Source organism: Haematobia irritans, chromosome 1 (genome assembly GCF_050003625.1).
Source record: "Haematobia irritans isolate KBUSLIRL chromosome 1, ASM5000362v1, whole genome shotgun sequence".
Lineage (NCBI taxonomy): Eukaryota > Metazoa > Arthropoda > Insecta > Diptera > Muscidae > Haematobia > Haematobia irritans.
Genome location: NC_134397.1, coordinates 91,272,521 through 91,344,609, shown reverse-complemented (window position 1 = coordinate 91,344,609; position 72,089 = coordinate 91,272,521). Strand labels below are relative to the sequence as shown.

Here is a 72,089-nt window from a genome sequence, read left to right as displayed (position 1 = left end):
CACATACCTTTTTTGTCTAATATATACCACGTATGGACTAACTAACAATTTAGAAAACGATTGAAGATACCACAACCCAAGTAATTCGATTGTGGATGACAGTCTTTCGTAGAAGTTTCTACGCAATCCATGGTGGAGGGTACATAAGATTCGGCCTGATCGAACTTACGGCCTTCCACAAGGGTTGGACCTGGGTCTGTTGGCACCATAACAGAACGCCTTAGCACACTCAGCCACAAACGCCATTGAACACGATGCTTCAAAACGTCTATTCAAATATTTGTGACATGAACCTATTATGACACCACGGCATGACATTCTAACTACTTCCTGATACGTTCTTTATTATTATGAATGAAAAAATAAAGAATGCGGGTTCTAATCTCACCAGCGGAGTTTTTTATTAAATATTTTCTAAAAATTTGTTTTTTTATATATTGTACATCGTGTTTATTTTGTTATTAGTTTTTAACTGTTCCAAAACAAAAATGTTCACTTAAAATGGCCTAATTCCGTACTTACTAAGACTTGTCCAAAAGCATTGAAACGGAAGTGAAAAACAAATCGATAGGAGATCCCGATTTGTAAAAGAAATGTTTGTGGAAAAACCTCCAGTTCTTTTGCTGGGTAGCGAACTGTTGGTAATGTTGAAAGATAAATGTGATATTTTGATATATGTTTGTTAAGTACCTAACCCTAATGAAGATTGACTGTGTCAAATCGAAATATTGGCTTCAATAAAATAAAATTCAAATAAAAACCTCTGGAGTTATTTAATTGATAGCCTCGAGCTGAACTCAAACCAAAGATATTGACTAACACCATTTTCAGTCATTTGGTTCTCCATCCGCCGCCAGTTGAAATTACGCAAACTTCCGACCGAAACAAGCTATCGACGTGAAACTTGCCACAAGTAGTTATTATTGATGTAGGTCAGATGGTATTGCAAAAGGGCCAAATCGAACCACTTTTTTGGTAAAATTTTCAATAGTTGAAGAGCTGTTGTTGAAAAACGGAAAAATCGGAGAAAAACATTTTTCGAGCTATGGCCATGCAAAAAAATACAAGAAAATTGCAATGCTCAAAACCGAATCTAGAGAAAAAGCTATAGAGGATCATACAAAAAGAACCAATCTAGAAAAAACCAGGAATAACATTTTCTCCTCTGATCGAGTACTTTCGGATGGAATAAGCGAGTTTTTGTTTGGAGACAAAATGTTGCAAATGTTGTGAACTTTGAACAGCTTTAGATGGAATGGTATGTTAATCCAAACCGGCTGCAGTGTTTTTAAAACAATCATTACGGTTCAACAAAATAATGTGAGTTTGTTTGTTCAATGGTAAAAACTGGAAGTTTACTTGTGGTATCACAATGAACTAAATTGTCTAGGGCAGTGTGAAATAAAATGGGCTTGTCGCATTAATATTACCTAACCTAGTTCACTACTCATAGAGTATTTTTCTGAATAGACATCGTAATACGGTGTTCTCACCAATCATGTTTTGGGGTTTGAAATGTTTTCCCTTTATAAGCACTTCAAAACGAGTCGTTTTCGCCATACTAAAAACAAGTTCAAAACACAAGTTTTCCTCCAAAACACGTCAATTTTAGAATGTGAACCCACCTAATTTGGAATATACCCCGAATAACATACCCTATTCCCAATACATGTCAAAATATTGAAATAAATTTCATAGAAAAAAAAGGAATAAACAAAGGCTTTGAAGAACATGGACATGTGAAAATAACTTAAAAATTTGTTTCCCTTTGCGTTCGCGGTAATTAACATATTTGAACATACTTTGCATATATGTGAATTTAGAGTAAATGGGAATTTTGAGATTCCATGGCAACCGTCAAACTAAAACATCTCAACTCGGTGTGAACGGTGAAATATTTTGGAAAAGCGAATGAGGAAAACGAGTCAGTGGGAACGTAGCATAAGATGTAAACTATTTTCAGCAGGTATTCTACAACATTAAAGTGTTTTGTGTTACCATTTCCATACAATACCTGAAGCATTCATCTAAACTGAAATTTACATGCGAACTGCTCTCTCATATCGCAACAAATTCTATATCAAATGTGGTTCTATATCTCATCCTGGCATGGTGGTTTTTCGATAAACTTCACTTACTCCAAAGAACAGGAAAATACTTTTTCCAGCAAACCAATAGACATATTTGTTAGGCTAATGCCGCTTAGGTTATGGGTCTGTCTTTCGCGTTGTTGGCAACCTGCTATTTTGCTGGTATGGTTGAGTAACATAATGGAACACACACACTCACACACATATACACCCAGACAACGAGGAACATGTACCAAGCGGTAATTATTATTTTCAACATGGAATTGTTATTACCATTGTTTGTTACTCCTTCCGACCTACCCCTTGCCCTGCCACCCAAGTATGAGGGCCATCTTTTCTGATACACTTGCAGCTTTTCTCCATTACCTTATTTTCATTCAGGACTTTTAAGTGCTGTAAAACAATTATTATTGCTTTGTAACAAAACCAACCAACAAACGGCAGGGTATGGGACACCAGCAGCCCCGCAGCAGGAAGAACATTTAGAAGACCCAAAACGAAGCGGCAATAACAATCACAACTATCATTACTCGGTGAGTGCCATTAGTCTAAACAAAAATTACAACAGCTCTAGCCGGCAAGGACGAAAACCAGCAAATTCTGCTAGAAGTTGTATTGGCAGTATCACCAGAGCCAGAGCCAGAGCCAACGAAGAACAACATCAAATAACATTATAACGTATTATTGCAAAGGTATTACTTAATTTATTTTAATAGTTGGACAATTAAATTTAATTAGAATTCGTACAACAATCATCATGGCACAGAGTGCGCCCGGAGTAGTCAGCAATTGGAAGTTGATCTGGAAACGCGATTAAATGTTTCTTCCGTTATAAATGAACATTAAGTGTTCCTCGGTTCACATAGCCATAATGGGTTGTAGTTTAGTGTGCCATTGCTTGCACTTCCTTGAAAATGCTCCAATCTAAATCTAATCACAAGGAGACAGTATATTAGTCATTGGAAGTATCCAATTACTATTGTTAACCATAATGCTGGGATTCTTAAAACTACACCCTTAAAAAAAATCGTTTCTCTAACATATGTTCCAAACATATTTTGCAGAAAGCACATATATTATTGGATATTGCCGAAATATTAATATGTTTATTTTATGTGAACATAGTATATTTTTGGAAGCATTTTGAGCCAAAAAATATTATATGCTTGGAAGAAATTTCACCAAAGAAGATTGTGCTCATTCCCTTACATAATTTTTACTTCCACGAAATTTTTTAGTTCTTGGCACCTTTTTCTGTAATATAATGTTGAAGAAATTATTCAATTTTATAAATTTTTTAAATTTTACCCTTCGCCGAGGACCATACTATTGGTAAGGCAATACACTATCCACTGGGCTACGTAGCTGTTATAATCACCAGTAGACAATTATCGTTATAAGTTACATTTATATAGCATAGTTTGCAGTGCCCACGAGCACATGCAAACGTAACAATATTTAACAGAAACATAGAAAATAAATTTTTTCAATTGTTTTAGCTGCAAAACCCGAATTTAATGTCCGCTTTTATATTTGAAGGTGTCCGTCAACTCCTCTTGGACTACTTATTAATAAAGAGGAACTAAACTTTCTTTTTATACATTTTACTGTTTAATTTTTCACTAGTTCCTCCTTTTTCATTTTACTGTCCCAACTCTAAAAAGAGTATAGAGGCCTTTCGTTATTTTTATGAAGAACCCTTTGCAATTGTTGTATATTTTCCACCGTTTTTTTTTTTTTTAATTTCATTTGCCTGAATATTTTGACTTACTCCTCGTACGTTCCCATTTCTTTTAACGAACCAAGAAAAAAATTGTGGCCATTGTGCCAAAATGATAAATAAAACACATGTCCACACATACATAAAATGCTGCTCTCAAGGCGAAAACACATGCTGTTTTTTTTTCTTGGTTCCGAATGTCTATTCTCTATACTCCGAATACTCATTCTAATATTCAAATTAAATAATAGTTCGACTTAAGCATATCACATTTTTGGCCTTATCATAAAACAGTTTTCGAAACAACATACAAGCGGTTTCACAGAAATTGCTCTCTTTTCATTCTCTCGCTGTGTTATGTTGATATCTTTCGTCAACCCTCCCGGTTTCATCTCTATTTCTCTCTCTATACTCTTTCTCTGTCGCTCTCTGAATAAAATATCACAACATATTATTTTTATGAAACATTCATGCAAGCATAATATATTCTAATATATTAACATATGTGTCCCAAACATTTAGTGTTAGATTAGGAACATTACATGTTTGCACTTAAATATATTGTGTTTAAAAATTGTTTCCGAAACACATTTTGTTTATATCGGAACATATGAAAAACATATTTTTCTAACTGTGTACAACTACACACAGAAAAAAATGTCTCTGCGAAATTACTAACCATGTACGTTATAAAGATTATAGCGAATAAGGATCTAAGATATTATAGGTACTTTTAAACAAAATTTCTGTTTCACACATATGTTATTTAGAAATCCGGTAATCATTTATTCATGCTCTCTTAATTACCCCAAAGAGTTAGGTTAGATTAGGTATAGTGGCAGCCCGATAATTCAGGCTCACTTGGACTATTCAGTCCATTGTGATACCACAGTGGTGAACTTCTCTCTTATCAATGAGTGCTGCCCGATTCTATGTTTAGCTCATTGACAAGGGAACAAGTCCGCACGGCGTTTCACATTACGGTGAAACTACTTAGAGAAGTTTTTGCAACACTCTGAGATGTCTCTAGCATTACTGAGAAGGGATAATCCACCGCTGAAAGTCTTTTTGGTGTTCGGTCGAAACTGTATGTGTATTCTTGGCCAAACACGAAACCGTTATTTCCTTTTTCCCAACACTGGGGACACGTGTGAAAGGAAAGTATCAGTTTATAAATCTTGACAAAATTAAAATAACGATTATTTTTTATCAGGCTTAATTTTCATGCAACACTCACCGAAAAAACCATATCCAATTTTATACATTTTGTCTTTACTTAAATTATTTTGGACTCAATGTCCGAGTCACAGAAGTGGAAACTTACACTAACGATATATTTAGGATGCAATTCACTTTTACATTTAGGTTTTGCGCACTTGATACAAGGATAAAAATCTTCATTTAATTAATTAGTTAGTTAAAACGCGTCTTTACAGTCTTTTATTTTCAAATGCTTTTTAGCTTTGTAGTCAAGATAAAGAATTCAGCACATTTAAAGACAACTTCATTACATTTGAAGAATGACTCAGATTTATTAATGCAAAGTTGACTTTAGTCCAACAAAATTGTTCTTCAATTAAAAGTACAAATTTTATAGTCGAATCACCTAATTCTATGGATAAAACGCTTTCAGTAATTTGTGTATTAAATGTTGGTCAAGTATCTAATCCTTGTATCAAAGGAAAGCATCTTTTACGCTAGATAAAAAAGGAAATGATATATTTGTGATTACGAAAGTATTGTTTTCAGTGCATTTTTTTGGAAATGTTATGTATAATTTTTCACATTTTTACATTTCTGTAATAAAATTCTTTGGATAATTAATTGAGTTGGGTAATCATAGGAAGTTAAATAACGGTGCGTTTTTGTCTTAATAATTGTGAAAAATTCTTCAAAATTAATGAAATTGTCCTTAAAATTTTTGTCACGTTGCATCTTGACAACTAAGCAAAAAACCGCTACAAAAATCGGAGATGTCTTTCAACACTTTATTTTAAAGCCGATGTTTCCTTGCAACAGCATAAAGGGTGATACGGTCAAAATTTGGTCAAGGGAAAACGCGTGTAAATAGGTGAAATCGTTTATTTAAAAAATCAAATTAAATTTCTTTTTCAAGTTCAATTAGTATAAAATTCAGGAAAAATATTCAGTTAGGCTTTCGCTTTTCCAAATCCGAATTGCCGAGCCTCACGCTTGACACCTGCCATCAGATTTTGTATAGCCACCTTGTCCACCTTCTTCGCCGCAGAAAGCCAGTTTGCCTTGAACTGCTGCTCGTCCTTAGCAGTTTTTTGGCCTTCTTTAGGTTCCGCTTGACAATATCCCAGTATTTCTCAATTGGGCGGAGCTCTGGCGTGTTGGGAGGGTTCTTGTCCTTGGGAACCACCTGCAAGTTGTTGGCGGCGTACCACTCCAATGCCTTTTTACCGTAATGCCAAATCCTGTAATGCCAAATCCTGCCAAAACAGTACAGAACAATCGTGTTTCTTCAGGAAAGGCAGCAGATAAACATTCAAACACTCTTTCACGTAAATTTCTTGGTTGACAGTCCCGGAAGCTATGAAAATGCTGCTTTTCAAGCCACAGGTACAGATGGCTTGCCAAACCAGATATTTCTTTGCGAACTTTGACAGTTTTATGTGCTTGAAAATATCTGCTACCTTTCCCCTTCCTTTTGCCGTATAAAACTCCTGTCCCGGAAGCTGCTTGTAGTCGGCTTTGACGTAGGTTTCGTCGTCCATTACCATGCAGTCAAACTTTGTCAGCATCGTCGTGTACAGCCTCCGGGATCGCGCTTTGGCCGTCGTATTTTGCTTATCATCGCGATTTGGAGTCACTACCTTCTTGTAAGTCGATAGTCCTGGGGGCTAATCACAGCATTCGATATCGAATTCATAATCGTATCGACAAAATTGTCGATACGAATAAAAGTTTGGATCACGGCATTCGATCGAAATTTGATGCAATTGCCAACAGCAAAAAACGAAGCAGAACAAAATTAAATGACAAAATTAAGTTAGCGGCACAAAATAGAATGAAGATTTCAATGTAAAAAGTAAATTGTATTGCATTATATCTTATGGCCCATATCTCTTTTTACATTCCTCCGAATTCCTTCCTAATTGGAGGATGAGATAAGTATAAAATAATTCGGCGACAAATAAGGAATAAAAGTGCGCATTGTTATTGGTGTAAGTACATGGGTTTGAAATTGTGTGCACTGTTAGAATTTTGGAGGCTCAATGGACGATTGGTGGCACGTAAACGTCAATTTTATAGCTTTACAATTGTCTGCCGTCTTAAAACTTTTTGCCAGTGGAAGCCTTCATCATTCACTATTCTTACAAGGTGGTGCAGAAGCGTTATGTTGTAACGGAATGGTACGGTAATTGGTTGATCACAATCTCTTGGATATCGATCTAGCATGTGCACTTTATATATGGTTCTTTGCCAAGCTAGGATGCTCGCTCCCGAACTCGACTATGGCCAATTTTTGTTTAACTTATTGGAGTTTCATTAGTCCTAAATATTCAAATTATGTTCATTATATGCAAATTTACTACAAATTACCAACAATTCGAACTAAAACTAATATATTTTACTATTCCTATATGACGAAAACAATGTAAAAAAACAAGTGAAAAATGTTTTACGATTGCAATTTACCAATCGAAAAAATTGTCGATCAAAAAAACTCGATATCGACTCCCGTGATCCGAAAAATTTAGATTTCGATCAAAAGTTCTCGATATCGAATGCCGTGATTAGCCCCCTGCTCGTTTTTTGGCTCGATGCACGGTTGTAGACGATACACCCAGCTTATTTGCGGCATCTCGGAGAGAGAGGTTAGGGTTTCGCTTGAAACTACCGGACCCTCTCTTTGTCGTCTCAGCGGCTTCCGGTTTTCGATTTCCCCCCGATCCAGATTTCCTGGCTGTCGACAAACGTTCCCTAAACACTTTAATTACATTTGTAACGGTTGATTTGGCAACTTTTAGCGATTTTGCCAGCTTTGCGTGCGAGTAGCTCTGATTTTCGCGATGCGCGAGCAAAATTTTGATACGCTGCTCTTCTTGCTTGGACGGCATTTTGACAACTGAAGAGTGAATTCCAAAATCAAAATAGGAGCAACATTCTACATACACACACACACCTTCAAAATGAGGGGTGTTCAGGTTTTTTAAATACAAAATTGAAAGAAATACGTCAAGTTTATATTGACCAAATTTTGACCGTATCACCCTTTAACTTCAATTTGAAGTCGAGTCTGAATTTGGAGACTGAAGTTTTCGTTAACACGTTTTTACTTTGGGAGCTGAAAAAACTAATAAGTTAAAATTTGCTTCCTAGAATCAAATACACAAAACTCAAATTTAAAGAGAATTGTGTCTTAAATGTATTCTAACTTCAATTCTCCGCTTCTTTGGCTCGGAATTAATACTAAAACCATTAGTATAAAGCCTAAATTTTTTTAACCGGGCAGGCTTTTTTTTAGTGTACATGAAAATGCTGATTCAGAAACTAGGCAATTAAGCGTGGAAGCTGTCTAATCGTGGTGGCAAATAACCATATAGTGGAAAGAATATTTTCTCTAAATGTAACTTATTTTTATTGAAATATAAAATTATGTTTTTATACCCTCCACCATAGGATGGGGGTATATAAACTTTGTCATTCCGTTTGTAACACATCGAAATATTGCTCTAAGACCCCATAAAGTATATATATTCTGGGTCGTGGTGAAATTCTGAGTCGATCTGAGCATGTCCGTCCGTCCGTCCTTCTGTTGAAATCACGCTAACTTCCGAACGAAACAAGCTATCGACTTGAAACTTGGCACAAGTAGTTGCTATTGATGTTGGTCGGATGGTATTGCAAATGGGCCATATCGGTCCACTTTTTCGTATAGCCCCCATATAAACGGACCCCTAAATTTGGCTTGCGAGGCCTCTAAGAGAAGCAAATTTCATCCGATCCGGCTGAAATTTGGTACATGGTGTCAGTATATGGTCTCTAACAACCATGCAAAAATTGGTCCATATCGGTCCATAATTATATATAGCCCCCATATAAACCGGTCACCAGATTTGACGTCCGGAGCACCTTGGAAGAGCAAAATTCTTCCCATTCAGTTGAAATTTGGTACGTGATGTTAGTATAGGGTATCCAACAACCATGCAGGAATTGGTTCCTATCAGCCCATAATAATATATAGCTCCCATATAAACCGATCCCCAGATTTGACTTCCGGTGCCTTTTGGAGAAGCAAAATTCATCCGATCTGGTTGAAATTTGGTACGTGGTGGTAGTGATATCATATGATATTTAACAACCATGTGAGTTGAAATTTGTGGATGACAGTCTTTCGTAGACGTTTCTACGCAATACATGGTGGAGGGTACATAAGATTCGGCCTGGCCGAACTTACGGCCGTATATACTTGTTATAGTTTAATTTTATCATTTGTCGAATTTTTGCACCCTCAATGAAAGTTTTCTTATTTTTTCTTAGAAAAAATTGCAATTCAATTTAATTAAGTTTAATAAAACCGCTAACTTTTGTCAGTGTACTCGGAATTTCATATTCTGAGGTGATCACCCTATTTGGATTTATATTTTTTTCAGGGTACTAGATTAATTTTCTATTCACTATTATGAGATAACATTTCCAAAGATGTGCACAGAATTGAACGAATGATTAATAAAACACTTGATTACTTTATTTTATTACGAGTCTCGATTGAAAGAAATTTTTATTACAAATAAGATATACTCAGTATTATCCATAAAAACGAAATTAATTAAGCCATAAAACCCTTTTGGTGCAATATTAAAATTACTTCTCCCAAGTAATATTGAAGAGTTATAAATTTTTATTGATTGCCAGCCAGAGAGTTTTAGATTTTATATGTTACTGAATAAAAGTCATAGTCTGCTCCCAAACAACATTTTCAGCGAAGAAAATGTTTTGCATTACTAGCAATATGGGATGGTTTCAATAACTTAAACCAAAGATATAAGAAAAATCGCGTGAACATTGTAATTCCGACTCCAATTATATGCTTATTACAAATATAAAATCATTTCTAACATTGCACTTAAAAGAAATGATTCTGTCATCCGAAACGAAGTTGTAGACAATCCAACATGGTTTGATTTTCGCTTTACCGGGATATTTTTTATGAAACACTTAAAAACTTAATGAGAAAGACTGGATGCAAATATAGTTGCATTCCTGCATTGTAACCTGACCAGTTTATGTGAGATATAAAGGCGTCCCGTTATATCAGGCTGACCAATCCTATTCAGTCCATTATGATACCACAGTGGTTAACTTCACCCTTTTAACTGAATGGTGCCCGATTCCATGTTTAGCTCAATGACAAGGGCCCTCCTTTTTAACGGCGAGTCCGAAGAGCATTTCGGATTATGGTGAAACCACTTAGAGAAGTTTTGCAATACTCAGAAATGTCACCAGCATTTCTGAGAGGGAATAAACCACTGTTGAAAAAATATTTGGTGTTCGGTCGAAACTGGGATGAAACCACAGTGGTGCATTTCTGTAAACGTACGTCTATACACGTAAAGAAAACGTTTGGAAAACATGTTCCGTTTTTTCAGAGTTTTTTGAATTTCTTCGAAAATTTCAAACCTTTATCAACAAAAAACTTTTTTTACAAATTTTTTTCTTTTGCAATAAAAAATAGTTTATGATTCAAAAACACAGTCAATTTCATTTATATCAAACACTGTTCTTTTCTGACCTTAAATCTTTAATAAGAAACAATTTGAAGTTTCATAGTAAAAAATTAATATAGTATGTCGAACATCTTTTCGGAATCTTCTGAGTTATTTGAGTTAGTTTTTATGAAATTGTTGTAAAAGAATCAACGTTTATCGCAAAAAGTATATACTTTGCTTCCAAACAAACTTCGTTACAGTGAATAGCAATTGTGCAACAATATTTGTTTGTGTAACATTTCGTTTAGTAGGAAAGAATAATTTTTTTGCGTGTATGATACTGACAAATGCGGTATCTTATACGACACCACAAACTAGAGTTTGCTTAAAATTTTGCACAAGGAGTACAATAAGTGTCTATGAATTGGTGGTGCATCCGTTCAGATTTAGATGTGGTTCCCATTAGAGGTGTGCACGTGAGTAATAGTTTACTCACGCACGCTCACGACTGAAAAATCATACTCACGCACACTCACGCACGATATTTTTTGGTAGGACTCACGCACACTCACGAAAAGAAAATTTGTAGTCACGCACGAAAACGTCGTGAATCACGGAAAATACCGTGACTCACGAAAAATATCGTGATTACGAAAAATATCGTGACTCACGAATAATTTATGATTAATTTACCTTACCGAAGTGTCGGAAAACATGAGCATTATTAAAATCGAGAGTGTTATTAAACTCTTAACATCCCAGGTGTCACTAAAATTGTAATTCAATTTAACTCTGAAGCGTTTTATGTTGGTGAGCAGGAATATTTTCGTGAGTGTAATTCGTTACTCACGCACACTCACGAAGATATTATTTTCGTGACTCACTCTCACGCACGACATTTTGGTTTGTTAATCACGCTCACGCACACTCACGCTGTTTTCATGAGCGTGACTCACGCACGAATCACGAAAATATTCGTGATTTACGATAATTTCGTGTCACGTGCACACCTCTAGTTCCCATATAAATCTTCCGCCCGAGTTACACTCATGTGACTACTGGAGACCAAATTTTCACTCCAGATCAAAGATTCACTCCGATTTAATTGAAATTTTGCACGATTGGTAGAATTAACATTCCAGCATACCGAATTCGGTTGAAATCGGTTCAGATTTAGATATAGCTGTCATCAAATCGGACGTTTACAGAAATGGACTATTCTACGGAGGTTAGGGTTGTTTAATGCAAAGACAATAAACTGTAGGAAGATAGGAAATTGGCTTGCGCCATACCAAATGTTGCATTTACCATGTTAGTTCCATACATGTTTGTAATTTTTTTATTTGTTTTTCGTTTTTATTTTTTAAATGAAAAGCTTAATTTTCTTAATGAAACAATGTTAAATTTTAGGCAACAACAAAAAAATTACATTGTCCCGTTTAAGGAAATTTATTTCGTGCCCTTAATTTCTTTTTATTTACATTTTAATACTATGTCAATACTTATCGTATACGCGTTCGAGTTCGAGTATGAAACTAACACGGTAAATGGTTTGATCTCCTCAGTAGCCAATTTCCGATCTTCCTAGATTTTGTTGTCTTTGGTTTAATGCAAGTGTTTGGCGCATTTTGTTAAACAACAATCGGTTGAAAGATATTTGAGAGAACTTTCTTCTTATGTAATCGAAAAAAAAAAACAAAAATTACGACAGTTTAAAGTTTTTGGGCCAAGGAACATTTTTTAAATAGATTTTTTTTGGGGAATTAATGATATGAATTGCAACCATTATAGATTTTTAAATAATTATGATATCATTAGGACTTGAGTTTTGCGGGAAAAATTGTTTTAAGAAATTTTGCTGATTATTCCATTCCCAAAATTCGTATAAAATATTCCCAAAATCCCCAAAGTAATTTGAATATTTCTCAGCAGTTTACCAGTAGGATGTCGAAGCTTTTTACAGTTAGTTAACGGACATATGGGGATTTCTGGTAAAGAGATCGGCTAAGAAATCGGTGCTTTGTCAAATGATAATTTTTTTAAAGAAAAAACATTTTGTTTTTTCAAAAATTGTCGATGAGAAGAGGTCATATAAAAAATTGGTCAAAATTTAATTTTTTTTTAAGAATTGTTACAAATTGAGTCTACAAATTTTTATCTAAATCGGATAGGTGCACACTTTTTTAAGGAATGCAGCTAGGGAAAGAAAACAATGATCCTTCTAGTACTGACGCCACTTAGTTAAAATTTTGCAAAAAAAAAAAAAAAAAAATAAATACATAAAATGGGTCCCACATCTAAAGGGTGATTTGTTAAGAGCTTGATAACTTTTTTTAAAAAAAAAACGCATAAAATTTGCAAAATCTCATCGGTTCTTTATTTGAAACGTTAGATTGGTCCATGACATTTACTTTTTGAAGATAATTTCATTTAAATGTTGACCGCGGCTGCGTCTTAGGTGGTCCATTCGGAAAGTCCAATTTTGGGCAACTTTTTCGAGCATTTCGGCCGGAATAGCCCGAATTTCTTCGGAAATGTTGTCTTCCAAAGCTGGAATAGTTGCTGGCTTATTTCTGTAGACTTTAGACTTGACGTAGCCCCACAAAAAATAGTCTAAAGGCGTCAAATCGCATGATCTTGGTGGCCAACTTACCGGTCCATTTCTTGAGATGAATTGTTCTCCGAAGTTTTCCCTCAAAATGGCCATAGAATCGCGAGCTGTGTGGCATGTAGCGCCATCTTGTTGAAACCACATGTCAACCAAGTTCAGTTCTTCCATTTTTGGCAACAAAAAGTTTGTTAGCATCGAACGATAGCGATCGCCATTCACCGTAACGTTGCGTCCAACAGCATCTTTGAAAAAATACGGTCCAATGATTCCACCAGCGTACAAACCACACCAAACAGTGCATTTTTCGGGATGCATGGGCAGTTCTTGAACGGCTTCTGGTTGCTCTTCACTCCAAATGCGGCAATTTTGCTTATTTACGTAGCCATTCAACCAGAAATGAGCCTCATCGCTGAACAAAATTTGTCGATAAAAAAGCGGATTTTCTGCCAACTTTTCTAGGGCCCATTCACTGAAAATTCGACGTTGTGGCAGATCGTAAGTCTATTCATGATGAAATGTCAAAGCATACTGAGCATCTTTCTCTTTGACACCATGTCTGAAATCCCACGTGATCTGTCAAATACTAATGCATGAAAATCCTAACCTCAAAAGAATCACCCTTTATAATTATAAGAACTGTTGGACATATTCGCACATGCACGCGACAATAAGGTTCTACATTTTCTATCCAGAAAAAAAAAGAATCATCGAAATCGTATCCTAATTGCGGATTTGACAGCTAAAAAAATTTCATGCACGCGAGGTAACCAACTTTCAACGCCTACTACTCAGCCTGTGTACCCACTAGGAACCCACAAGCTTGCAAACTTAGAGGAAGTTCTCAACTTTCACACAAAAATTTTGTGATTGCCTTTATCTTCTCAAAAATTTCAGAACTACATCATTACAATGAGACTCTTCCAAATATTTGATATTTAATGTTACCTATTAAAATGTGTGTTCGGAGAAAACAAGAGACCATATACGGCCGATATGGACCGAGTTTTGCAGGGTTATAAAATACCATTCCGTTCTTTAGAAAATAAATCTCATCTGTCGGTTCAGAAACAATTTCTTTTGTTCTGGCTTCGTAGATATGGGTGGAATTTTAGTAACTTTCCTAGTTATGAATACATGCTGAATATAATCAAACTACAACGTTAAAGAAAAACAAGTATATACAGCAGTAAGTTCGGATGGGCCGAATCTTAAATACCCACCACCATGAACCAAATATTAGGGTTTCCTTTGAAATTTCAGGAGGGCTTGAGGACTTGAGGACACTTCCCGAAGATAAATTTAAAGATTTCACCTATAAGGACTATATCAGATTCTGGATTTAAAAGAATCATTTTTGTTTGAGTTTTAGAGGAATCATTAACATCTCTTGTAAGTGTGCAAGACAATTATAAAATAACGTCTTGATTCGAAATCTTAAAACTGTAGAAGTAAAATCTGGAAATTTTACATTGAATTTCAAGCAATTTTCATGATCAGTGCGCCTTCTACACCCTCAAGAAGTGAAGTCGGTCTATATGGAGGCATTACCAAATGGATCGATAAAAACTTAATCCGATACACCTTTTTGTGAGCCTAAAATACCAGAATATTTACAATTTCAGGCAAATCAGATAAAACTACGGTTTCTAGAAACCCAAGAAGTTAAATCGGGAGATCGTTCTTATGGGGGCTATACTAAAATATGGACCGATACTCACCGTTTTCGGCACACCTCTTTATGACCGAAAAATCCTCTAGATTTCCAATTTCAGGCAAATAGGATAAAAACTTCGGATTCTAGAAGCCCAAGAAGTAAAATCGGGAAGTCGGTCTATATGGGGGCTATACCAAAATATGGACCGATACTCACCATTTTTGGCACACGTATTTGTGGTCCTACAATACCTCTAGATTTCCAATTTCAGACAAATTGGATAAAAACTACGGTTTCTATAAGCCCAAGACCCCAAATCGGGAAGTCGTTTTATATGGGGACCATACCAAAACATGGACCGATACTCACAATTTTTAGCACACGTATTTGTGGTCCTACAATACCTCTAGATTTCCAATTTCAGGTAAATTGAATAAAAACTGCGGTTTCTATAAGCCCAAGAAGTAAAATCGGGAGATCGGTCTATATGGGGGCTATACCAAAATATGGACCGATACTCACAATTTTTGACACACGTATTTGTGATTCTACAATACCTCTAGATTTCCAATTTCTGGTAAATTGAATAAAAACTGCGGTTTCTATAAGCCCAAGAAGTAAAATCGGGAGATCGGTTTATATGGGGGCTATACCAAAACATGGACCGATACTCACCATTTTTGGCACATCTCTTTATGGTCATAAGATACCTCTAGATTTGAAATTTCAGGCAAATTGGATAAAAGCTACGATTTCTATAAGCCCTAGACCCCACACCGGGAGGTCGGTTTATATGGGGACTATATCAAAACCTGGACCGATATAGCCCATCTTCGAACTTGACCTGCCTGCAGACAAAAGACGAGTGTGTGCAAAATTTCAGCACGATTGCTTCATTATTGAAGACTGTAGCGTGATTACAACAGACACACAGACAGACGGACATCGTTATATCGTCTTAGAATTTCTCCCTGATCAAGAATATATATACTTTATATAGTCGGAAATCGATATTTCGATGTGTAACAAACGGAATGACAAACTTATTATACCCCCGTCACCATTCTATGGTGGTGGGTATAACAATATTAGTTTCTTGTCTAATGTTATTCACGGACGAAAGGATTGTGTCTATATTTTGAATCTGATCCTTGTGAGTGTTCCTCTGAGGCTGTCACGGAACTACATCGTCTGTTCTTCCAATTCAATAAGTACTTCTTCTTACTGGACCTATCTGAAAATCATACTACACTTAAGCGTAAAATAATACTACTTTTAAATGCATAATGTTATTTGTAAAAATGTACTTATATAATTAGTCAGTAAGGATTATTTAATCTATAGACTTAACAAAAAAAAAAAAAAAACAAAAACTATCACCTCTGATGAAGATTTGCAAAACTTAAAGAAATGTGCATGCAATCCAAGCTGATATGTGCACGTATCACTGTGATATTGAATTTGTGTGAGTTCGAGAGTCTTTTGTTGCCCTGCCACCACAGTTTTGTGTTGGTTTGCAGCAATTTTTCATTTGGCAAATATAGCAAAAGGATTAGACTGGCTTCTAGTACAACTGTTGTGTCATTAGTTCAAGAACGAACGTGCAGAGGGAATGAAAACCTACTCCAAACACTCTGCACTCCCTGAGGGAATTTATAAAACGTTACGAAAACAAAAGATCATCGAGACAATATAAAATATCTTCTATTCAACTATGCTGCTGAATGTTATTCCCGCTAACAGATGTTGTTGTAGTAGTGTACAAGACTACTGTTGAAAGTTATTTTGCGTCAGGACATTGAGGATACGTGATGAGTACGAGGTCCCAAGTCAATTATTTCAGTCAGTTAAAATATATGCAGATATGGGGTCACAAATAGTTGTGAACAAATAAAAATGAGGCTGCACTGTGGGTTTAAATTTAGAAAATTCGTCAAAAGAATTAGCCTTACAATGGCTCAGCAAAAACTGGATAAGTAGTTTAGACTGTTGTCTCATTACAACGACAGCCGAAAAATTATAAAAATAATTTGTCCCTAAACCCAAAGAAAAATTATATACTACCGGAACGAAACAGGAAAATGAATGTCAAGTTTTGTAACTAGTGTCTTTTTATACCCACCTTGACAGAATGATGATAGGTTAGGTTAGGTGGAAGCCCGATGTGTCAGGCTCACTCTTGGTGATTTGGTTTGGGGAAAAAAGTGTTGCATACAAATAGTACAACATTTTATGATGTTACCACAGAGTTGCCGAAACCCCTTGCAAAGATCACACCGTTTGCGTTTGAAAATGAACAAAAAATGTGTAACACTGATATAAAATCAAACCAAAATGAATTTGGCGGAAATATTTTGATTATTTTTATACCCACCACCATAGAATGGTGATGGGGGTATAATAAGTTTGTCATTCCGTTTGTAACACATCGAAATATCGATTTCCGACTATATAAAGTATATATATTCTTGATCAGGGAGAAATTTTAAGACTATATAACGATGACCGTCTGTCTGTCTGGCTGTCTCTCTGTCTGTTGTAATCACGCTACAGTCTTCAATAATGAAGCAATCGTGCTGAAATTTTGCACAAACTCGTCTCGGTCCAGTTTTTGATATAGTCCCCATATAAACCGACCTCCCGATTATGGGTCTTGGGCTTATAGAAATCGTAGTTTTTTCCAATTTGCCTGAAATTTGAAATCTAGAGGTATTTTATGACCATAAAGAGGTGTGCCAAAAATGGTGAGTATCGGTCCATGTTTTGGTATAGCCCCCATATAGACCGATCGGCCGATTTTACTTCTTGGGCTTATAGAAACCGCAGTTTTTATTCAATTTACCTGAAATTGGAAATTGAAATTGGTATTGTAGGGCCACAAATACGGGTGCCAAAAATTGTGAGTGTCAGTCCATATTTTGGTATAGCCCCCATATAGACCGATATCCCGATTTTACTTCTTGGGCTTATAGAAACCGCAGTTTTTATCCAAGTTACCTGAAATTGGAAATCGAGAGGTACTTTAGAACCGTAAAGAGGTGTGTCAAAAATGGTGAGCATCGGTCCATGTTTTGGTATGGTCCCCATATAAACCGACCTCCCGATTTTGGGTCTTGGGCTTATAGAAACCGTATTTTTATCCAATTTGCCTGAAATTGGAAATCGAGAGGTATTTTAGGTCCATAAAGAGGTGTGCCGAAAATGGTGAGTATCGGTCCATATTTTGGTATAGCCCCCATATAGGCCGATTTATCGATTTTACTTCTTGGGCTTCTAGAATCCAAAGTTTTTATCCAATTTGCTGAAATTGGAAATCTAGAGGTATTTTCGGGCCATAAAGAGGTGTGCCGAAAACGGCGAGTATCGGTCCATATTTTAGTATAGCCCCCATAAAAACGATCTCCCGATTTAACTCCTTGGGTTTCTAGAAACCGTAGTTTTTATCTGATTTGCCTGAAATTGTAAATATTCTGGTATTTTAGGCTCACAAAAACGTGTATCGGTTTAAGTTTTTATCGGTCCATTTGGTAATGCCCCCATATAGGCCGACTTCACTTCTTGAGGGTGTAGAAGGAGCACTGATCATGAAAATTGCTTGAAATTCAATGCAAAATTTCCAGATTTTACTTCTCGGATGAAAATCTACAGATTTAAGATTTCAAATCAAGACGTTATTTTATAATTTTCTTGCAAACTTACAAGAGATGTTAATGATTCCTCTAAAACTCAAACAAAAATGATTCTTTTAAATCCAGAATCTGATATAGTCCTCATAGGTGAAATTTTTAAATTTATCTTCGGGAAGTGTCCTCAAGCCCTCCCGAAATTTCAAAGGAAACTCTAATATTTGGTTCATGGTGGTGGGTATTTAAGATTCGGCCCGGCCGAACTTACTGCTGTATATACTTGTTAACAACTATTATTGGAATTAAACATTAAAGAAAAGACAACCTCCAACTATTTTACAATGGATAATGATGGAGCTACAAGTCAACAAAGTTTTTAACTCGCCGTTGGTCATTTCGTCCAAGCAATGATATTGTAACTTCTTCATCGTTGTCAATAGCGCATCTGCAATGGTGTTGGCAAAACAAAAACGCATTTGCTTTTTGCGTTTTGCTATTATATTAAAAATATTTAATATGGAAGTTTGTTGTGGCGACACTAATAGCCTTTTTACACTACACACATCTAACATCTTCCATCAATTTGCCAAAGATGTTAACATTTTTTTATACCCTTCACCACTACTGTGGTACAGGGTATAATAAGTTTGTGCATTTGTATGTAACGCCAAGAAGGAGTAATCATAGACCAACCTTTTAGTATACGGATCGGCTTAGAATTAAATTCTGAGTCGATTTAGCGATGTCCGTCTGTCTGTCTGTCCGTCTGTCTGTCTGTCCGTCTGTCCGTCTGTCTGTCTGTCTGTCTGTCTGTTGATGTATTTTTGTGTGCAAAGTACAGCTCGCAGTTTTAGTCCGATTGTCCTAAAATTTGGTATAGGGTCCTGTTTCGGCTAAAAGACGATCCCTATTGATTTTGGAAAAAATCGGTTCAGATTTAGATATAGCTGCCATATATATTTTTCACCGGTCTGGTCATAATTGGCGTGTATATCAACCTATCTTCCTCAAATTCTGTACATCCGAATATTTTATGAGTCTCGAAAAACTTGCAAAATATCAGCAAAATCGGTTCAGTTTTCGATATAGCTCCCATATATAGCTTTCGCCCGATTTACACTCATTTGCCCACAGAGGCCAATTTTTTGCTCCGATTTAGTTGAAATTTTGCATAGAGAGTAGAATTAGCGTTGTAACTATGCGTGCCAAATTTGCTTGAAATCGGTTCAGATTTGGATATATCTCCCATATAAAGCTTTCGCCCGATTTACACTCATATGACCACAGAGGCCAATTTTTAACTCCAATTTAGTTGAAATTTCGCACAGGGAGTAGAAGTAGCATTGTAGCTATGCGTGCCAAATTTGGTTGAAATCGGTTCAGATTTAGATATAGCTCCCATATATATGTTTTTCTGATTTCGACAAAAATGGTCAAAATACCAACATTTTCCTTATAAAATCGCTACTGCTTAGTCGTAAAGTTGTAAAAATGACTCTAATTTTCTTAAACTTCTAATACATATATATCGAGCGATAAATCATAAATAAACTTTTTCGAAGTTTCCTTAAAATTGCTTCAGATTTAAACGTTTCCCATATTTTTTTACTAACATTGTGTTCCACCCTAGTGCATTATCCGACTTAAATTTTGAGTCTATAGATTTTGTAGAAGTCTATCAAATTCTTCCAGATCGAGTGACATTTAAATGTATGTATTTGGGACAAACCTTTATATATAGCCCCCAACACATTTGACGGATGTGATATGGTATCGAAAATTTAGATCTACAAAGTGGTGCAGGGTATAATATAGTCGGCCCCGCCCGACTTTAGACTTTCCTTACTGGTCCATACTAATTTTGACGTCGTGCGTTTTAAAAATGTTTAACATCTTTGGAAAATGTTCCTATTTCACTTTGTTTCAACTTATTCTTTGAGAGTATTTTAAGTGTCTTCACTAGAAAAAGTGTCATCACTGATAAAAATTTCATAATTTTTATTTGGAAATATGGCAGTTGACGTTTCATGTTAGTATTCATTTGTCTTCTACTATTTTGTAAAAACTCATATTTTTAGCAAGAAAAAGGACTTCTCAACGTATTGTGTGGTCGTCAGTGGAGGAGAATGTTTTGTTAGACATGTGGGAGGAATATATTGAAGATTTGTGCGGTACTAGAAAAAATTATCATGTCTATCAAGAAATGGCTAAAAAGCTCGAAGATGTTGGTTTTAAAGGTGCATGGACAGACGTGAGGACGAAATTGGATAATCTTACTCGAAAGTACAGGTGAGTCTTTTTTATCAATCTGTATCATCAGTAAAGATATATAAAAGTAACGATATATGTTTTAATTGTTTAAATAGAAGCGAAAAGGGAAAAATAGGATCCACAGGAGGAGAACCATCCAATTGGCAGCATCATCACAAACTGCATAATATTTTGGGGTCCTTCAAAATTCACAACGTCACCGAAAACATGTTTGAAAGTACAAGTTCGTATTTCGAGATCAATATTATATTAACCACACCAAATGTAACTTTAAATTTCTTGTTATATTTTCTTCTTTTTTAGATGAAACGACTACTGAGAGTGTTTTGGATTTTGATGCTAGACCTTCTTGTAGCAATTTATCATACAGTGATACTGATTGTTTACAAAATCCTCTAAAGAAACGAAAGAAAGCTAACATAAATGAAGAATTGTTTCTTGTAGCAAAAGAAAGGAATACATTATTAAAAGAGCGAGGACAGCAAACTACAGAAATACTAAAACGAGTAGATGAAAATACACAACAGAATGCGAAATTTCAAATGGAACTTTTGAAAATATTGAGGAAAAAGAACTGATATCACTAAAATTATATCACGAAATTTTGTACCAATTTTTATTTTAAATAAAATTAATATTTAATAATAGTGTTATAAATAAATGTAGTTGACTTTAATCATAGGTTTCTCCTTTCAAACAGATATTTTGAAATCGAACTTCTGATGTCCTCAGCAGCTTCAGAAAAATCCGCTGATATGTTGCAAGGCTGAGGGCGTAAAATGGTTTGATCAACTCTCCAGTTTTCATTAATTTCGCTGTTATTGCAATTCAAAAAGTTGTGCAGGATACAGCAGCACATAATTATCTTGTTATTAAATTTCAAATGATTTTCTAATCCCTTGCCTATGCGTCGAAATCTCGCTTTCATATGACCAAAAGCATTCTCAACCACTCTTCTTGCCTTCGACAGCCCGTAGTTGAAAGTCTGCTTATCCAATGGAGCAGCAGTGGAAAATGGATAAGGTTTCATAAGGGTAGGCGAAAATTTGAAGGCGGAGTCTCCAATTATAAGAACTTGCACTGGTGTTCCACAGATGTCCTTAGTTTTCCTCTTAAGCCATGGGGATGATTCTATCATTTTGCTTAGTTCTGACTGGCGATATATGTATGAATCGTTACACCGACCTGGACATCCGACATTAACATATAAAAATCTGTAACTATTGACGATGTAATAATATAATCACGAATGATTGTACGTGACAACACAACACATAAGTACTTACCGATAATCAACCAACGCAAAAAGTACTATTGAATACCAGCCCTTGTAATTGAAGTAGTCCACAGCATCTCCCGATGGTGGGCTCACTTCGATATGGCATCCATCTTTAATAATATAAATATAAAGACTTGACTTTCTCATTCAACACTTTTGCCTACCTACTGCACCTAAACATTGGGGAAATCCAATGTTCTCAAAGCCACTGACGCATTCATTTACTTTTTCCTCTGTTATAAATTGCGATGGAAGGTACTCTTCACCAAGAACTTTAATAACAATCTTACAAAATTCATGCAAGATATTGCATACGCTACTAGCGGAAACACCAAAAAGTCTTCCAATAGTTCTATATTCTGCTGAAGAGCCCAATGCATATAGAGCAATCGCAATACGTTTTTCCAGTGGTATTGCCAAACGGAAGCACGTATCCTGTTTTTGTATTGCATTTAGAAGACTTACAAGTAATCCAAATGTTTCCGTATCGACACGAAAGCTTTCCTTGAAAAATGTTCTGGAACATCTCTTTCCCAAAATTGTCCATATCTTGGCTGCAAAATGTGTACATCTTGTAAGATGCACAGAAAAAAAGTGCGAATATCTACTTACAAACATCCATGGTCTCTCAGGTGAATATAAATTTGCTTCTAGATATGTTACATCGTCTTCGTCCTCATCTTGTGATATTATTTGACTTAACTCAACCAGTTGCGCTATATCTTGCTGTTGTTTCATTGAAACAGCCAAACCCAAAATCCGTTTTTCCTTAAAATTCATTTTTTATTATTTAAACAAAACAAAGGTTGCTTTTTAGCAGAAACGTAAAATTAAGGATGTAAAATGTTAGATGTTAAACATGTAAACGCTATGTTTCAATTTTCAATATGTTCCATTCGTTTCACATAAATATACTTAAGTGTAAAAAGGCTATAAACAATTGATATGCTTCTTCTTGGTAAATTATTCATTATTCTTGGTAAATTATTTCAAAATATAAATTTGAAAAAAAAAAACGTAAATAAACAAAAGTTAACAATATTTGGTGAAATAGCTATATATACAACGTCCCATGCAAGGACACTCTAGTATAATAATTATGATATAATAGGAAATTGTAATATATAAATTTGTAATGAAAAAGATATACAAAAACATTACTTTTGTATGGGTATTAAATAAAAAGGATAAGTCTAGAAAATAAAATAGAAAAGAAATATACAGTTATGTATTTAACCACCAAATTTTTTTGTTTCGGTTTTTGCGTTGCGCTAATATATTTAACAGATATGCTAGTCTTGTACCTAAGATCAATATGAGTGTTTTCGCAATTGATTGCCCATCTATAATTGTGATAAAATATGGGGGCTCCGTTTACATTTTGAAATATTTTTTTCTCTTTATGTCTTTATTTGCAATCTATTTACAATACACCAATATTAAGCAAATTGGTTGGATGAATTTACAATACATGACATGTTATGTTAAGGTCTATTAAACTTAAATCATTAGAGGAAATTGTTCAAAAACAAAATTAATTTCATAAAAACATAACTTTTATACCATGAAATTTGCATACTATACGAGGGCAGTTCGGAAACTTCTTAGCCTAGCACAGATGTTAAATTTTGTTTTGACCTGGCAACTCCTTCATATAGAAACAGTGTTCAAAAAAGACGCATCCACATTTTCTTACAATGGAAAAATTAGAAATGCGTGCTGTCATTAAATATTTACATAAAAAAGGTTTATCGGGACAAGAAATTCATAATGATATGGTGAATGTGTTAGGTGAAAGCGGTGCTTCATATGCAGCAGCCAAAAAATGGGTTGCCGAATTTAAACGTGGTCGTACAAGCATTGAAGATGAACCACGTAGTGGACGTCCAAAAACAGCAACAACAACAGAAATTGTAGCCAAAGTGCATGGTATGGTATTAAATGATCGACGAATAAAAGTGCGTGAAATTGCTAATATCACAGGCATCTCAAATGATCGAGTCCATTTAATTTTGCATGAAGAACTACAGATGAAAGAGCTGTCTGCAAGATGGGTGCCGCATTTGTTAACAGTCGATCAAAAACGCATAAGAATGAACATTTCTCAAGCTTGTTTGGATCATTTTAAGCGAAATAAAATGGATTTTAAGCATCGTTTCATAACTGTTGATGAGACATGGATCCACCACTATACTCCAGAGACAAAAGAACAATCCAAACAATGAACTGAAGCTGGAGGAAGTGCCCCAAAGAAGGCAAAAATAAATTCAATCGGCTGGTAAGGTTATGTCAACTGTTTTTTGGGACTTCAAAGATATTTTATTGATTGAATATCTGCAAAAGGGTAAAACAATAAAATTGAAGTTCCAGGAGATTATTTAAAAAAAAATATTTTTGAAAAACTAACTATTCTCTTTCACTGATAGGCTAAGAAGTTTTCGAACCGCCCTCGTATACATATAATTTTGACTTAAGTTAAAAAGGGCAAGTCGAGTACACTAAGTCTTTTCAGTCTTTTTAATTCATTTGTATCATCAAGGAGAGTTATAGCTAGAATATTCGAGTGGTTACTTAGTCTATTGAGGTAATTTGTACTACTTTTTCGTATTACATCTCGAACCATTGGGACATCAAGATCTTTGTGTATATTTTTGTTGGTCATAAACCACGATGCACTTGTAATCATCCTTAACGTTTTAAATTGATATCTTTGCAGTATCTCAACTTTTGAGTTGCTCGCTGTACCCCAAAGTTCACGTCCATATGTCCAGATTGGTTTTAACGTTGTTTTGTACAGCAATAATTTATTTTCTAATCTCAACTGTGATCTTGGACCTAGAAGCCAGTATTTTTTTGAAAAACTAACTATTCTCTTTCACTGATAGGCTAAGAAGTTTCCGAACCGCCCTCGTATACATATAATTTTGACTTAAGTTAAAAAGGGCAAGTCGAGTACACTAAGTCTTTTCAGTCTTTTTAATTCATTTGTATCATCAAGGATAGTTATAGCTAAATATTCGAGTGGATACTTAGTCTATCGAGGTAATTTGTACTACTTTTTCGTATTACATCTCGAACCATTGGGGTATCAAGATATTTGTGTCTATTTTTGTTGGTCATAAACCACGGTGCACTTGTAGTCATCCTTAACGTTTTAGATTGATATCTTTGCAGTATCTCAACATTTGAGTTGCTTGCTGTACCCCAAAGTTCAATTCCATATCTCCAGATTGGTTTTAACGTTGTTTTGTATAGCAATAATTTATTTTCTAATCTCAACTGTGATCTTGGACCTAGAAGCCAGTACATTCGCTTTGTTTTAATTTCAAGCTGTTGCCGTTTAGATTTTATATGCTCCTTCCACGTCTATCGTCTGCCAATATTTAGTCCTAAGTACTTTACGCAATTTGCCATTGGAATAACATCTCCATTTAGATAGACCTCCGGACAGTTACCTTTGTTAAGTGTAAATGTTACAAGATTCGATTAGTCAGTATTTACTTTTACATTCCACTTTTTGTTTCGATAATATCTATATGGTCTTGAAATATGTTTAATTTATCTAGAAAATTGAATGATACTGGTGGGACATATTCGATTGTAATACATAGTCCTCATTTACATAAAAGGGAGCTAATCATAAAGTTATCATAAAGTTTTGTTGTTTGATACAAAATAAGTATAGTTAAAACATTTTCTTTCAAAGATGCGTATTTTTTCCATGTATGATGGTGAAATATTAAACCATATCGCCCAGCTATATGTTATAATCGGTCTGATGAGTGATTATACATAATTATTTTTACTCTAGTGACTACCATTTTCGAGTAAATTGTATTTGAAAAATGCATTCCTAGCCTTAAGAAGAGACTACTATGTGATCATTATATGTTATTGTCATATATAGTTATTTCAATCAGCATAAAATATGCTAGTTTGAATTTTCTTTATTATATCAGATAAAAATATATTGAATAAAATCGGTGAATTAACCGTTCCTTGTTGAAGACCATTAATCATTTAAATTCATTCATCATTTAAATTTCTTTTCAGAAAAATTTATCACTGATCATATTGTGAATAAGTATGTTAAAACAAGTATATACGGCCGTAAGTTCGGCTAGGGCCAATCTTATGTACCCTCCACCATGGATTGCGTAGAAACTTCTACGAAAGACTGTCATCCACAATCGAATTACTTGCACGCACAAAAAAAAACATGTTTGTACATTGTTGCCGCATCCATTTAATGCTTATCTAGAGCATGTAATTGCCGCGACAACCATGTATTTTGTCTTTGTAAAAATAGTTTTCGAGCGGAGAAAAATGTATGGTGGCAATAAGCATTTGAATGGTTCTCAAATACCGCAAACATGTTCTATCATTTAAATGATAGAATTTGAGACCATTAAATGGTCGGGAAAATCATGTACCTGACCATTCAATTCTTTTTACTTTTTTACAGGGAAAAAGTATTTTTATAGGTTAAGTATAGACATGTCTAGAACCATTACATGGCCATAAAGACCATTTACATTTTTTTCGTGACCATTTAATTTTGTAACATGTTTGCAGTGAAAAGAATTTTATAAAAACATTGAGCATGTACACACGATTTTCATTTTCGCGTCAGTCCTGTGTTGATTGTTTCTTGGAATGGACGGAGAATATGGATTTACTGTGTTTTGTGTTAATTTATTTATTCAGAAGTGGCACATGGTTTTATGTGAACACAAAAAAGGAAAGTGTAATTGAAACAAGTATATACGGCCGTAAGTTCGGCCAGGCCGAATCTTATGTACCCTCCACCATGGATTGCGTAGGAACTTCTACTAAAGGCTGTCATCCACAATTGAATTACTTGGGTTGCGATAACACTTGCCGATGGCAAGGTATCGTAAAACTTTTTAACACTGTCTTCTAAATTGTAAGTTAGCCCATACGGGGTATATATTAAACAAAAAAAGGCCGATTAAATACGTATATAATCTAGTTTGACAAAATTTTCTATAGAAATAAAATTTTGACAAAATTTTCTATAGAAATGAAACCTTGACAAAATTTTCTATAGAAATAAAATTTTGACAAAATTTTCTATAGAAATAAAAATTTTACAAAATTTTCTATAGAAATAAAAACTTGCCAAATTTTCTATAGAAATAAAATGTTGACAAAATTTTCTATGGAAGTAAAATGTTGACAAAATTTTCTATAGCAATACAATTTTGACAAAAATTTCTATAGAAATAAAATGTTGACAAAATTTTGTATAGAAATGAAATTTTGAAAAAACTTAGTATAGAAATAAAATGTTGACAAAATTTTCTACAGAAATAAATTTTTTACAAAATTTTCTATAGAAAAAAAATTTTGACAAACATTTCTATAGAATAAACTTTTGACAAAACTTTCTATAGAAATGAAATTTTACCAAAACTTTCTATAGTAATAAAATTTGACAAAATTTTCTATGGAAATAAAGTTTTGGTAGATTACAAAATTTTCTATAGAAATAAAATTTTGACAAAATTTTCTATGGAAATAAAATTTTGACAAACATTTGTATAGAAATAAACTTTTGACAAAACTTTCTATAGAAATGAAATTTTGACAAAACTTTCTACAGTAATAAAATTTGACAAAATTTTCTATGGAAATAAAGTTTTGGTAGATTATTTTTGGCGATATGGACCAATTTTTGTGTAATAAGTCATCGGATATATATAACTAAAGACCGATATGGACCAATTTTTACATGGCTGTTAGAGGCCATATATTGACAAAATGTACCAAATTTCAACCGTATCGGATGACTTTTGCTCCTCCAAGAGGTTCCGGACGTCAAATCTGGGGACGGTTTATATGGGAACTATATATAATTATGGACCGATATGGACCAATTTTTGCATGGTTGTTAGAGACCATATACTAACACCATGTACCAAATTTCAACTGGATCGGATGAATTTTGCTCTTCCAAGAGGCTCCGGAGGTCAAATCTGGGGATCGGTTTATATGGGGGCTATATATAATTATGGACCGATATGGACCAATTTTTGCATGGTTATTAGAGGCCGTAAACTAACATCAGGTACCAAATTTCAACCGGATCGGATGAATTTTGCCCCTCCAAGAGGCTCCGGAGGTCAAATCTGGGGATCGGTTTATATGGGGGCTATATATAATTATGGACCGATATGGACCAATTTTTGCATGGTTGTTAAAAACCGTATACTAAGACCACGTACTAAATTTCAACCGGATCGGATGAATTTTGCTCCTCCAAGAGGCTCCGGTGGTCAAATCTGGGGATCGGTTTATATGGGAGCTATATATAATTATGGACCGATATGGACCAATTTTTGCATGGTTGTTAGAGGCCGTATACTAACATCAGGTACCAAATTTCAACCGGATTGGATGAATTTTGCCCCTCCAAAAGTCTCCGGAGGTCAAATCTGGGGATCGGTTTATATGGGGGCTATATATAATTATGGACCGATATGGACCAATTTTTGCATGGTTGTTAGAGACCATATACTAACATCAGGTACCAAATTTCAATCGGATCGGATGAATTTTGCCCCTCCAAGAGGCTCCGGAGGTCAAATCTGGGGATCGGTTTATATGGGGGCTATATATAATTATGGACCGATATGGACCAATTTGTGCATGGTTGTTAGAGACCGTATACTTAGACCACGTACCAAATTTCAACCGGATCGGATTAATTTTGCTGCTCCGGGAAGCTCCCCAAGCCAAATTTGGGGATCGGTTTATATGGGGGCTATACGTAAACGTGGTCCGATATGGCCCATTTTCAATACCATCCGACCTACATCAATAACAACTACTTGTGCCAAGTTTCAAGTCGATAGCTTGTTTCGTTCGGAAGTTAGTGTGATTTCCACAGACGGACGAACAGCCGGACAGACGGACGGACGGACAGACGGACAGACGGACGGACGGACGGACATGCTTAGATCGACTCAGAATTTCACCACGACCCAGAATATATATACTTTATGGGGTCTTAGAGCAATATTTCGATGTGTTACAAACGGAATGACAAAGTTAATATACCCCCATCCGATGGTGGAGGGTATAAAAATGTACCTGTTTTTTGTCCTTCATTTTGCTATATGGTATCATTTATTTTTATTTGCAGTTACATGATGTCTGCGTTTGTACATTTGATGGGCACGATGTAAATATGGAATAATTACTTATTGTTGAAATTGAAATAAAATAGAGTGTGTAAAAATATATGATGTTTGCTTGAACGGCATTATAAGTACAAATAAACAATGAATTGGTTTATAAATAAATAAAAACAAGTAAGTAAAGTAGAAAGTCGGGCGGGGCCGACTATATCATACCCTAAACCAGCATTACAGAATTAGTAATCATAAGCATTTGTGGGGTAACATATAGGTCTGGGAGATAAACCGCATTTGCATATTTAAGAAAATTAAGGGGTACATGTCTATGGGTGCTTTGTGTCAATCTGACTATAGCTCATCGTCGATGTTGCCAGGGAAAATGTTCGGTTTACCCTACAAGGACAAAAAAAGTTCCCTACTTCCCATACATTCTCAAACAATTTTCCCTACTACATTTTTCGTTAAATTTAAAAAATTTTACAAAACAAAAATGGTTCTAAGTACTTTATTATCTTAAAACATGAATATGCAACGTATATAACTTAAAATATAAACTTGTATTATCACCACGGTTGCCACAGTTGGTAGAATTCTACCCAAATTAGTAATCTTTTTTGTTAAATCTCTATAAAAATAAAATTTTGGAAAAAGTTTCTATAAACAAATTTTTGTGAGAAATTTTTCTATAGAAATAAAATTTTGACAATAAATTTTATAGAAATAAAATTTTGAGAAAATTTTTTATAGAAATAATATTTTGAAAAAAATTTCCATAGAAATACAATTTTGACAAAATGTTCTATAGAAATAAAATGTTGACAAAATTTTCTACAGGAATAAAGTTTACCACACATTGTTAAAGATCAAGCCTTGCCGGCTTCTAATGTCATCCTGTAGAGCCACCAAAATGTAAAAATTATTACAAATTGTGTTGAGTGAAAATGTCCTACATTGTGGCCCTACGTCCCTACAAGACGCTAAATATTAGAAAAAACCCTACATATAGGGAATTTCGCCTACTTCTAGCAACACTGGCTGTGTTGATATTGCAACTACGGGGTTAGTATGCCACTAATATTGAGCCCATTATTAAAAAAGAGAAAATCGCCCAATTAGTGTGGGTAATAAATACAAATTTGTAAAAATCGAGCAATATTCTTATGTAAGAGCTACAAGTACGTATAAGTACGATCGGCTAGTACATCAAAATTTGAAATTTGAGTAACATTGGTTAATAAATAAGAGTACTATGGCCAAATTTGGGAAAATCGAGCGATGCATATATATGGAAGCTATATCTAAATCTGAACCAATTTGCATAAAATTTTGCGGGTTTGATTAATACCGCAAAAGGTTACCTTGTGCAAGATTTGAGTAAGATCAGTTAAGAAATGAGGCCTGTATTGTCAAACATAAGGTTATTAGGGGCGAATTTTTCAAAATCGGGTGATACATATATGGGAGCTATATCTACATCTGAACCGATTTCGATGAAATCTCGCACATATAGTTGGTACTATAGAGGACTGGATCTAGCCAACTTTTAGTAAGATCGGTTAATAAATAAGGGTTCTATGGCCAAATTTGGGAAAATCGGGATATATATATATATATATATATATATATATATATATATATATATATATATATATATATATATATATATATATATATATATATATATATATATATATATATATATATATATATATATATATATATATGGGAGCTATATCTAAAACTGAACCGATTTCGATGATTTGTTGCACATATAGTTAGTGCTATAGAAGACTACATTTAGCCAAATTTGGATAAGATCGGTTGATAAATAAGGGTTTTATGGCCAAATTTAGAAAAATCGGGCGGTACATATATATGGGAGCTATAGCTAAATCTGAACCGATTTCGATGATTTTTTGCACATATAGTTAGTGCTATAGAAGATTATATTTAGCTAACTTTGAGTAAGATCGGTTGATAAATAAAGGTTTTGTGGCCAAATTTGGGAAAATCGGGCGATACATAGATATGAGAGCTATATCTAAATCTGAACCGATTTGGATGAAATTTTGCAGACTTGAAGGGCGATGGAAAAGATTACCTTTTGCCAAATTTGGTGACGATCCGTTTGAAAAAACGCGCAACGTGACCCCATTTGTCGAAATCGGGCGATACATATATATGGGAGCTATATCTAAATTTGATCCGATTTCTTCCAAATTCAATAGCGTTCGTCCTTGTGCCCAAAAAACTCCCTGTACCAAATTTCATCAAAATCGGTTAATAATTGCGACCGGAATCCTGTGAACAACAAATACATGGACAGACGGACGGACGGACGGACACCAAGTGCTAGATCGACTCAGGAGGTGATTCTGAGTCGATCGGTATATATTTGAAAAAGCGCGCAACGTGACCCCATTTGTCGAAATCGGGCGATACATATATATGGGAGCTATATCTAAATTTGATCCGATTTCTTCCAAATTCAATAGCGTTCGTCCTTGTGCCCAAAAAACTCCCTGCACCAAATTTCATCAAAATCGGTTAATAATTGCGACCGGAATCCTGTGAACAACAAATACATGGACAGACGGACGGACGGACGGACACCAAGCGCTAGATCGACTCAGGAGGTGATTCTGAGTCGATCGGTATATATTTTATGGGGTCTAAAATCAATATTTCTGGTAGGCACATTTTTTGGCCGATCAAACTTATTATACCCTGACCACTATGTGGTTTAGGGTATAACAAACAAATAAAGTTAATTTTGTGTTTTCTTTTCTCAAGTGGCGTCCTTTTTTCGACGATGAAAAAAGTTTTTTCATAAAGATCAAAACATTTTAAGTTGTGACCATGTTCTTTTAACTAGGAGAAAAGCATTTTTAATGAATACTTAGAGTCTCCGCAAGCCATAACATTTTAAATCGTGACCATTGTCTTTTCATTCAAACAAAATTCTTTTTATCAATATAATAACATTTTAGATGAGGACAATTACATATTTCTTAGAACCATGTTCACTGAGCCAACTTGGTTGCAGGTTAAAATGTTACATGGTCGCCGCAAAAATAGCTCCTATCATATTATTTTGCTCTTCGAATATGATTGTGACAATCATGTTTCTTCTCTGAGTGTGGGTTGTGGTATCTTAAAACTTCTTAACATTGTTTTCTAAATTGTGAGTTAGTCCATACGTTGTATATATTAGACAAAAAAGGTATGTATAGGTAAGTCTACAAATAATTACGAATGGACCTTCGCACGGTACGTAGGACGCTTAAATGGGGGCTATATACAATTATGAACGTGATATGGACCAATTTTTGTGTGATTTGAGATTGGGGATAGACCGACACGGACCTAGTTAGGCATGGTTGTTAACGGCCATATACTAGCACAATGTACCAAATTTCAGCCGAATCGGATGAAATTTGCTTCTCTTAGAGGCTCCAAAAGCAAAATCGGGGGATCGGTTTATATGGGGGCTATATATAATTAAGGACCGATGTGGACCAATTTTTGCATGGTTGTTAGAGACCATATACTAACACCATGTACCAAATTTCAGCCGGATCGGATGAAATTTGCTTCTCATAGAGGATTCGCAAACCAAATTTGGGGGGTCCTTTTATATGGGGGCTATACGTAAAAGTGGACCGATATAGTCCATTTGCAATACCATCCGACCGACATCAATAACTAATATTTGTGGCAAGTTTCAAGTCGATAGCTTAAAGGGTGATACGGTCAAAATTTGGTCAAGGGAAAACGCGTGTAAATCGGTGAAATCGTTTATTTAAAAAATCAAATTAAATTTCTTTTTCAAGTTCAATTAGTATAAAATTCAGGAAAAATATTCAGTTAGGCTTTCGCTTTTCCAAATCCGAATTGCCGGGCCTCACGCTTGACACCTGCCATCAGATTTTGTAGAGCCACCCTGTCCACCTTCTTCGCCGCAGAAAGCCAGTTTGCCTTGAACTGCTGCTCGTCCTTAGCAGTTTTTTGGTCTTCTTTAGGTTCCGCTTGACAATAGCCCAGTATTTCTCAATTGGGCGGAGCTCTGGCGTGTTGGGAGGGTTCTTGTCCTTGGGAACCACCTGCACGTTGTTGGCGGCGTACCACTCCATGGCCTTTTTACCGTAATGGCAAGATGCCAAATCCGGCCAAAACAGTACGGAACAACCATGTTTCTTCAGGAAAGGCAGCAGACAGTCCCGGAAGCTATGAAAATGCTGCTTTTCATATTTTTGCGAACTTTGACAGTTTTATGTGCTTGAAAATATCTGCTACCTTTCCCCTTCCTTTTGCCGTATAAAACTCCTGTCCCGGAAGCTGCTTGTAGTCGGCTTTGACGTAGGTTTCGTCGTCCATTACCACGCAGTCAAACTTCGTCAGCATCGTCGTGTACAGCCTCTGGGATCGCGCTTTGGCCGTCGTTTTTTGTTTATCATCGCGACTTGGAGTCACTACCTTCTTGTAAGTCGATAGTCCGGCTCGTTTTTTGGCTCGATGTACGGTTGTAGACGATACACCCAGCTTATTTGCGGCATCTCGGAGAAAGAGGTTAGGGTTTCGCTTGCAACTACCGGCAACTCTCTTTGTCGTCTCAGCGGCTTCCGATTTCCCCCCGATCCAGACTTCCTGGCTGTCGACAAACGTTCCTCAAACACTTTTATTACATTTTTAACGGTTGATTTGGCAACTTTTAGCGATTTTGCCAGCTTTGCGTGCGAGTAGCTCGGATTTTCGCGATGCGCGAGCAAAATTTTGATACGCTGCTCTTCTTGCTTGGACGGCATTTTGACAACTGAAGAGTGAATTCCAAAATCAAAATAGGAGCAACATTCTACACACACACCATCAAAATGAGAGGTTTTTTAAATGCAAAATTGAAAGAAATACGTCAAGTTTATATTGACCAAATTTTGACCGTATCACCCTTTATTTCGTTCGGAAGTTAGCGTGATTTCAACAGACGGACGGACATGCTCAGATCGACTCAGAATTTCATCACGACCCTGAATATATATACTTTATGGGGTCTTAGAGCAATATTTCGATGTGTTACAAACGGAATGACAAAGTTAATATACCCCCATCCTATGGTGGAGGGTATAAAAAAACAGTGGAAAATATATACAAATTACAAAGGGATATTCAGAAAAAAAATAAGTTTAGTTCCTCTTTATTAATAAGTAGTCCAAGATGAGTTGACGTACACTTTCAAAACTCGATCTAAAGCAACAATTGAAAAAGTTTATTTGCTTTAAAATGAATTATTAAAGAAAAGAAAACGTGAAAACGTGGGCATTTTAGAGCGATAATGCCAACTTAATTCCGGCCCTAAAGGATAAAATGGAATTAAGTACAAAATTATTCGTTGATAACTATATTTATTTATTAGTATTTCAAAATACGAGAAATTTTAAATGGATTTAAAATGGTATTAAATGCTAGTAAAAAATAGTTTACGCCTAAATAAATTTATGTGTATATTGCAAAATTATGTATGTTTGTATACTTGATTTCACGTTCTTCGTTTGGTAGAGTTTTTGAATTTCTTCGAAAATTTCAAACTTTTATACCAAAACCATTTTTTGTTACAAAATTGTTATTTTTACATTTAAAAAAATAATATTTTATCCAAAAGCTCAGTCCATTTCGTTTATATCCAGTACTATTCTTTTCTGACTGTAAATCTTTAATAACACACATTTCGAAGTTTCATTGTAAAAATTTAATTTAATAATATATAAATATAAATACAAAAAAAAAAACAATGGTGTTCGGTCGGAGCAAGGATTGAACCCACGACCCTCTGCACGCAAGGCGGACATGCTAACCATTTCTCCACGTGGCAAGCAAATGTATGTGTCTGTTAAATAATGTTATGTTTGCAACGATAATTGTCTATTGGTGACTATAACGGCTACGTAGCCCAGTGGATAGTGTGTTGGCGTACAAACTGTATGTTCCTAGGTTCGAGTCTCCGTCCAGGCGAAAGGCAAAATTGAACAAATAAATAAATACAATTGAATAATTTCATCAGTATTGTTTGTATTACAGAAAAAGGTCCTAAGAACTAAAAAATATTCCAAGAAAATTATTAAAATTATTAAATTAGAAAATTATTCCAAGCATAAAATATTTTTGGGCTCAAAATGTGTCCACTCATAAAACAAACATAATAATGTTTCGGCAATATCCAATAATATATGTGCTTCTCGCAAAATATGTTTGGAACATATGTTATAGAAGCAATTTTTTTGAGGGTGTTGATCACTAATTACATACAGGTGATGAACAAATTTCTGTGGAATTATGACAAAACTCCATGAGTCCAAAAACTCATTTTTACAGGAGAGCGAAAACACACCTTTAAGGGGTCACAAAAACTTCTGGAAAATGTTTAATATTTGTATGATTGACATTTTCAAAAGCTATCTTTTGTTTGTTCTGTCAAATGAAATTTTATTTAAAAAATTAACATATCTTTACTTATAGTGTTTGTCGCATTGAATTCTGGAGTTAAATGTGCCTTTATTTGGATCTGTTATTCAACTAAACACCATGACCCTGTCATGTGCACGTGCTATATATTTTTTACGCCATCTATGGGTATGAATTAGCGCCATCTATAAGTCATTATACGGAGCGAACCTTGTCTTCTGTCATCTGTGGCAATCTGACGTTTGTTTATTTATTTGTGATTGTCAGTCATTTTGTGGTCATCATAATGGTGATCACTGGAAATGTTGAGGAAAAATGGAGTTTTTAATGGCGGCAGACAAGCTAGGATGATTTTCTGATTTTGAGGAGGACAATCGAAGTAAGCAGCCGGAGGTGAGCATGAAGCAGAGCGGAAAACACTAACTTGAACAGCACCGTGAATGTGAGATATGATAACCTAAACCACAAGTGGTCTCAAAAAAAAAGGAAAAAAAAAACGAAACAGTGATCTGAAACCTCCTGTCATAATTAAAAGACAGTCAGGAGAGAAAAAAGAAGTAAAGACAGTTTATTGAACTTTTATATACATTGTGTAAATACTAGCTGAATAATAAATGAATAAAAAAGGAGTACCTGAAAAAAAGTTAAATATAAATTTTCCGTATCGAAAAGCAAAAAGACATAACTAAACTTTACTGTTGAATTTTGAGTGAATGAATTTGTATTAACTTTTATTTAAAATGTATTGAATTTAATAACATGAACTTAAAGTTTCCGAATAAAAAGAACTGAAGTGAACAATTAAAGTACAAGTAAAACTTGGGTATTTACAAATAAACTGAATAAAAAAAGAACTTCAAAAAAAAAAGGTACAAAAGTAAAATATTATTTTGAATTGAAAACTAAAGGTCTAAGGTCTAAAGTACATACAAACAAAAAGAACTATTTAACACAAAAATTTAAACTTAATAATAAATTAAACTTAAACTAAAAGACTACAGTTCGTCGGCTCATCCTCCTCTGCTTCAACGTGGGATTTGCTGCATACGGCACTTGCGCTCCGCGGTGTCCACCAAGTATCCTGCTTACGACTTAATAACCATTTGTTTAACTCCAATACACGAACGAAATCTGAAAATAAAAGAAGATAATTAAATTTAGAAAGGGTAGGCATTTTTTATATACTTATCTTTTGTCCTATGTCCACTTTTGCTAAGATTTTTTGGCCCAACCCAAATAGTTTGAGCTCAGGCTAGGCATGCAGGGATTCCCAAACTTTTGTACCAGGTAACAATGTCCTGGTTATTTTAAAATGTCGCCCCTTTAGGCTGGAAAGATTGCCATATATATAAAACAAAACCGAGACTTTATTTTAAGAAATAATACATAATTACAACTTTTGTTACTTATACTTTTGACGCGACATACGGACTGACGGACAGATAAGCAGTAAGGATACAGCGATGCTATACAACGTAACCCACATTGGAATATTGATTAGGCGAGTTGATGATGACTATATCTACCTCGAAGTTGAATTAGATATGAATTTTCAATGTATTTCGCAAATATTATAAATTTTTTCTCTAATTTTTTTTTTTGAATTTGTCGAATTTTCACATGAATTTTTAATATAATATTTTGGAATTTTGCCATGACTAAAACAATGAATTTTATTGTGATATGAACCTAATTACATGATGTTTTAAATAGGGGAATAAAGGGTGGACAAGGGGACAGGAAGGGGGCAAGTAGACGAAAAGGTATGTATGGGGCAACGAACAGATTTGAACAGTTGCTATGGTGGAACAATGTTCCAGAGGGAGGGTTGATTTTGGCAGGTCAGCGGCCAAGAGATAGTAAGTATTTTTATACCCTCCACCATCGGATGGGGGTATATTAACTTTGTCATTCCGTTTGTAACACATCGAAATATTGCTCTAAGACCCCATAAAGTATATATATTCTGGGTCGTGGTGAAATTCTGAGTCGATCTAAGCATGTCCGTCCGTCTGTCCGTCTGTCCGTCCGTCCGTCCGTCTGTCCGGCTGTCCGTCCGTCTGTGGAAATCACGCTAACTTCCGAACGAAACAAGCTATCGACTTGAAACTTGGCACAAGTAGTTGTTATTGATGTAGGTCGGATGGTATTGAAAATGGGCCATATCGGACCACGTTTACGTATAGCCCCCATATAAACCGATCCCCAAATTTGGCTTGGGGAGCCTCCCGGAGCAGCAAAATTAATCCGATCCGGTTGAAATTTGGTACGTGGTCTAAGTATACGGTCTCTAACAACCATGCACAAATTGGTCCATATCGGTCCATAATTATATATAGCCCCCATATAAACCGATCCCCAGATTTGACCTCCGGAGCCTCTTGGAGGGGCAAAATTCATCCGATCCGATTGAAATTTGGTACCTGATGTTAGTATATGGTCTCTAACAACCATGCAAAAATTGGTCCATATCGGTCCATAATTATATATAGCCCCCATATAAACCGATCCCCAGATTTGACCTCCGGAGACTTTTGGAGGGGCAAAATTCATCCAATCCGGTTGAAATTTGGTACCTGATGTTAGTATACGGCCTCTAACAACCATGCAAAAATTGGTCCATATCGGTCCATAATTATATATAGCTCCCATATAAACCGATCCCCAGATTTGACCACCGGAGCCTCTTGGAGGAGCAAAATTCATCCGATCCGGTTGAAATTTAGTACGTGGTCTTAGTATACGGTTTTTAACAACCATGCAAAAATTGGTCCATATCGGTCCATAATTATATATAGCCCCCATATAAACCGATCCCCAGATTTGACCTCCGGAGCCTCTTGGAGGGGCAAAATTCATCCGATCCGGTTGAAATTTGGTACCTGATGTTAGTTTACGGCCTCTAATAACCATGCAAAAATTGGTCCATATCGGTCCATAATTATATATAGCCCCCATATAAACCGATCCCCAGATTTGACCTCCGGAGCCTCTTGGAAGAGCAAAATTCATCCGATCCAGTTGAAATTTGGTACATGGTGTTAGTATATGGTCTCTAACAACCATGCAAAAATTGGTCCATATCGGTCCATAATTATATATAGTTCCCATATAAACCGTCCCCAGATTTGACGTCCGGAACCTCTTGGAGGAGCAAAAGTCATCCGATACGGTTGAAATTTGGTACATTTTGTCAATATATGGCCTCTAACAGCCATGTAAAAATTGGTCCATATCGGTCTTTAGTTATATATATCCGATGACTTATTACACAAAAATTGGTCCATATCGCCAAAAATAATCTACCAAAACTTTATTTCCATAGAAAATTTTGTCAAATTTTATTACTGTAGAAAGTTTTGTCAAAATTTCATTTCTATAGAAAGTTTTGTCAAAAGTTTATTTCTATACAAATGTTTGTCAAAATTTTATTTCCATAGAAAATTTTGTCAAAATTTTATTTCTATAGAAAATTTTGTAATCTACCAAAACTTTATTTCCATAGAAAATTTTGTCAAATTTTATTACTATAGAAAGTTTTGGTAAAATTTCATTTCTATAGAAAGTTTTGTCAAAAGTTTATTCTATAGAAATGTTTGTCAAAATTTTTTTTTCTATAGAAAATTTTGTAAAAAATTTATTTCTGTAGAAAATTTTGTCAACATTTTATTTCTATACTAAGTTTTGTCAAAATTTCATTTCTATACAAAATTTTGTCAACATTTTATTTCTATAGAAATTTTTGTCAAAATTGTATTGCTATAGAAAATTTTGTCAACATTTTACTTCCATAGAAAATTTTGTCAACATTTTATTTCTATAGAAAATTTGGCAAGTTTTTATTTCTATAGAAAATTTTGTAAAATTTTTATTTCTATAGAAAATTTTGTCAAAATTTTATTTCTATAGAAAATTTTGTCAAACTAGATTATATACGTATTTAATCGGCCTTTTTTTGTTTAATATATACCCCGTATGGGCTAACTTACAATTTAGAAGACAGTGTTAAAAAGTTTTACGATACCTTGCCATCGGCAAGTGTTATCGCAACCCAAGTAATTCAATTGTGGATGACAGCCTTTAGTAGAAGTTCCTACGCAATCCATGGTGGAGGGTACATAAGATTCGGCCTGGCCGAACTTACGGCCGTATATACTTGTTTTTATATAGGTATGTGTGAACGCAGTACAAGTTGATTTTTTTTTGTTTCCTCTCTCTTTTCGGGCTTCAAATCCCAATAATTCTAATACCTTTCGATTTACAGCCTGGCATGATATTTATTTTTTTTTTGTTGCTGTGTAATTTTTGAAAAGATGTCAAGAACCCATACCATCCGCCGAGCGATAGCCGCGCGTACGCCACCATGCCAGCGACGACATCTGGACGATGAGAAATCATTTTGCAATTTTCACACAGGCACAGTACAAAAATGGCGCCAAACGTGGGGCCCGAAAAGAGAAATAGTTACGTATAGTCATTTTTAGAGTACAGAGAAGTTCGTAGGTCCTGTTAGAGTTAATATTAAGAGTCCTCTTCAGTTGCCACGAGCACTACTAGTTCTCTTTGTGAGCAGACGCAATTCCGAAACAGTTTAGGACATAATGATCTTGCAAAATCAAGATAGTAATTATTGCCATAGATTTGTTTTAGGTTTGGGTTTGTACCGTAAGTTTGAGATTATTAATGCAGGTTGACCACACCTTTTCTTGACGACATACCATGATTTTCCGGATCCGATGAATTCTTTTCAGTAAAGAACATCGCGTAGCCGGGTAGCTCATTGGTATGTGGTAAGAAAAGGTGGAATTAGTTTTTGGATTGTCTTTTTCCTTCAGCTTTCCTTAAACTCCGTTGTCTTGACTTTTAGGAAATCGTTCGGGAGTCTAATTGCTACAGATTTAAGGCTTGCTGAGGAAGCCATCAAACAAGAATGACTAATCCGGTTCCGAGCATTTTAACTGTTTTGTCCTCAGGTTTCGGGTTCATGATCCTCCACGAGCAAGCAAAGCAGGCGGAATGAAATAGGAGCTGGATTAGTTATTCCCGATTATTCAACCCGTGTAGTACTGTCGCACTCACTACCTGTAGAAAGAATATGAACGATTATTAGTGAAATTTCTTTAGGAAATTTACAGGTACATTCAGATTGGGATATGTAACGAACGAGTTATATATAACTTTATATGTAAGGCACAGGTGTATAAATTGATGCTTAGCTTCTTTGGGGAATTGTTAACATTGTCAACATCCAATTTGAATGTACAGACTTTTACTTTTCGTCATTGTCCCCTGAAAATCCGATCCCCTGTCACTCGAACCTCTAAGTAAGAATAGTTTTTGGGGATTATCGTTTATCGGTTTATCATGTAATTTTGTGGATTTTTATGATAAGACCGATAATTGTGTATTTTTGCATTTATAAATTGATTTTGTCTGTTTGATTTTCGAGAATTTATTCTGAATACTTATTGAATTTGTAGAATTGGAGTGTACAGTTAATACACATTTTGAAACGGGTGGGTGATAGAGAATTTTTGTTTGGGTTTTTTTACATTTTACATTTATTTCGTTAGAATATGGTTCTAACTAGGCAAGGTAGCCGGCAACAGTCTGAGATGGATAACCAAAATTTGATAAGTGTGACCACTACACCGGGAATCGACCTTCTTACTGCTGGGACAAGCACAGCGATAACCGCGGCCTCTTCTATGTCAACTAATGTGGTCACAGCAACTACTACTACATCGTCAACTGGAACATCTAGATCCATTGAAAGTTCCGAGAGCACAAGTTCTTTTCTCCCAAACAACAACACGGCCATATCACTCGACTTTGCCAGTCAAACGGCTCAAAACATACGAGACGATTTCAGACGAGGAAATTTAGCCCCGCGAGCGAATATGGGTCAGGAAAATGAACTGCAGCAAATGGTAGCCTCAGTTGGATTAGTTCAGGCTTAGCTTATGAGGAGTCTGGAGGAAATACGCTTGTGTAGTCGAGATTTACAAGCAAATGTTCAAATTGGGCCCATCAATAATCAAAATAAAGAAGGGCAACAACCTCAAACTAGTTTGGCGGGAGGTGTAAATTTTCCAAGAGATGGCCTTCCTACCTTACAGCCACGTCCAGGATTTAATGAACCGATAGAGCAGACGGCAGTTCAAAACGATTTTATACCACCGCCGCCGGAGTTTGGACCAGGGGCAGTATCGTCACCATCTCCAGGCAATAGAGTTATACAACCACGACAGAATACTTATATGCCAAATCCAAGTCAACCTACTGGACCGACGTATTGGCAATCTCCAGCGAACGCCGGATATCCTCAATCCGCTACATCAATACCAAGATTCAATCTAAAGAAATGTCAGATTTGATGGAAGCGAGAAGACGATGGATGCTGAAGATTTTATTTTCCGGGTAGAATCAATGCGCGATGATTACGAATACTCTTTTGAGGATCTGGTGAAAGATTTCCCCCAGCTATTAGGTTAGGTTAGGTTAAAGTGGCAGCCCGATTAAATTTCAGGCTCACTTAGACTATTCAGTCCATTGTGATACCACATTTAACTAAAAGTACCTATTACATATGGGCACTTCTAGTCTTAACCACTGAACCTTCTGTATTATTAACTTTTGTGGAACCAACCAGATTGCTCCAAAAACATTAACAAACTGCTTAAGTTAACGTTTTCCAGGTCAGCCAGTAATCTAAAGCTATATGCTCCTAAACTTCGCTTACGCCTTACACAAAAAGCAGGACACTCACACAAGAGGTGTTTAATTGATTCCTTTTCCTCCACGTCATGACAGCTTATACAATAGTCATTATACTTCGCACCTATAGTTTTTGCAAATTCGCCTATCAGGCAGCGACCCGTTATAGCAGATATTAGGAGTGCTATCTGACGCCTTGAGAACACTAGCATATCTAGTGTGCGGTTTAAGTTTAAATGGGGCCATATTTGCTTGGTGTCGTTACAACCCTTGCAATTTTCCCATCGAATATTGGCCATCATAACAGCCTTCTCACGCAGTAAGAGCTTGCAGGTGGCCAGAGGCATACCAACAGATTCTAGTTCCCCTGGAATATGTAAGGTAGTTCCTAGCCTTGCTAACACATCTGCTTCACAGTTCTACGGTATGTTCCTATGACCAGGCACCCATATTAGGTGAATATTGTACTGCTCAGCCATCTCGTTGAGAGATTTGCGGCAGTCTATGGCCGTTTTTGAGTTAAGGAACACAGAGTCCAAGGATTTTATTGCAGGTTGACTGTCTGAGTATATATTAATGCCAATATTTGTTGGAACATTACTTCTCAGCCAATTCACCACCTCTCTTATTGCCAATATTTCAGCCTGAAAAACACTACAGTGATTAGGTAATCTATTCTATTCGCTATTCGAATTTCCAGATCTTTAGAATATACTCCGGGGTCTGTGTACACCACGCCTCACTGTTGGGAATTAGAGTTTCAAACTTTTTGTCGAAAAGTGGTTTTGCCAGGGTGTAATCCACTACGTTAGGCACATCTGGCATTACTTTGAGGACCGAACTATGACCGTACATTTTTTCCGACCACAGCGATAGCTCGCGCAACCGCACAGCCGTTGTTGCAGCTGACTGTTTGGCCAAAATGTCTAAAGGCAATAGATGTAGCATGACATTAAGGGAGTCTGTTCCTGCCTTACTAAATGCGCCTGAGATACATAAGCTCGCCATACGCTGAACTTTATCTAAACAAGTCGGTTTTTGAAGTGCCGGCCACCAGACTACAACACCATATAGCATTATAGGTCTAACCACTGCCGTGTATAGCCAATGCACAATTTTTGGTCTTAGTCCCCACTTTTTCCCTATTGCCTTTTTGCACGAGTACAAAGCTACCGTGGCTTTTCTCGCCCTCTCTTCAATATTAAGCCTAAAATTCAGCTCCCTGTCCAAAATAACGCCAAGGTATTTTGCACACTCACCAAAGGGAATTTCAGTACCCCCTAAGGAAATGGGCCTAACCGTGGGAGTTTTGCGATCTTTGCAGTACATGACTATTTCTGTCTTTGCTGGATTTACACCAAGACCATTATCTTTCGCCCATTTCTCAGTCATCCGGAGAGCTCTCTGTATAATATCTCTGATTGTGGATGGGAATTTTCCCCTGACTGCTAGCGCCACATCATCTGCGTATACCACCACTTTTATCCTTTCTTTTTCTAGAGAAACCAGAAGGTTGTTTATAGCAACATTCCAAAGAAGAGGTGATAGAACTCCTCCTTGGGGAGTGCCTCTGTTCACATACCTTTGTATGTTTGCTTGCCCTAGTGTGGCTGAAATACGTCTCTTCATTAGAAGTTCGTCTAACAGCCTAAGAATACCTGGATCAACATTCAGAGTTGTCAGTCCATTTAATATCGAGCTCGGATGGATATTATTGAACGCCCCTTCGATGTCTAGAAACGCCACGATTGTGTATTCTTTGACAGATAGTGAGCTTTCAATAAAGCTGACCAGTTCATGCAATGCGGTCTCAGTAGACCTGCCCTTCGAGTATGCATGCTGTCGTTTCGAGAGCAAACCTGAATCCACGGTAGTTCTAAGATACATGTCTATCATCCTCTCCAGGGTCTTAAGTAGGAATGAGGATAAGCTGATTGGTCGGAAATCCTTCGCACTCGAGTGAGAGGCTTTTCCTGCTTTAGGTATGAAGACGACTTTTGTTTCCCTCCACTTTTCTGGAATATATGCTAAGTTTACACATTGTTTATATATCACCGTCAACCAGGGGATAATTCTTCCAGCCACTGCCTGTAACTCCGCCGGAGTAATTCCATCAGGTCCGGGGGATTTGAATGGTCCAAAGCTATTTAAAGCCCATTTTATTCTAGATTCCGACACAATTTCCTCGATAGGAAATGATCGCTGAGCCTCTGTTACACCGCCGGAACATGGTTCAACCGTCTGATTTCCAGGGAAGTGTGTGTCCAAAAGTACCTCCAACGTCTCCTCACTGGACGTTGTCCAATTTCTCTCCGATGTTTTAATGAAACCTGGAGCGGTGTTAGTGGATGCTAGTACCTTCCGTAGTCTGGAAGCCTCTGACGTATTCTCAATACTGCTACAGTAATCATCCCAAGAGTTTTGTTGAGACCTTCTCAGTTCTCGTTTATATTCTCTCAGATTCATCTTGTAAGTGTCCCAATCCTCCGGAGCTCTTGTGGACTTTGCTTTGTTAAAGAGCTTCCTGCAGGATTTCCTCATATTACTTAACTCCGTAGTCCACCATGGCGGCCGATTTTTTCCCCTTGGCTTTCCTCTAGGGCATGCAGCTTTCAGTGAAATGTTGAATGCCTTAGTAATCCGCTCCACTGCGTGTTCGATATCTTGCACAGTGCCCATATTTGTCTCCGGCACTTCCGGTATCATCAAATTGAACGATTCCCTATACCTATTCCAATCAGCTTTCCTAACATTTGGCGGAAATATGGTCTTTGAAGTACGAACAGCCAATCTGAAACTGATGTAGCGATGATCTGAGAAGCTATGTTCCCTCAAAACTTGCCACTCAGATATCTTATCATTCAGTTCCGGAGAGGTCAACGTTACGTCCAAAACCTCTTGTCTGTTCCTGGTGACGAAGGTTGGTGCATCTCCCTTATTGCAAACTACCAGGTTAGTACGCAAAATAAACTCTATTAGCGACTCTCCCCTTGCATTAGTATCACTACTTCCCCAAATACTATGATGTGCATTTGCATCGCATCCCATAATGAGTTTTGTCTTTGTTGTTAGTGACTCCTCAACTAAGGTCTTAACGGCACAGGGTGGCATATCCCTATCATGTCCCATGTAGACCGAAGATACCCAATATTTGCATGTGGATATCTCTAGACTGGCTACGACAGTGTCTGCATTGCTCAATGAAGGAAGCAGAAACAAGTTTAGTTCGTTTTTAGCAATTATACATGCTCGATTTATATCGTTACCGGTATTATGCAAAAGTTTGAAACCCGGAGTGCTTAATTCACAGATCTTGTTCTTATATATGTATGGTTCTTGAATAAGAACTATATCTATGTCTCCTTTCATCAGGAGAACTTTTAAGGCAACACAAGCGGCCTTACAATGGTGAAGATTTATCTGGAGGAACCGTAGAACCATCCAAATTTTCAACCACCGTCACATCAGCCGCTTCAATTGAGTCATCAAGGGCTTCCTCTTCACAGATCTCGGTGACTCTCGCAACAATCCGCGGTTCAGCTTTGGTGAGGCTTGAGCCTGTAGAAACTTCCCGCATATGATTTTCGCCATAGTCTGTAGGTTTTATGTCTCCTTCGGCTTCGCTAGGAGATTTTTTCACTGCTGACTCTACCGGAGGCTTGTCCGTTTCGGTATCCTTTGGCTGATCGCTTTTGTATACCTTCATATGGATATCATGAAAGCCATAACTTACGCGTCCTTGGGTCTGGGCTAGCTGTGGCAGCGACTATATGTTTAATATAAACACCGCATGTCGTCTTGGTCCATCCACCTCATCCAAACGACCAACCTTCCAATCGGCGGTTGGAAGATCTGGATTACATTCTTTTAGTCTCTCTAGTATTGACTCAGGATCAGGAGGGTTTGCCGGTATCCATGCATGTGCTCTAGGTTTAGCCGGTATGTCTTTTTTATCGACTAACTCCAAAGCGGCTCCTTCCCAAACTTCACCAATTAGCATCAATGCAGCTTTAAAGCAATCCATAGACCTCTGGTCTGCAAAAGCTATTAACTTATATCGTCCTTGATACCATCCAGCATCTTGCCGTCGAGGACTTGGTCCGGGAAACTTTTTTCGCACCTCTGAGTAGACACCAGACATCGCGTTCTCAATTTCCCCCCATTTTTGCCTTGGAATCATACCGTTCAATGCTCCTTTATTAATAATAGCCATCACAAGGCTGTCTTTTGCAACTGAGGCAAACGATCTTTGATCCCGTTTAGAGGATGGTAGCTCATCCGGTGATCGTTCCCTTTTTCCAGCTTCAAGAATTCCTTGAGCCCATTTTAAGGAATCGCTTTGCTTAGCCGACAACGTGCTTGGGTCGACTGATCCTAATTTCTTTAGGATAAACAAAGCATTTCTTCGTTCCTTGAATCTCTTTCGAGAGGGATTGCCTCCTTTTGATGTCGTCACCTTAGAAAAGGTTCGACTTGCCAAAGTGTCACCGCCATTAGATGGAATAGCCTTAGATTGGTATTGGCAGCAACGCCGTATAGCCCCTTTTCAATCTTGGCCAGATTTGAAAAACGCATTTTTGAACCAATTCAGACGCTTTGAAAACGAATTCCAAATTCAAAAACGCATCATGGATCGTAGACAACAACCACAGGAGTCTTTCGAAGACTTTTTCAATGCGGTAGTCAAATTACGAAATCAGCAAAGAATTCCCTATTCGGAAAGAGACCTCGTGGAGATTATGAAGGGAAATCTCAAGTCGTCTCTGGCATCTTTGATTTTCCCGATAAAATTACATGGACTGAACCATTTTCGTCAAGAAGTGAAGAAAGCGGAAGCAATGTTGGCCAACCAACGCCAAGCTTATCAACAGAGATCCTATCAAGCACCAAGAGTTCACGAATTGGAGTATAGAGAAGTTGGTCAAGAAAGCGAATTTGAAGTGGAAGCGATTGGCCCCAGCTCTAGATACACATGCTGGAATTGCAAGAAGGTCGGTCATGGTTATGTAGAATGTTCCGTCCCCATAGGCAGAATTTTCTGTTTCAAGTGTGGTCAGGAAGGGGTTGTAACACCCAAGTGTCAGCGTTGCCAGGGAAACTCGTCGAAGAGCGTATCACGAGCTGCGGTAGCACGTTCGACGCAGACAGAGACACCGCAGCATTAGATAATAGTTTTCCTATGTCAACAGCATTAAACACAGGGGTGGTTAAAATTTTACAAAATCATAATCCGATAAATATCGCCGATTCTGAGAAGAAGATTAGAGAAATAATTCCATTACATATTAGAAAGCAAGTCTACGAAGAAGCAAGAGCAAGAATTTTTGGCCCGATATCTTCTAAAGTGAAGAGAGCGAGAGAGCGTTATAAGCGGAGGAAGCAGTTGCGGAAGGTAATTTCACAGTCAGCGCTGTACGAAGGAGAGGATACCAGGTTTTACAGCCGAATCAAAATAAATGGAGCCGAAATCGAGTGTCTTCTAGATAGTGGCGCCACGGTCACATGCCTAGGGAGAAATTGCATGGAGTTTATTGAGACTGTTGGTCTGAAAATGCAACCTTTCTTCTCTTACATTAAAACAGCAGATGGTAGTCCGCACCGAATTGTAGGGAAGGTATGCGTGGACATTACTTTTAACGGAAAATGTAATCAAATTGTTTTCTATTTAGTGCCTACATTGAACCGACAACTTTTTCTGGGGGTAGATTTTATGCGAGCCTTTGGAATGTTTGCTTCTGTGGAGAGCCTCAGAAGCAAACATTCCAAAATTTCCGTGCTTTTCTAAGAAAGGTTTGGGTCGAACGAAGTCTGAGGTCCACACAATTGATACCGCCGACGCAGTTCCTGTGAAGAGTAAACACTACCCTGTATCCCCAGCCGTGCAGAAGTTAATGTTCGCGGAGCTGGATAGGATGCTTGCTATGGGAGTCATTGAGCCTAGCGAAAGCCCATGGAACAACCCGGTAACTCTTGTTCGGAAGGGCGAGAATAACTGGTTGTGCCTGGATGCGCGAAAGTTCAATGCTCTTACAGTCAAGGATGCTTATCCACTCCCGCACATTGAAGGTTTGCTTAGTCGGCTGGGCGATACATTTTTCATTTCTAGTGTTGATTTAAAGGATGCTTTCTGGCAGATACCTTTAGATAATTCAATTAGAGAAAAGACCGCATTCACTGTGCCGGGGAGACCACTTTACCATTTTACGGTAATGCCTTTTGGGTTGTGTAATGCAGTTCAAAGGCTTTGCCGTCTAATGGATAAAGTGATCCCTTCAGCCATACGTGATCGGGTCTTTGTCTACCTGGATGATCTTTTGGTTGTGTCGCCAGACTTTGAAACTCACATGGAACTGTTGGAGCAGGTAGCGAAATTGTTGGACGACGCAGGGTTAACCATTAATGTTGCGAAGTCCAAGTTTTGCTTTAAGCAGCTTCGTTACTTAGGTTATTTTGTTGGTGGAGGGGAGCTCAAACCGGACCCAAGCAAAGTGGAAACCATTACGCGATTTTCGTATCCCAAGACAGCGAAACAGGTGCGTAGTTTCACCGGTGCCACGGGCTGGTATCGGAGGTTCATTCCGAACTATGCCACTATCGCCGCACCTATTTTTGAAACCTTGAAGAAAGGCAAGCAGTTTTGTTTTACTGAAGAGGCGAAAGTGGCATTTGACAAATTGAAAATGGCGTTGGTTTTGGGAAGCATTTCTATGTCCAATGCGATGCTTCCGACCGTGGGATTGGAGCGGTCCTGTTCCAGAAAGACGACGAAGACGAGGAGCATTCCATTGCCTATTTTTCTGTCTTGCAGTGGTAATGGCGGTGAAAAAATTCCGATCCTACATCGAGCTAATGCCACTTACCATAATAGCAGACCACAGTAGTTTGAAGTGGCTTATGTCACACAAAGATCTAAGAGGCCGGTTAGCTCGATGGAGCCTGCACCTGCAAGCATTTTCTTTCGATGTGGAGCACAGACAGGTAGTAAGAATGTGGTACCAGATTCTCTTTCGCGGTATGATATGGAATCGGTGACAACTGATTTGAATTCATTAATCGATTTGACGTCCGATGCTTTTAAGTCTGATGACTACAAGCAACTAATCGAGACTATACAAGCCGATGGCGAAAGTTTGCCTGATATTCGATTGATCGATGGATATGTCTACCGCAGAACTCAACACTATGACGGCATACCATTGCATGAGGATTTTGAGGATTCCATAAAACATTGAAAAGAGTAAGGGATTACTTTTACTGGCCCAACATGACGGTACAGGTTAGATCGTTCGTGTTATCGTGTGATGTATGCAAATCTTCAAAGCCATCTAATGTTACGTTGAAGCCACCGATGGGAAAAGAGACAATGGTCGAGAGACCGTTTCAACGTATTTATGCAGACTTTTTTAGTCCATATCCGCGTTCTAAGGCGGGTAACGCGTACATTTTTATCGTTCTGGACCACCTAAGCAAGTTCGTATTATTGAAGGCTATGGCTAAGGCCAGCTCGAAGAACGTGATCAAATTTTTGATTTCCGAAGTGTTCCACAAGTTTGGTACACCTGAAACAATCGTAACGGATAATGGCCAACAATTCACGAGTAAGGAATTTCAAGACATGCTAAAGAATTTTGGAGTTAGGCATTTGAGAACGGCTACTCACTCTCCTCAGGCTAACGCTTCAGAGAGGGTGAATCAGTCCATCTTGGCAGGTATACGATCCTATCTTACTGATAGTCATCAGGACTGGGATAAGTATTTATCCGAATTCGAGTGCTCACTGCGCTCGTCTATTCATTCCTCGATAGGAGTCACACCGTATTTTGCTTTATTTGGGATGAATACGATTAACCACGGTAATGTATACGGATTAGCCCGAAAGTTGCAAATACTTTGTGATCCCGAGACTGATATTGTACCAAAAACAGTCAAATTGGAATTGGTAAGAGAGAAAATCCGAGAGAACTTACACAAGGCATACATATCTAATGAAAAGAGGTACAATGTTCGAGTAAGGAGGTCAAGAAGTTTATCGCAGAAGCTTTCAACAAAGTGTTTCAAGGACCAATTCAATGCGAAACTAGGCTAAAAATTTCATAAGTGCAGAATAGTCAAACCGGTAGGCAATTGCCTATACGAAGCAGAAGACCTGAGGGGGAAACCATTAGGTGTTTATCATATGAAAGATCTGAAGCAGTAGTTTGATACTGACTATATACTTAATAATTTTTCTATTAATTTTATGGACGACAGTACATGTTGAATCGAGGTCCGATTTTCCATGGTACGAGAGTTTTGTCTCCAAATTCAGTCGCGAAATTAAATATTTTTGATTGGGATTTTTTCAATCGCAAATAAAATAATATCGATCACAGAACTAATTAGGAATAAAGGAAAAAAAACACAAAGGAAATTTTATTGAGGCAATCAGTTGATTGTTGTATTTTCGTTAAATTAGGTCCAATAATCTTCGTTACATGAGATTTTTTTGTAATTCAGCGTTTGATGACCTAAGTTATGGAACTTATATGGAAATTACTTGTGGCCGAACAAAATTTGTAATTATATCTTCGATTGGAAATAGTCTTTGTGTAATTAAAACGTTAATAATTAATATTTTAATTAACACCGTAGAAATTTTGAAACATTTGTTTAATTACTGTGGTCATCAAAAACAAATCGATACTTGTATCAGTTTTTGTTAACTGCATTTTCAACTACAATCAGGTTTTAGTTATGAATATTTTGGTGGCTTTTTCTTTCAGTGCTGTTCGGTCATTAATGATATATTATTCTATTTGGGGAAAGAGCAAAATAATATCAAAAAAGTAAATTGTCAAAAAAAAAAAAAATCGAAACAATGACAAATCACGAAAACTAATAGCATCAATCGTTTTTTTGTCAAATTATTATTCTAATTGAAGTTGAAAATCATTATTATTTCTATGATGGAAGCTATTGCGATTGTAGTTTAATTGTGTTTATTAATTTTGTGATTGAAAAAGGAAACATTTAGCGGTGTATAGGGTAACATATGTTTGGAATGGTAATAGGAAATTTGAACAAATTCACACCGAAAGATATTTTCGATATACACCCTGATCTAACCGATCCCGACATTGACACACGTTTCATTTGAGACGAGTCAGAATCGACCCTCACAGAGAAAAAATATCACTGAGATTTTTCCAATTAAAGTATTAATTGAGTTTGAAGAGATATTAAAGTATTAATTGAGTTTGAAGAGATATTCAATTAGAAATTTAATTGATTCAACAAATTTTTTTATTGAAACAAAAATCAGTCACAGAAATTGATAGTATCAATTAATTTTTTATTGGATCAATTAATTTTTTTTGACTTTCAATTTTTTTTTGTATTGATACTATCATTCCTGTGGTTGAAGACATTTCGATTAAAAGAAAAAAAAGTTATTTGGAACAATTAATTTTGTGATTGAACCAGAATTTTTTTTTGTGTGCTGTCAGCAATATGTGAGTACAATTGGAACTACCTACACCACAATTCAATAGGACTTTTAGTTTATGACAAGGGAGAACTTATTATTTTCATGGCTGAGACCGCTTGAACTGAAGACAAGAATAATTTGGAGGTGGGATTTGAAACCATTTGTGAGAGGAGAAGATCGACTGGAAGTCCGACTAGATGGTTTTGAAGCCAGCTGTTAAGTTTTCTTTAACGAACACCTTGTTGGGTCATGATGACCAAGCAGTAATTTTTCCTGTAACGAACACGGCGTAGTGAATAAACGGTTTTTCGTTTTGTGGTTGGGACTAATTTTCCTTCGTTGTCATTGAAGGTCGGAATTAAATAAGTTTTGAACAACCAATGTTTCGGACTAAGACAGAACGACGATCTTGTTTGGACCAGAAGGGGTTCGTTAGACTAGGAATCCTTTTCACTACATTGTTTGGGTGGTTCAACCCGCACACAAAAAAATAACTGCAAATAAATATTAACAACTTTATTTGTATGTAAAATCTGCTGATGCTCAACAAATTTGTCTATTGAATATGAGACATTTGTTGTTGAAATGTGTTTGTAGATGCTTGACAAAGGAAATAATAGAAATATTCTGAATTTTCAACAAATTGTTTTGTTGCGAAATTAGTTGACAGCTATCGATATGAAAACAAAAACAAAACTACAAGACTGGTTACGCGCACATCGTTGAAAACATGTACATACGAAAGCTAAAAGAAGTATGCGAAGAATACCGTTAGAACAAAATGAGTATGAGCACATGCACGTGTATGATAGCAAGCATAGAGCTCATTCATCAGAGAATACAGAAAAGCATTTATAAATGCCTGTAAAAAATTTATATTTTTTAAATTTGGTAGATAAATGTGTTTGTTGTATGAGATAATTAATAAAACCGTATTAATATCGGGATTAGAGTTATTACAATTCTAATTAACTAAAGGGTGATTTGTTAAGAGCTTGATAACTTTTTTTTAAAAAAAAACGCATAAAATTTGCAAAATCTCATCGGTTCTTTATTTGAAACGTTAGATTGGTCCATGACATTTACTTTTTGAAGATAATTTCATTTAAATGTTGACCGCGGCTGCGTCTTAGGTGGTCCATTCGGAAAGTCCAATTTTGGGCAACTTTTTCGAGCATTTCGGCCGGAATAGCCCGAATTTCTTCGGAAATGTTGTCTTCCAAAGCTGGAATAGTTGCTGGCTTATTTCTGTAGACTTTAGACTTGACGTAGCCCCACAAAAAATAGTCTAAAGGCGTCAAATCGCATGATCTTGGTGGCCAACTTACCGGTCCATTTCTTGAGATGAATTGTTCTCCGAAGTTTTCCCTCAAAATGGCCATAGAATCGCGAGCTGTGTGGCATGTAGCGCCATCTTGTTGAAACCACATGTCAACCAAGTTCAGTTCTTCCATTTTTGGCAACAAAAAGTTTGTTAGCATCGAACGATAGCGTCCGACGTTGCGTCCAACAGCATCTTTGAAAAAATACGGTCCAATGATTCCACCAGCGTACAAACCACACCAAACAGTGCATTTTTCGGGATGCATGGGCAGTTCTTGAACGGCTTCTGGTTGCTCTTCACTCCAAATGCGGCAATTTTGCTTATTTACGTAGCCATTCAACCAGAAATGAGCCTCATCGCTGAACAAAATTTGTCGATAAAAAAGCGGATTTTCTGCCAACTTTTCTAGGGCCCATTCACTGAAAATTCGACGTTGTGGCAGATCGTTCGGCTATTCATGATGAAATGTCAAAGCATACTGAGCATCTTTCTCTTTGACACCATGTCTGAAATCCCACGGGATCTGTCAAATACTAATGCATGAAAATCCTAACCTCAAAAGAATCACCCTTTAGAATATATATCACTGGGCAAAAAGTTGTCAAAATGCTTGCTAGACCCTGGACTACTCAAATTTAAAATCGTCATACATTTACAAAACTGAGTATAGGATTTTCGACACAAAAATGTTACATGTTCCCCGTCCAAAAATAGCATTTTGTCATATTCATTCTCTGTGTGTACTTAACAAAATATCTCCAAAATTGTTCCGGCAATTTTGCAATTTTGGTGCAATAATTCTGTCAATTTCAATTTAATTTTTTGTCAATACACCAATAAATTTGTTACAGGTCATTGATAGACTGCAACAAACCACATACAAATTTTTTCGTTCAAATTCAAAAATATTTGTTGAGGATTAAAAGTAACGTTCAACAACAAATATTTTGAACTGTTGGATGCTCAACAAATTACTTACAAATTATGTTATTGAGAACACAAATTATTTGTTGCCTTCTGATGGTAACGATTGCTAACAACTTTTTTGTAATAATGGTTATTAAAAGTACAAATTAGTTTGTTGCAGGAAAATTAACAAATTTTGTTATTGGTTTTCCAACAAAAGTTATTGGTTCTCAAACTTATTTTTATCTGTGCGAGATATGTATGTATTTTTGTAAAAAAGAAATTGGTCAATTATAGAATCCTGATGTGGACTTTTGTTGCTCTGTCAAAAATATTATACAAGTATTTCGAATGTATTTGACAATATATCATAAAAATGTTGCTTTGGCAAAATTAAACTTAAAAATTCGATGTTATTTTTCACGATTCTATATGTCTCCCTATCTGGGGCAGATACGCACAACATACAATTTTTGTGAAATTATCCTTCTCGACTTAAGGGGTTCTTGTCATAACTCTACAGATTGCATCTGCGATTATATTATTCTTTTTCATTCATGCGATGGTGAAATTATTCAAAGTTATGATTATCCTTCCTACTACAAACGCGATCATCACAGTGATAAACGTTTTTGCTAAATTTTACATAATGCATTCATCAAATTGTAATTAATCAATTTGATGTAATACATTCATAAATTCGATGTAATATGTAATATGTTCATGAATATAAGCCAAGTTTATGGTAAGGGCGGGTATGGTCGCTACATAGATACATTTATATTAATGAATGGACGGATAGTATTATATTCGTCCACTCGATAATATCAATTCGTTTACATTGCGAACATATCCATCCTTATCAACATATATTAGAGAATAGGTTACATTAAATTTATGAATTATAGAAAATATTTACTACGACACTTGTAATAAATAACCCCATTTTTTTTTTGTTTTAATAAGTTTTATTTATTTAGAATAAAGTACAGTTAACGATATATGATGGTACGTATATAAAATTTATCATACAGCAATTTTATAAAAGAAAATAACTTAATGTTTAATGCAAATATTTTAATTGTTTATTTTTAAAATAAAATTCAAATAAACAAATCAAGTGAATCGGGATTTTTGACATTTACAGACAATTTTGAATTTAAAGATTTTTTTAGAAAATAGTTTTTTTTTGGGTTCGGTAACCAAATAAAAAAAAAACGTTGACGGGCTTGATTACATGAACGGCTTTCGTTTTTCTTTGGCGAAGTCTTAAAGTATTGCTTAGACAATGTGAGTCACGGTAGCAGATTTTTTACGAACTCTGGCTGGTGTTTTGACAACGCATGCTGTAATTTTATCTTTGTCTGATTGTTCTCCGTTTGATACCACATGTGTGTTGATTAACGTTCATGAACGGATCGTTTTGAAACTTACACGCCGTTCATGATTTTTTCTATGGGTGTAGATAGGGTACCACAGGGATTTATTCTGGGCCCCTGGTTGTTAACGACGTACATTAATGATCCGCCTGACGTATTGGTTAGTACTGAATCGTAAAACCTAGATCTTTGTATAGAAAATATTAAATGCGATTTATTCAATGTTTACAAGAGGGCTTTAAAAGTGTACTGATTGAAATCAAAAACTCTTGCAATCTCAAAAAGGTAAATTTCAGAAGATAATTTTCATTACACATTGCAAATTAATAGTCAGATTATTCCCCAGGTACAGATACTTACAAACTTTCAATTCCAATTTAGATCGGCTGAATCATCTATCGCGAACCTTCCGCCGCAATAAGTGCCATTCTCCAAACGTTAACCGCTTACGTCTCAGAAGAAAATTTGAGTGTATCCTTAGATCTAACAGTATGTAAGGTATTAACATAATCATAAATAACGCAAATTGTGAATTACCAGAAACATGAAAAAATCCACTTCATTACTATTAAATGTATGCAACATCTGCTTCGGACACTTGCGTTTTACTAGACCGCAATAGATACTATCACGTCATCCCCACTTAGTGGCGATGACTATGATGAAGGGATAAAATGACATGCATAGTGGAGTAGAGACATGTTAAGAATTCATGACTATTTCAGCGTTTCCTAATTCGGGTGGTTCCCACATAAAAGCAAACATCAAACCCATAAAAGCACCACACTATTGCAAATTCTTGTAAGCACTGCTAAACTTCGACCTCCACTTACACAAAAAAGACATGAGAAAAAAAAAACTAATTTTCTCATGATTCTGTATGATTCGCTGTTAGATTCTCCGTCCAGGCGAAAGGTAAAATTTTTAAAAAGTATAAAATTGAATAATTTCATATAGATTGTTTGTATTACAGAAAAAGGTGCCAACGTTTATCACCAAAAGTATTTACTTTTCTTTCAACCAAACTTCTTTACGGCGAAAAGCAAATGGGAAACGTTATTTGTTTGTCTAAAATTTCATTTGGGAGAATTTTTTTGCGAGTACGTTCGTGAATATTAAAAACTCATTTGTGGAAACCTACACTGAAAAAAAAGCATGTCCGGTTCCAAAGATTTTGTCTTTACTTTAAAAAATTTGGTATTGATTCCGAGCCAAAGAAGCGGAGAATACAAGTAAGGATACTTTTAAGACACAATTCTCTTTTAAATTTTGGCTTTGTGTTCTTGTTTCTAGGAAACAAATTTTAATTTTTCGTTTTTCCAGCTATTTTTCTTCATATGCTATCAAAGTCCTTTAAAAACGAGTTAACGACAAGTTTATTTTCCAAATTCAGACTCGACATCCAGTAGAAATTATGCTATGTTTCAAGTAAAAAACGTCTTTAAAATAAAGTGTTGAAAAACATGTCCTATTTTTGAACGATTTTTTGCTTTGTAGTCAAGATGCAAAAAGACAACAAATTTAAAGACAATTTCATTAATTTTAAAGAATTTTTCTGAATTTTTAAAGTCAAGTTAACCTTACCCCAAAAAATTTGTCTTTCATGTTATGATACCCATTTTTAAGTCAAATCATCTAATTATAAGTACATTACGACTTCATTGAAAAGTTTATCGACTTTTGGACAAGGAAAAAAACTTTATATTAGAGAAATACATCTTCTCTTCTAAGCAAAATTTGCATTGGTATTTTAATGACTTGAAATCTTTGACCTCACGACAATATTTTTTTCGGTGTACTTGATATGATAGTGTAGTTGATTGTCTCAGTATAGTACTTCTAGTCGAACCATAATTATACATTCAAGGTTTGAAATAATAGTCCAGAATCAAATCCAACTACTTTCCGAAATAAGGCGACAATAAACTATGCGTTTTCGTACGTTCCAGCAGAGGAAGAAAAATGGGGATGTTTTCACCAAAGACAATAAACTTGAGGAAGATAGGAAATTGGCATGCGTCATATCAAATGTTGCATTTACCATGTTAGTTCCATACATGTTTGTAAATTTTTATTTGTTTTTCGTTTTTATTTTTTTTAATGAAAAACTTACTTTTCTTAATGAAACAATGTTTAATTTTAGGTAACAATAAAAAAATTACATTTTCCCGTTTAAGGAAATTTATTTCGTGCACAATTTTTTTATTTGCATTTTAATGCTATGTCAATACTGGTCGAGTATGAAACTAACACGGTAAATGGTTTGATCTCTTCAGTAGCCAACTTCCTATCTTCCTAGAGTTTATTGTCTTTGGTTTTCACTACTGTACATACTGAAAATGGATGAAGCGAATGACCAAAATAGGTGAGTTTGTAAACAGAAGTTAGGAAATCCTAAAGTCGAGAGGGGCCGACTACATTATACCCTGCTCTACTGTATAAAACTACATTTTCGATAGCATCTCAAATCGTTTAAATTTGTTGGTGCTATATGTAAATGATTATATTACCAAATAACAGGTTGGGTGATAAGTCCCCGGTCTGACACATAGATGGCGTCGCTAGTATTAAATGCATATTATTTTTATATAGTACCAACCTTCAAATGATTCGTGTCAAAATTTGACGTCTGTAAGTCAATTAGTTTGTGAGATAGAGAAGCAAATTTTGTTATTGTGAAAAAAATGGAAAAAAGGAATTTCGTGTTTTGATAAAATACTGTTTTCTGAAGGGAAAAATACGGTGGAAGCAAAAACTTGGCTTGATAATGAGTTTCCGGACTCTGCCCCAGGGAAATCAACAATAATTGATTGGTATGCAAAATTCAAGCGTGGTGAAATGAGCGCGGAGGACGATGAACGCAGTGGACGCCCGAAAGAGGTGGTTACCGACGAAAACATCAAAAAAATCCACAAAACGATTTTGAATGACCGTAAAATGAAGTTGATCGAGATAGCAGAGGCCTTCAAGATATCAAAGGAACGTGTTGGTCATATCATTCATCAATATTTGGAATCATACCTTTGAATCATACTTTTGCAGAATTTCATCATCGCATGGATGAAAGAGAATAATCGCAGAAACGAAAAATATAATCGCATAGATGAAATACTTTCATCACCTGGACGTAATATAGTGATCTATGGGATGTCAATATGTTCATCACAGCGATGAATTACAATTCATCGCCATGACGAAAAATTCATCACCGGGATGAAATGTTACGTTAGCTCATTTTGACGAAAAATTCGTCACCGGGACGTAAAATTCGTTCTCATGATGTACATTTTCCTTTCAGTGTAGTCCTCGTATAAACCGACCCTCCGATTTGGGGTCATGTGCTTCTAGAAACCGCATTTTCTATCCGATTTGACTGAAATTGGTAATCTGGAAATATTTTAAAAACACATGTACCGGAAATGGTGTCTATCGGTCCATGTCTTGATATAGCCCTCATAAAGGCCAACCTCCCGATTTTTAGTTAGAAAGTGTATTATATATGAAATTGAAAATGTAGAGGTATTTTAGGACCATAAATAGGTGTGCCGAAAATGGCGTGTGTCAACCATGTTTTGATATAGCCCCACATTGGAAATCTAGAGGTGTTTTAGAAACATAAATATTTAGGTTTTCAGCAAATGGTGTGCATTAGTCTATTGTTTGTTATAGCCCCCATATAGACCGATATTCCGATTTTACTTTTTGAGACTGAAATTTGAAATCTTAATGTTCTTTATGGCTATAAATAGGTGTTCCGAATATATTGTATATCGGTGCAAATTTTAATATATGACCTTATAAACCCGCCCTTCGATTTGGGGTTTATATTCTGTAGGGGTTTCAGAACCGCAATTAGGTGGGCTGAATTTGGTATGTATCGGTGCATGGCATAGCATCCATATAGACTGATCTCTCGATTTAACTCCAAGGGCTTATTAAACCGTAGTTTTTATCCGATTTGCCTGAAATTGTAGCGGATTTAGCTTTTATGGGTCCATTTGGTAAGCCCTCCATATAGAGCGATTTCACTTCTTCAGGGTATAGAAGGCGCACTGATCCTGAAAATTGCATGAAACTGAAAGTAAAATTTACAGGTTTTACTTTTTCTAATCATTTGAATAATGGAGGTAAAAATTTACAGACTTTAGATTTCAAATCAAGGCATTATTTCATCATTTTCTTGCACACTTACACCAGATGTTTATGATTCCTCTACTCAAACAAAAATGGTTGTCATAAATCCAAAATCTGATCTAGTCTTCATAAATAGAATCTTTAAATTTATCTTCGGGATGCGTACTGGTTGAACTGATCTGCTTGGGAGAATATCTGTTATCAAACCCCCCTGAAATTCTATATTTTATCAGTAACACACTATGACGAAGAATTTCCATGGAACTATTATAGTTGATTAATTGTGGTGGGTACACACAGAAAACAGATAAGTTGAAAATCGATTATTGTAACGAAACTTCTACATTTACAATCACATCACAGTTGTGTCATTCATTTTACTTTATTTACAATCGTTATTTCGTTCCTTCTACCATTTGTTGTTTGTAATACAAGACAATTAGTTGTCTAAACTAAATGCCTCTCTTTTGAAAAAATTTGATCGAATTCGATAGGCACAATCAACCTTATAAAACCTTTGTAACTGTCATTTAGTAGTCAGCACTTTCGTTTGGTACTCACAGCCGAATTCCTTTGAATATATTTTTGAAATGTCAATAAAAATTATTACCATCAAATTTGAAGTATAGTGTGTTTTTTAATATCAAATAACTACAACTGAAAACGGAATATTTCTTATTCGTTTCGAAGTTTCTCATCCGTGGACAGCCTATAAAATATTGTCGTGAACAACTCGCGCCGTGCGAAACTGGCCTTAATACACTATATTCCCTGTGAAACGAAAATAATACACAGCAATATTGACAAAAACAAATAGCTTCAGGATACTCAATATGGAATAATTTCATTGGCGGCTCTGAAAAAATCCATCTCTACATATGAAACCCCAAGAAAGTGACCATCGGGGATAGGTTCGTATGTCGTTTTTAAAACTCCACACTAATTTCTTTACTTAATTTATTGTGTGTTTTGGACATGCTATAGACAGTTCGGACACCATCTATAAATACTAATATGCGAAGAGTACCAAAGATTTAGCTCCATTATCTGTCGATTCCCCAACCTATTCATGCTGGAGGGTATAATTTTAAGGGTGAACATTTTTTATAATGTATTAATATATTTTATTTAAGTATATGTACCTTCCTACACTGAAAAAAAAGCATACTCGGTTCCAAAGATTTTGTCTTTACTTTAAAAAATTTGGTATTGATTCCGAGCCAAAGAAGCGGAGAATACAAGTAAGGATACTTTTAAGACACAATTCTCTTTTAAATTTAGGTTTTGTGTACTTGTTTCTATGAAGCAAATTTTAATTTTTCGCTTTCTCAGCTTTTTTTCTTCATATGCTATCAGAGTCCTTTAAAAACGAGTTAACGGCAACTTTATTTTCCAAATTAGGACTCGACTTCCAGTAGAAATTATGCTATGTTTGAAGTAAAAAACTTCTTTAAAATAAAGTTTTGAAAAACATGTCCTATATTTGAACGATTTTTTGCTTTGTAGTCAAGATGCAAAAAGACAACAAATTTAAAGACAATTTCATTAAATTTAAAGAATTTTTCTGAATTATTAAAGTCAAGTTGACCTTAGCCCATAAATTTTTTCTTTCATGTTAAGATACCCATTTTTAAGTCAAATCACTTAATTATAAGGACAATACGACTTCATTGAAAAGTTTATCGACTTTTGGACAAGGAAAATAACTTTATTTTAGAGAAATGCGTCTTCTATGCTAAGCAAAATTTGTATTCGTATTTTAAAGACATGAAATCTTTGACCTCACGACAATATTTTTTTTCAGTGTATCATCTAAAAAATATAAATAAAATTCAGTATTTTGTGGGATTTTGTTATTCAATTCGGTCATGGTGCTTTAAAGTTGGGAGATACAACTAAATGAAGAAGGGAGCAACGACCAATTTCATCGTCTGACACAACCAACTCCATATATATAGTATTAGTTGGGTTTCCCATCATTCGATTGAGTCGACCGAATTTGTTGGGTGTCACAACTGCCAACTGGTAGTTGCTACAACTGCCAAAAGGAGGTTGGCAATAAATTCGATTGTCACAACCAATCTGTATTCTCTGTGTATTTAAGATTCGGCCCGGCTGAACTTACTGCTGTATATACTTGTTTTCTATTTGAAATTTGGATTAATTTTTCATCAATCATCAAAGGGAAAATTATTTGTTATACAACACCCATAGTATTATCACCATCATGATTGAAATGGCCCAATACAATTTAATATTTTTCCAAATATAGGCAAAATTTAACAATAGGACAATTAAAATATGTAATGCACCAAACGCATAAGGCTGTTATTGACTTTAAGGAAAGTTTGAATAACACACAGTTCGTGCCACAGGAAACGTGTTAAAAGAAATGTATGTTAATTAGCATAAATCGTCCTCATTGTGCCATATCTGGCGGCCTGGAATCGGTTGTATATTAAGCACCAATGGGAGACAAAAACGATATGAATTAGAAGAGTTGAAGCATTGGCGCCGACATTGTGCTTTCTAACTTAAACTACTGATAATATCATTAGCAACACTTTTAGTTACTTCTAACGAACATGACCATCACAGCCGCCGACGCCAACGGCAGCGCATTCGCCATAATTAACATGTGTTGGTGCAGCACTTTGATTGTGGTTGTAAGGCGACCGTCGCTTATTGCTGGGCTTGGTGTGATGACGATTCCCGTTTTTCTTCTTCATCCACCATTACCATTAATTAACAAAGTTAGGGTCATTAGAAAGTTTTTTTTTTGTTATTTTTTTAGTTTCGACTGTAACAACTCCTTCTCAAGTAAAGCCATGGCTAGTTGTGAATTATGTCTGTCCCAAAAGAGAAAACTTTTATAGTTTTAGACAACTCTTAAATTAAATGATGAATTCCATAATTAACAAACTGTATTAAATTTGACGACTTTTGTCATGAAGGGCAATGTCCACATGTCATTTCAAAATTCATTTTGACATACATATGTAGAGTAGAGAAGCAAAGCAAACTGTTTATTCACGCATGAACTACGTTTTAAGACTCACGCACGATTCATGACCATTCACAGGACTCACGCAAAATTCACGAGAATCATGACATTTTACAACTGGGAATGAGCAAAGGTACACACAAAAAAACGATTACTTGGACCCAGAGATTTTGACCTTTCCTTAAGGATTTTGCTATTGATTCCGAGCCAAAGCTAGGATCAATAAAATTAAGATACACATTTCATTTATCGAATATTCACTGTTGTTTTTTGCGGTATATTAATCACGTACGAACGAATGCCACTTTAAAAATCCAATATTTTTTTTTCAATCAATTTTGTAATACAAAAAGCTATTTATTTATACACGCACAGAAAAAACATGTTTGGACATGGTTGCCGCATCCATTTAATGCTTATTTAGAGTATGTAATTGTCGCGAAAACCATGTATTTTGTCTTTGTAAAAATAATTTTCGAGCGGAGAAAAATATATGTTGGCAATAAGCATTTAAATGGTTCTCAAATGCCGCAAACATGTTCTATTATTTAAATGATAGAATTTGAGACCATTATATGGTCAGGAAAATCATGTATCTGACCATTCAATTTTTTTACTTTTTTGCAGAGAAAAAAATATTTTTATAGTTTACGTATAGACATGTCTACAACCATTACATGGCCATAAAGACCATGTACATTGTTTTCGTGACCATTTAATTTTTTTGCAGCGACAAGAATTTTATAAAAACATTGAGCAGGTACACACGATTTTCATTTTGCGCGTAAGTCGTGTGTTGATTGTTTCTTGGAATGGACGGAGAATACGGAATTATTGTGTTTTGTGTTAATTTATTTATTCAGAAATGGCACGTGGTTTTATGTGAATACCAAAAAGGAAAGTGTAATTGAAAAAAATATACCTGTTTTTTGTTCTGCATTTTGATATATGGTATAATTTATTTTTATTTGCAGTTACATGATGTCTGCGTTTGTACATTTGATGGGCACGAAGTAAATATGGAATGATTACTTATTGTTGAAATTGAACCAAACTAGAGTGTGTAAAAATATGTGAAGTTTGCTTGCACGACATTATAAATACAAATAAACAATGAATTAGTTTATAAATAAATAAAAACAAATAAATAAAGTTGATTTTGTGTTTTCATTTCTCAAGTGGCGTCCTTTTTTCGACGACGAAAAAAGTTTTTTCATAAAAATCAAAACATTTTAGGTTGTGACCATGTTCTTTTAACTAGAAGAAAAACATTTTTGACGAATAACATAACATTTTAGATCGTGACCATTGTCTTTTAATGGAAACAAAATTCTTTTTATCAATATAATAACATTTTAGATGAGGACAATTGTATTTTTCTTAGAACCATGTTCACTGAGCCAACATGGTTGCAGGTTAAAATGTTACATGGTTGCCGCAAAAATAGCTGCTATCATATTATTTTGCTCTTCGAATATGATTGTGGCAATCATGTTTCTTCTCTGCGTGTAGCCGAACGGATTTTAACAGATACTTCAAAGTAAACAATGTTTTCTTAATTCCAAAAAAGAAAAAAAAAACTGAGACCAAAGATACTAAATCCTCAAAATAAGTCTTAGCCTATATTTGAAGCGAGTTATTTTAAATGTAAAGATTAAATATTTCAGTTAATTTCAGGACGATTTCTTTAAACTAAAAATGTGCCAGTTTAAAATCAAAAAAAAAAAAACTTTAAACAAACGACGCTAAATCTAAAAAAACTAAAAAAAAGTCTTAGTCTATATTTGAAGCGTGTTTATCTTAAATCTAAAGTTTCAAAGAAAAATTTGTTCCTAATATTTAGTTTGCGTAATCTTTAATATAAGGTAAATATTTTTTCAGTGTAACTAAATTCAAAAATAGGATATAGTATGACAGTTAAATTAATTTAAGTTATTCAGAAAATAGACGTGTTTAAAATACGATTAAGAAGTAAGTCCTTAATTTTACGTAAGCGTGATTTTGCAGAAATTTTACGCACGCAGATTCACAAACAAGTTTTGTAGAGCACACTGAAAAAATATTGTCGTGAGGTCAAAGATTTCATGTCTTTAAAATACGAATGCAAATTTTGCTTAGCATAGAAGACGCGTATCACTAATCTAAAGCTTTTTCCTTGTCCAAAAGTCGATAAACTTTTAAATGAAGTCGTATTGTCCTTATAATTGAGCGATTTGACTCAAACATGGATATCATAAAATGAAGAAAAAATTTTTGGGCTAAGGTCAACTTGACTTTAATAATTCAGAAAAATTCTTTTAAATTAATGAAATTGTCTTTAAATTTGTTGTCTTTTTGCATCTTGACTACAAAGCAAAAAATCGTTAAAAAATAGGACATGTTTCTCAACACTTTATTTTAAAGATGTTTTTTACTTGAAACATAGCATAATTTTATGGTAGTCGAGCCTGAATTTAGAAAATAAAGTTGTCGTTAACTCGTCTCAAAAAACGAAAAATCAAAATTTGCTTCCTAGAAGCAAGTACACAAAACCCAAATTTAAAAGAGAATGTGTCTTAAAAGTCTCTTTAATTGTATTATCCGCTTCTTTGGCTCGGAATCAATACCAACATTTTCAAAGTAAAGACAAAATCTTTGGACCACGCATGCTTTTTTTCAGTGCAGATAAGATTGGATCTTAACTACATTTGCGAGAAAAACTTTCTCTGTAGTTTTTAAAATCTTTGTTTCGGGCAACCCAGGAACCCAATTACAAGTTTTACATAATTTTCAACACGTTTGACGTTTTCACATCTCACTACACAACACATAATGCACAATAACAAATACTCTTATCATTGTAACACAGAGTTAGGTTAAACGGCCATCGACTGCCGCAAATCTTTCAACGAGATGGCTGAGCAATATAATTTTCACTTAATTTGGGTGCCTGGCCATAGGAACATACCGGGGAACTGCGTAGCAGATGAGTTAGGAACTACCTTACATATTCCAAGGGAACTAGGAACAGCTCTTACTGCGTGAGAAGGCTGTCATGATGGCAATGTTCGATGGGAGAATTGCAAGGGTTGTAACGACACCAAGCAAATATGGCCCCATTTAAACTTGAACCGCACGCTAGATATGCTAGTGTTCTCAAGACGTCAGATATCACTTCTGATCTGCTATAACGGGTCGCTGCCTGATATGCGAATTTGCAAAAACTATTGGTGCGAAGTATAATGACTACTGTATGAGCTGTCATGATGCGGAGGAAAAGGAATCAATTAAACACCTCTTGTGTGAGTGTCCTGCATTTTCTGTAAGGCGTAAGCGAATTTTAGGGGCTTATATCTTAACTTAAGCAGTCTGTTATTGTTTTTGGCACAATCTGGTTGGTTCAACAAAAGAAAATAATAGTGAAGGTTCAGTGGTTAAAACTAGAAGTGCCCATATGTAATAGGTACTTTTAGTTAAATGTGGTATAACAATGGAGTGAATAGTCTAAGTGAGCCTGAAATTTAATCGGGCTGCCACTTTAACCTAATCTAACACACAGTTGCCAGCTATATATAAAAACAAGTAAGGAAAGTCTAAAGTCGCGGCGGTGCCGACTATATTATACCCTGCACCACTTTGTAGATCTAAATTTTCGATACCATATCACATCCGTCAAATGTGTTGGGGGCTATATATAAAGGTTTGTCCCAAATACATACATTTAGATATCACTCGATCTGGACAGAATTTGATAGACTTCTACAAAATCTATAGACTCAAAATTTAAGTCGGCTAATGCACTAGGGTGGAACACAATGTTAGTAAAAAACCGATTTCAACCAAATTTGGCACGCATAGCTACAATGCTAATTCTACTCCCTGTGCAAAATTTCAACTAAATCGGAGTTAAAAATTGGCCTCTGTGGTTATATGAGGGTAAATCGGGCGAAAGCTATATATGGGAGATATATCCAAATCTGAACCGATTTCAACCAAATTTGGCACGCATAGTTACAATGCTAATTCTACACCCTATGAAAAAATTTCAACTAAATCGGAGCAAAAAATTGGCCTCTATGGGCAAATGAGTGTAAATCGGGCGAAAGCTATATATGGGAGCTATATCTAAATCTGAACCGATTTGAGTGATATTTTGCAATTTTTTCGAGACTCATAAAATATTCGGATATACGGAATTTCAGGAAGATCGGTTGATATACACGCCAATTATGACCAGATCGGTGAAAAATATATATGGCAGCTATATCTAAATCTGAACCGATTTTTTCCAAAATCAATAGGGATCGTCTTTGAGCCGAAACAGGACCCTATACCAAATTTTAGGACAATCGGACTAAAACTGCGAGCTGTACTTTGCACACAAAAATACACCAACAGACAGGCAGACAGACGGACAGACAGACAGACGGACAGACAGACAGACGGACATCGCTAAATCGACTCAGAATTTAATTCTAAGCCGATCCGTATACTAAAAGGTTGGTCTATGATTACTCCTTCTTGGCGTTACATACAAATGCACAAACTTATTATACACTATACCACAGTAGTGGTGAAGGGTATAAAAATGTTTAAAATTTATTTTGTTCAAAAATAGGATTTCTATCTTAGGTTTACGACTTTTGCGACATACGTATTATACCGTCGTAAATACGTCGCAAACTTCACAGATTACGACAGGTCAACCCTGGAGCCAATTGAAACTGAAAATCGTCAATTTGTAAAATATCTTTCGTCAAGATCGTCAGGTCATCCAAAAAAAAAAGTCCTCACCCATAAACCAGCCGAAAACAAAAAGTTAGGAGGAAAATAAAAATTGTATTCAAACAAAAACATAAGAAACGGCTTTCATTCCTTTTAATTATATTAACAATAGAGTTTAAATCTCCAATTAGTTAATTAATTTAACTTCAAAATAGTTTCAAGAGTAGAATGTCACTTTTTCACAGGAAACATGCTTGCCACTATACATAACCTAACTTTTATCAAAGATATTTCTACTGTGAAAATGTAGTGCATTTCAAAATAAGGCACACAATTTTTCATATTAATTTAGTACATTTTCAGTGTATGTTGAGCAATTCAATACAAACATTTCCTTTCATTTCTTAATATCGAATAGATAGTTTAGATATTTGGCATCCAATTTGACTTCGCCATTGCGTTTTAATCCCTGCAGCTAGATAAGGTATCCACATTGAGATCCATATATATTGACTAACATGAAACTTCGCATTTTGCGGAACAATTGCCGCTTGAAATGTTCCTTATCATTCATTCCGTCATTTCATAGAAAACCCATACACCATTCATCCATTTTCTGGTATTTACACTGATGTCTGATGGTATTTGGACAGAGTCTTTGAGTTTATCTTTTGAGTTCATCATATGCAATATATGCATTCTTGTATGTCTTTATTACTTGGTATGAAGCCAAAAATTTTCATAAAATTTGTTCAAAATGCATCTGAACGTTGGTTGGCTATGGAAATAATAATGGAATAGAAGTTGGAGCAAAAAGCAACATCAAATGCTGACTTTTGCAAAACTCATCAGAGAATGGAACTCAGCGATGGCTAGAAAAAAAAGACTGGCAAACTGAATTCATTTTAAAGATCTCATGATGTGGTGGTGCAGTTGGCAAGGAATTTGCCTCCTTGCCATATCACAGATAGAGAGATTCCGTTTTTTATTTTCACTGGCATTAAATGCATTCTTTGGGCTATGTATTCATGTCGTAAGATTAGGCCAGAACTTTATATATTGTCTAATGAAATTTTATTTGATCGATGTACTGAAATTGGTTAAAATCTATTTTCCTTCAATCTAATATAAACATTTGTAAAGTGATGAAGGGGTCAGCTGTGGTGCATATTTACCAATGGTTGCATATCCGAAAAATGACATATTTTCACTGAAAAAAATATTATCGTGAGGCCAAGGATTTCATGTTCTTAGCAATTCTTAAACTCTAAAAAATGTATGCCCGGTTCTAAAGATTTTTTAAAAATTAGGATAGACGGATCGGTTTGTATCGGTGCTATATAAAAATCTGGATCGATATAACCTGCAGGCAAAACACGAGTTTATGCAAAATTTCAGCGTGAAAGCTTCATTATTGAAGACTGTATCATGATTACAACAAACATAGGGTGGAATTACATACACCCAGAAAAAACTGCCTTCGAAACTAAAGGAAAAAATGTTCATCAATATGGTTTATCCATTTTATTACCCTTAAGGTAAATTTTTGTGAGAAATAATAAAATTTACTTGTTTCAGTAAAAAAATCCTAAACAGTAAGCAGTTAGGAATAGTTCATTAACTAGAATAAGGCATGGAATTTTACTCATACAGTTTTCTTCGCTGGGTATAAGAATTTACTACTGAACAAGAAAATTTTATTCACCGATAACAAAGCATTCGTAAAAATAAACAAAATCCGAACTAAAACCAAGTTTCCTCAAAATTAGTAAAATTTCTTATAAAATGATAATTGCGACTTCCTTTGTAATAGAAAGTCTTTCATACATACGAACAACACTTGGCATAGGAAAATATTTTAGTTCATTCGTACTAAGAAGTATGTAATCCTTTCAAAACTTAAGGAATACACACTTGTTAGAATATAGGAAATTTTCCTATATTTCTATTGTCTACCTGTAATCGATACCTGTCATCGTAATCGATGCGTTTGCGCGTGGGTGTAATCGATATGTCTGCGCTTGGGTTGTTTTTTAGTTGGAATCGCGTTGTTGTGGTATACGGAGAGATTGTTAAAAAATAATATGGTAAAATAATATAATAAATAACAAATAAAATATATAAAATATTTGTTATTTTAAATTAGTGAGAAAAATTTTCGTTTTTTGAAAACAAATCTATCAATGTTCGTGGTGGTGTATAAAGAAAGAAAACACCAGCAGAATAACAACCCTTTCATTTGTCTTCATTTTGGAATCTTCAATTATCAGGTAATATTCAGTGACGCTAACCTTTTGTAACAAAAATGGTTTATGATTTTTTATATTTGTAGGTATTGAAATTGCAAAAAGAGGACAAAATCGTTAACTTATTAAAAGCGAAAAATACAAGAAGAAGAAGAAGAAAAAGTGCGTTTTACAGTTGATAATATCACATGGAAATTGGAAATAGTGCAATAATAAACTAATATTGCAAGGACAGTCGATGCTGTTGATTACTAATAAATATATTCAGTATATTAATAAAACGTGTCTTTTATTGAAGATAAAATTGCTTATATAAATAAATAAAATTGTATTTAAAAACGAAGGTAAGCAGTTCTAATTATGAAGTAAAAGTTTTACCACAAATATGTAAGATTTGTCCAAATGAATGAAAAAATTTCAATGAAATCATTCCATATATGAATTCAAATCAGTTAAATTTTTTCATTCTGTAGTATAGTGGTACATAAATATAGGAAAATGTTAACTAATATATGGAGTGCTTATATCTAATTTCTACGAAAATCACATCGTTCAAACAAATAAAAATGTCTTTGGCGCTATACGAAGTTCAACTTTCTTCACAATGAGTTCATTTTAACTTAAAGAAGGGGTCACTTTTTTCTGGGTGTACCATATATGATATTGTCAAAAAAAGTTAAAATGTGGTAAGTACTTCCAAAAAAGTAGTTTGGAACCCCAATTTGTGATCCGGAAGTAGTGCAAACTTGGATCATCTCCAATGTATTTTACATGGACTTGTCATAGGATGGAAGTACTTCATTTTTGGATCATTTGCTTTGCTTTAGAAATTGTGCCTGGAAGTTCATTTGTACGAAGAAATTAAAAAAAACTAAAAAACAATTTTTTTCCAATTTCACTTTTTATTTTTATCAGTATTTTTTGTTACACTTTTATTTTCTTATTATCTAATTTTTACAAATTGAAAAACTTCTTCGCTTGCACAGGTGGTTGAACTTGGGTCTATTGGCAGAACGCCTTAGCACACTCGGCCACAAACGCAATTGAACATGATGCATCAAAACGTCTATTCCAATGTTTGTGATATTAACATAATATGACATGACATTCTAACTACTTCCTGAGATTTTTATTATTATTATGAATGAAAAAATAAAGAACGCTGGTTCAAGTCTCCACAGCAGCAATTTGTTTATTAAATATTTTCTAAAAAATATTTGCTTTTATGTAATACATCGTTTTTATTTTGTGTTTTTTCGAAATATATTTTTGTATAAATATATTTTGTAAAAATATATTTTGTATAAATAAAATTATCGTAATTTGCAAAACCTTCTCAAAAGAACTTCCATGAAAGTGAAAGCGTCAAACGGCACAGGTTCAAGTCCCAGCGGGGATGATTTTTTTATTATTTTTTGTCCACCACTTAAATTTTTACTTTAAACGGCCTTGAAATTTTGAACTCTAATTTTCCCCTTCAAACTGCAAAATTTTCTTTAACAAGTGAAAAAATTTAATTATTTATAATAAATTTTCTTGAATTTGTAGAAAAACATTTACTTATTTTTGTGATATCGGCGTGATGTCAGCGTTTGTAATATTGCTTAGTTACACTTTTCTAAAAATAATCCAAATTTTCTAAAACTAACCAAAAATTTTTCTTCCTGATGGGTTCACTGCTCAATCATATTTGTTGTTTTGATCTCAGCTTTAAAACCATTGCGTTGACTAAACTACAAGAGTAGCTTAAACAACAGAGGAAAATAATGTTTGTCAAATTTATTTGGGCAAAGCCCCATAGACTGCAAGATGTTTGGATGGACGCACGTTTCGGAATTACCACATTCCTCATCAGCATCCTCTACTTGCAGCAAAACTATCAACCAATTATCAGAATAAATTCGGGTAATTCACTCAACCCAAAGTGAACTACACTTGAACCTCCCGCAAAAAGGTTTATGATAGTTGACCGTTGGCTAAAAAAATCTTTGCACAAACATTTCTCTTTTCCTTTTGCCACCGTCACATCATCGAAGTGAGTGTAGTTGGCTGGGTTTATTTTGAGCGTGCTTCCTCTTACTTCATTCGTTTTTGTTTTTTATTGTTGGTTTGTACTTCAATCATATTTGTTGTTTTGATCTCAGCTTTAAAACCATTGCGTTGACTAGTTTAGTTACTAGTTTACTCTTGTAGTTTACAAGAGTAGCTTAACCAAAGCCCTATAGACTGCAAGATGGTTGGATGGACGTACGTTTCGGAGTTCATTGGAGTTCAAAATTGCAAGAATGTCTTTAGGTTAGGTTAGGTTAGGTGGTAGCCTGATGTATCAGGCTCACTTAGACTATTCAGTCCATTGTGATACCACATTGGTGAACTTCTCTTTTATCACAGAGTGCTACCCGATTCCATGTTAAGCTCAATGACAAGGGACCTCCTTTTTATAGCCGAGTTCGAACGGCGTTCTACATTGTAGTCAAACCACTTACAGAAGCTTTGAAACCCTCAGAAATATCACCAGCATTACAGAGGTGGGATAATCCACGGCTTAAAAACTTTTTGGTGTTCGGTCGAGGCAGGAATCGAACCCACGACCTTGTGTATGCAAGGCGGGCATGCTAACCATTGCACCACGGTGGCTCTTTAGAATGTCTTTAGTGAC

General features: G+C 35.5%; 3 protein-coding genes across 3 annotated transcripts; 2 read left to right on the top strand and 1 right to left on the bottom strand.

Moving 5' to 3' along the window:
• The first annotated feature begins 20,434 nt into the window (after window positions 1-20,434).
• On the top strand, window positions 20,435-21,230 carry LOC142228112 (uncharacterized). The gene is made up of 3 exons (XM_075298433.1): window positions 20,435-20,670; window positions 20,748-20,875; window positions 20,956-21,230. Exons 1-3 carry the CDS (start codon window positions 20,522-20,524, stop codon window positions 21,228-21,230), a joined length of 552 nt encoding a protein of 183 aa, XP_075154548.1. The 5' UTR covers window positions 20,435-20,521.
• Window positions 21,231-21,328: 98 nt separating this feature from the next.
• Window positions 21,329-40,311, bottom strand: LOC142228101 (uncharacterized). Its single transcript, XM_075298421.1, has 7 exons — window positions 40,269-40,311; window positions 36,550-36,681; window positions 24,429-24,766; window positions 22,548-22,699; window positions 22,096-22,502; window positions 21,939-22,041; window positions 21,329-21,872 (listed from the first exon to the last, which is right to left on the bottom strand). The coding sequence occupies exons 1-7, from the start codon at window positions 40,309-40,311 to the stop codon at window positions 21,329-21,331; spliced, it is 1,719 nt and encodes a 572-aa protein (XP_075154536.1).
• Window positions 40,312-41,294: 983 nt separating this feature from the next.
• On the top strand, window positions 41,295-47,483 carry LOC142221410 (uncharacterized). Its single transcript, XM_075291128.1, has 2 exons — window positions 41,295-42,040; window positions 46,765-47,483. Exons 1-2 carry the CDS (start codon window positions 41,944-41,946, stop codon window positions 47,430-47,432), a joined length of 765 nt encoding a protein of 254 aa, XP_075147243.1. The 5' UTR covers window positions 41,295-41,943; the 3' UTR covers window positions 47,433-47,483.
• The last annotated feature ends 24,606 nt before the right edge of the window (window positions 47,484-72,089 follow it).

Coding starts and splice junctions, on each gene's coding strand:
- LOC142228112 (XM_075298433.1), top strand. CDS start 20,522: ATGTGGGAGGAATATATTGAAGATTTGTGCGGTACTAGAAAAAATTAT. Junction 20,671..20,747: donor AATCTTACTCGAAAGTACAG/GTGAGTCTTTTT, acceptor TTGTTTAAATAG/AAGCGAAAAGGGAAAAATAG. Junction 20,876..20,955: donor AAACATGTTTGAAAGTACAA/GTTCGTATTTCG, acceptor CTTCTTTTTTAG/ATGAAACGACTACTGAGAGT.
- LOC142228101 (XM_075298421.1), bottom strand. CDS start 40,311: ATGTTCTTTACTGAAAAGAATTCATCGGATCCGGAAAATCATG. Junction 36,682..40,268: donor ATCGGATCCGGAAAATCATG/GTATGTCGTCAA, acceptor TTTTATTTTCAG/ATTTCGTTCGTGTATTGGAG. Junction 22,700..24,428: donor AAAGACTGAAAAGACTTAGT/GTACTCGACTTG, acceptor ATGAATTTTAAG/GAAAAACGGATTTTGGGTTT.
- LOC142221410 (XM_075291128.1), top strand. CDS start 41,944: ATGGATGCTGAAGATTTTATTTTCCGGGTAGAATCAATGCGCGATGAT. Junction 42,041..46,764: donor AGATTTCCCCCAGCTATTAG/GTTAGGTTAGGT, acceptor CACCGCCATTAG/ATGGAATAGCCTTAGATTGG.